The 72,089-nt window shown below is 41.9% G+C and overlaps 1 protein-coding gene across 1 annotated transcript; it reads left to right on the forward strand.

Annotated features, from left to right (window-relative positions):
* The first annotated feature begins 20,188 nt into the window (after nucleotides 1-20,188).
* GGH (gamma-glutamyl hydrolase) lies at nucleotides 20,189-54,818 on the forward strand. The gene is made up of 9 exons (XM_075584033.1): nucleotides 20,189-20,480; nucleotides 30,695-30,809; nucleotides 32,735-32,785; nucleotides 35,164-35,248; nucleotides 40,227-40,365; nucleotides 41,584-41,690; nucleotides 45,114-45,204; nucleotides 46,213-46,350; nucleotides 53,280-54,818. Exons 1-9 carry the CDS (start codon nucleotides 20,369-20,371, stop codon nucleotides 53,396-53,398), a joined length of 957 nt encoding a protein of 318 aa, XP_075440148.1. The 5' UTR covers nucleotides 20,189-20,368; the 3' UTR covers nucleotides 53,399-54,818.
* The last annotated feature ends 17,271 nt before the right edge of the window (nucleotides 54,819-72,089 follow it).

Genomic DNA, 72,089 nt, shown 5'->3' on the forward strand with positions numbered 1-72,089 from the left:
TATTGTGGGATTCATCCTTTGTAGTTTTTAGTGATAAGAACCATTTTAGGTTCTGTAGGTTACTGTGTAAATATAATTTTATAAAAGGTTTCCACACTGGAAATGTTAAATTGACACTTTTATGACATTAAAAGAAACTCCTGCCCTGGGGTCTATTAACATAAAACAGTGTAAATATGTACCTTTATAGTGATACCTGCTCAGCCAACTATCACTGACAAGTGCAATTACTGTAGTTCACTTTCACAAAATGGGTTTATCACTTTAAATGTGCATATTATGACCATCTGAGAAAAGCTTTGACTCAGGTTACTTCAATGCAACTGTAAAGGACAAATAGCTGAGGCTGATCATTTCACTCAGAATACTGGTATGGCAAGGTAACTTAATTCCTATGAATACGTCAACACTGTACCTGTAAAAATGCATCAGAGGGAGGTTTCCTAACTTGTGTATTTGCTTTGCTTAACCAGTTAGCTATTCATGTACTGGAACTTGTAAGAATAATTCGTATTTGTTAACAACTGCATTTGATACCTGACCAGACTTAACAGCTACATGTCGTTGCTATTCACTTTGACTACTGGTTTGGCTTTATGTTGTGAAATGGTGAACCAGACCATTCAATTTGCTTATCCCAGGGTTTCTGAACCTTCTCCCAGGACGCGACAGCTGCATTATGTTTTAGGGATAACCAGCTAATCACGCATTCACAAAATCTGGTCTGGTGGAGGTATCTTGTGATGCTGTCATACAGATGTATCCTGATGTATTATCCCTGATCCGCCGGAAGAAAAGCAAAGCGCTTCGGTTCCAGGGACAGTTATACAGTAAAAGCTGCAGCTGCCTGCGGGGAGAAGGGAGGCTGGGGGGGGGGGGGGGAGTTCTTAAGAATGGGACACACTTGCTGAGATAATGGTATATTCCTACATCCCTAGCACTGCCTTATTTCCTGGTGTGAGGCTGTTGCATCAGTCCTTTTAAAGCTTGCAGCCATTGCTACCCCAAACTGCTTTCCCTGTAACAGCATTGTTTTTTCACCTTAGCCCTAATTTATGCATCCCCTCAGTTTCTTTTCATTTCTGTTTGTACTTAATAATAAAGTTTATGATAAATCCAAGAAGGACTCTATTTGGATGAAGGAGACAAATTTACCTGTCTGTCAAATTTCACTGAGCCCCAGGGAGCCAAGGACAGAACACTAATCCATATGTAAAACAGGGGGAGATATTTGTAATTATTAGGCCTACCAGTAATGGGCACGATCCGGCTTTTGGACAATATTACTATTTCCGTCTGGTACTTCTACAAAGTGGATCTGCTTAGCCCCATTTTAATCTACACATTCTACCCGATCCTTATAAATGCTGCACCTAGTGTGCCATATCCGCTCTATCTTTACTCTTCATGAGCATGGCGTGACCATGTTATATAATGTGAGCATTTGCTTTGCACTTTAACCATTGACCCAAAACATATCAACTATATCCATAGTATCAGCCGGAACATAAGGGTATGTGGGGACCGGTGCAAGCACAGAGGAGAAGATAAATCCCTATTGACGGCACACACCACACAAAATGATTTATGATTCAAGTGTAATAAGTAACATTTATTGATATTTTAATAAAATAAAGAAGCAGTCTGGATAGACAGCTACTATCTCATTGGTCGCTAAGAAACAGTGTAGACAGTGAACAGATATGATAGCCCGACACCCAAGTGAACACAAAAATGTAAAAGCCATGGCTTGTCTGCAAGGTCTGGCTCTGCATCTGATTCCCATGCTGTGCTTAAAAGCTATGTTAACAGCGAGTGTTAGCTTATAAGGGTTCCATGTAAAAATGTATTTCAGGCAAAAGGTGTGTTCATTAGCATGTAATTTCCCAGAATCCCTTGCTGCAGTGGAAGGAATGTATGCTTGGTGATAATGGTGAAAGGCAGGGTTGCAGACCTGTCGAATACATGTGCTTTTTGTTACCTTTTTCACCCACCATAACTTAAAAGGTGTATGATATATAATTTCCTACCTCTGTCTGATGAATGGTCCCTTCCAGGGTCCATGGTCAGTAAAGAAGTAATGAATCTCCCTGGGGGTGATTGAAAGTGCCTTATTGATAAGTACAGAGAGGAGGTGGGAAGGGGCGAGGGAGGAGAGAGGTGTATCTGTAATTAATACCCTCATTATTTCTCCGGATATCCCAAATCCTATATCCCCTTAGTGATAAAGCATGTGTGTAGTCCTATTGTTCGAAGTATATAGAAGCTTGCACAGAATGGTGGGGTATGAGGCGAGGGGGAGAGAGATCTGGCTGCTGCTATTTAAAGTATGGCCAGAATGGCTCCGCATAGCCTGTTTTGTATGTGGACTCTTTGTAGTAGGGATAGGTGGACACAGACAGCCCAAGTATTGAGAGGTAATTATACTATATACCTCATGTCCCGACCCGTGAGTCCCAGAGCGTGGATCTGAGCAGTGCTACTCTCTCTGCCTGTATCTCTCCCTGCCTTGTGGCAGACTTCCTTGGTGCGTGACGTTTCAGTTATTACACAAACTTTGTCTTGCCACTCTATAACTGGCCCTCCCTTGGGTACTCCCTGCCACCCTGTGGTAATCTGAAGTAAGGCCAGCTAGGGAGCCTCAAATAGGGCTGGTATGACAATGCCACAGGACTACAGCCTGTTGAGTTCATTCTGGGCATTGGCTGCTACTCAAAGAACCCTCAAGGGCGAAGGGAGCCATGTCTGTGGGACGCTTATTAATCAGGGCACTGTCCCTCTCTATAAAGCAATAAAAGAGGATCCTTACCTCTCATATAAAAATATCTATACTATTCACAGTGAGACCCCACTACTACAACTCCTCCTAGAATCTGGCTTCCAGAAACTTCCCCTTGACTATATATATACCTTGTGATGTCACTCTCTCCAGGCAGAAGTGAGCGAGGTTTAATATCTGTTGAGTCCCCCCAGAACTATGTGGTGGAATAAAAAGTGTTACATTGTACGGGCCACACAGCTAATCCCTTAAGGCCATTGTAATTCCAAAGGTAGGTGTCATACTGTAATTCTCTGCCGCAGTACTTCTCGTAGCCCTGTAAGGGCACACAGAGGAGTCAGGTGCAGGCCCAGAACTGGTAGGAACCAGACCAGTCTATGAGGACAGCTGGCATCTTATTTTGGGTATAAAATCTTACCCAGTCTATTGGTTCCTTGCTTGTCCAACTTTCTGTCTACAGTTAAAGAGCTACAGTTAGGTCCGGAAATAATTGGACACTGATACAAGTTTTGTTATTTTGGCTGTGTACCAAAATAAATTCAAGTTACAGTTAAATAATGAATATGGGCTTAAAGTGCAGTCTGTCAGCTTTAATTTGAGAGTATTCACATCCAAATTGGAGGAAGGGTTTAGGAATTACATCTCTTTAATATGTAGCCCCCTCTTTTTCAATGGACCAAAAGTAATTGGACAACTGACTCAAAAGCTGTTTCATGGACAGGTGTGGGCTATTCCTTCGTTATTTCATCATCAATTAAGAAGGTAAACGGTCTGGAGTTGATTCCAGGTGTGGCATTCGCATTTGGAAGCTGTTGCTGTGAACCCACAGCATGCGGTCAAAGGAGTCTCAATGCAAGTGAAACAGGGCATCCTTAGGCTGCAAAAAAAAAAAAAAATCCATCAGAGAGATAGCAGGAACATTAGGAGTCGCCAAATCAACAGCTTGGTTCATTCTGAGAAAAAAAGAACGCACTGGTGAGCTCTGCAACACAAAAAGGCCTGGACGTCCACAGAAGACAACAGTGGTGGATGATCGTAGGATCCTTTCCATGACAAAGAAAAACCCCTTCACAACATCCAGCCAAGTGAAGAACACTCTCCAGGAGTTAGGCATATCATTATCCAAGTCTACCATAAAGAGAAGGCTTCACGAGAGCAAATACAGAGGGTTCACCACAAGGTGCAAACCATTCATAAGCCTCAAGAATAGAAAGGCCAGATTAGACTTTGCCAAACAATATCTAAAAAAGCCAGCCCAGTACTGGAACAGCATTCTTTGGACAGATGAAACTAAGATCAACCTGTACCAGAATGATGGGAAGAAAAAAAGTATGGAGAAGGCTTGGAACGGCTCATGATCGGAAGCATACCACATCATCTGTAAAACACGGTGGAGGCAGTGTGATGGCATGGGCATTTATGACTTAAAATGGCACAGGGTCACTAGTGTTTATTGATGATGTGACAGAAGACAGAAGCAGCCAGATGAATTCTGAAGTGTATAGGGATATATTATCTGCTCAGATTCAGCCAAATTCAGCAAAGTTGATTGGACGGCGCTTCATTTTACAGATGGACAATGACCCAAAACATACTGCGAATGCAACCCAGGAGTTTTTTAAGGCAAAGAGGTGGAATATTGTGCAATAGCCAAGTCAATCACCTGATATCAACCCGATTGAGCATGCATTTCACTTGCTGAAGATAAAACTTAAGGCAGAAAGACCCACGAGCAAACTACAACTGAAGACAGGTGCAGTATAGGCCTGGCAAAGCATCACAAAGGAGGAAACCCAGCGTTTGGTGATGTCCATGCATTCCAGACTTCAAGCAGTCATTGCCTGCAAAGGATTCTCGACAAAGTATTAAAAATTAACATTTTATTTATGATTGTGTTAATTTGTCCAATTACATTTGAGCCCCTGATATAAGGGTACTGTGTATGAAAATGGTTGCAATTCCTAAACGTTTCATACAATATTTTTGTTCAACCCCTTGAATTAAAGCTGAAAGTCTGCACTTCTATTGCATCTCGGTTGTTTCATTTCAAATCCATTGTGGTGGTGTACAGAGCCAAGATTATGAAAATTGTGTCAGTGTCCAATTATTTCCGGACCTAACTGTAGGTTATTTTTTTTCCCTGTTCCTTTTTTTCAAGCTTCCAGTTCTACTGAGATTTAAGTACCTTGTTGTTTTTGTCTTGTATTCCCTTTGGCCTATTTGCCTCCTCTTTATTTAATTTCCCCATGCTACTTTGCAGTTTATTGCTTTTTACTTTAGTGTGTCTAGTTATTCCCTTTGCACCTCTTGCACCTCTGCTTTTTGTCTGTCCCCCTGATAGGGGTTACATACACATGTACATACAGTATACACTACAAAAATGCAACAGCACCAACAATGTCAACGAGTTCATATCAAGAAAAGTGTTTGGTGCAAATATTTCACAGTGCAATCTTATCTACACTTTTTTCCATTGCCACCATAAGGAGTATAATATATCTCCCTTCTTACTCTTTGTACTCATTCACATGTACGTATGTATGTATGTATGTCTTTATTTATATAGCACCATTAATGTACATAGCGCTTAACAGCAGTAATATACGTGACAATCATATAAATAACAAATAATATAAATAACACATACAGGGGAGAAGTGTTTCAGACATAAAAGGAACATTTAGGAAAAGGAGTCCCTGCTCCGAAGAGCTTACAATCTAATTGGTTGGTAGGAAGAACGTACAGAGGCAGTAGGAGGGCGTTCTGGTAAGTGCATCTGCAAGGGGCCAAAGTTTATGTATGAGGTGTTAATTATCAGCCATTGAGCTAATCATATGCTTCCTTAAGCAGGTGTGTTTTGAGATGGGTCTTAAATGTGGATAGAGAGGGTGCTAGTCAGATATTGAGGGGAAGAGCATTCCAGAGGTGTGGGGCAGTCAGTGAGAAGGGATTAAGGTGAGAGAGGACTTTAGATACAAAAGGGGTAGAGAGAAGACATCCTTGAGCAGAACTCAAGAGTCGGGATGGTGCATAGCGAGAAATTAAGGCTGAGATGTAAGGAGGAGCAGAAGATTGTAAAGCTTTAAAAGTGAGGAAGAGAATTGAGTGTGTGATACGGGATTTGATAGGAAGCCAGGAGAGGAATTTCAGCAGGGGAGACGCTGAGACAGATTTCGGAAATAGTAGAGTGATTCTGGCAGCAGCATTTAGGATAGATTGTAGGGGAGACAGGTGAGAGGCAGGAAGGCCGGACAGCAGAGGTTAAAGTAGTCGAGACAGGAGAGAATAAGGGTCTGAGTTTCTGCTGTCGAGCAACAGAGAAAAGGGCGTATCTTGGTAATATTGCAGAGGAAAAAACAACAGGTTTTTGCTACCTTTAGAATGTGAGAAGAGAATGTGAGAGGAGTCAAGTGTGACACCTAGGCAGTGTGCTTGGGCTACTGGGTGAATGATAGTACTTCAGTACAGTAATGTGGAAGGAGGTAGTATGGCCAGGTTTGGGAGGAAGTATGAGGAGTTCTGTTTAGCTGAGTTTTGGAGTATGGAGAAGGCTTGGAACGGCTCATGATCGGAAGCATACCACATCATCTGTAAAACACGGTGGAGGCAGTGTGATGGCATGGGCATTTATGGCATAGGAAGTATGAGGAGTTCTGTTTAGCTGAGTTTTTGCCATGTTAACTTTAAGTCGGCGGAAGGCCATCCAGGATGATATAGCCGTGAGACATTCAGAAACTTTAGTCTGTACAGCAGGTGTAAGGTCAGGGGTAGAAAAGTAAATTTGTGTGTCATCAGCATAGAGGTGATATTTGAACCCAAGAGATGTGATTAGGTCACCTAGAGAGAGTGTGTAAAGAGAAAAGAGAAGGGGTCTCGGGATAGAGCCCTGTGGTACTCCCACAGAGAGATCGATAGAGGAGGAGGAGGTGTTGTGAAATGAGACACTGAAAGTATGATGGGAGAGGTAAGAGGAGATCCAGGATAGAGCTTTGTTATGCATGCCAAGAGTATGGGGAATGTGAAGGAGAATAGGGTGGTCCACAGTATCAAATGCTGCAGAGAGGTCAAGTAATATGAGCAGAGTGTAATGACCTCTGTCTTTGGCAGCATGGAGATTATTAGTTATTTTAGTGAGGGCTGTTTCAGTGGAGTGAGAAGTGCAGAAGCTAGATTATAGAGGGTCTAGGAGAGAATAGGTGTTGAGAAAATGGAGCACACGAGAGAATACAAGACGTTCAAGAGTTTAGAGGCAAAAGGCAGGAGGGAGACAGGTCGATAGTTAGAAAGACAGGTAGGGTCAAGGATGGCCGGGAAAGAGTGCACCCCAGTGGTTTGACCAGGAAGTCTTCACTGACTTCCGGTGTCTGCTGCTGCTACAGCGCGCTCCTCCCTGGCTGTCCTCCTGTGCTGCTCCTGCTCTGCTCACATGGTCCTCTTCTTCTGCCACCGGCTGCTGTCCTTCTCTCCCTCCAATGCCCGCTGCTGTCCTTCTCCTCTGCAGGCTGCTGTCCTTCTATCCCTCCACTGCCCGCTGATGTCTTCCTCTGCCAGCTGACATCCTTCTCCTCTCCCTCCGCCATCCTCCTCTTCTGCCGCCACTGCCTTATGCTTTCCACCCTCTTCCGCCTCCCCCCAAACCTACCCGGCCGGGTATCTGGATACCCTCCCTGGTAAGCAAATGTTTTAACAGATTTTGCTGTGATATTTTCTCAGTACAGTAGTCTTATATTTGCAGTTCCAACAAGCTTCAGAAGAGATACATATAACAGTTCTCCCAATACTCATACATTTCATGCGGCATAGTTGCAAAGGGTAAATTATTCTCCATCGTCCCCCATGGTGATCGCTGCTCAGTGCATCACAGATCACATGGACATAAGCCCCGATGTGCCTTTTGCACCTGCCTTATCAGGGGGCGAGTCTATGCTGACTCCGGTTCCACCCTTATATACCAGTCCCATGTGACATCAATAAAAAACAATAAAAAAATAAATAACCACAATAAAAAAATTATTACATTTAAACAACAACATGAGATACATCGTATAAATCAAATAAACATTGAGTGATTGGGCACTATCAAATAAATACTGGAGATCCATCTAGTCTCTTTTCTCATTAGCATTTTTTCGTAGTTGTCTCCCAACGTTTACTTTACCAATACCTATGCATGTAAGTCCTTTCGTTGAGGTTGCATGGGTCAGATAAAAATGCATTGCTACACTAGTAAATGTTTTCATTTTAATAACATCCTTAGGTGCATTCCCAATATTATTAACATATTCCAGTAATCTTCTACATAACTCATCCTGATGGTCATCTTGATATAATTTAATCCACAAGGACACAGTAAACCATAAATAACCATTTCAATTTGTAGCTAATTTAATTCTGTATCGTGAACTTAGGGGCCGTTCTATACTGGTTGCGGCCGTGCGCGCGCGCCACATGGTTTTCCCTATTTATAGAGCCGGGAGCTACAGGTAGGTATATATGTGTATATATATATGTGTGTATGTGTGTGAGTATATGTGTGTGCATGGGTTGTGTGAGTGAAGAAAGTCCTAAATAATATTTTTTTAAAGAAAAAAAAAGTTTAATAAATATTTTTATTTTTTATTTGTGCAACCATTGACGCACACGCACACACACACACATCCATACAAACACGCATACATGGATACATACACACATACATTTGAGTGCCGGTAGCGGCGAAATCATCCCTCCCATCGTCTTCGCCGCTATCTGTCGGCTCCCCGCTCCCTGACGTGCGCGCGCGACCCTTGTATAGAAGGGCTGGCTGACCTCAGCCATCTATAACTGCCATACGCGCGCACGGCGTAGCACTCCCCGCCACTATAGAACGGCCCTTAGAGTCTGGCGTCTTAAAGTTTTTGCAGATGTCAGATAATAACAAGCTTTGCGATCCCCACACCCAAAGGAACCACTCACTGGAGAATATCTGATTTTCCCCTAGCAAAATGAGTCGAAACAATAAATCACTGATATTATCGGATCTATGACTGCATATACTGTAGACATTCTCTCACCTAAAATAGATTTTAAATTTGGATCAAGACATAGCACTTTCCAGTGTTTCTATATAATAGAACATCGTTTCTCCCATAATCTATTATACTGTATGTACCAATAAATCTGATCCTTTATCAAATAATTGATTACGGTCACATTTGAGTGCCCAGATAAATCCGTTGTGCATGTCTGTGCTACTATACCCTAGCTCAAAAAACATTGTGAATTTCCTACCTCTCAATCGATATTGCTCAACATCACTACAATTCCGATTTAGCCGTAAGAATTGACTAATAGGAATACTACTAATCTAATAGCATCAACAAATCTGCAGGACCCCCCTTTTGAACCCTCTCAAAGGGTGAGCAATTTATTTATGTATCTCAGCCACAGAGCAACGAGTCTAATTAAGTATAATTATCTTAAAAAAACACCTATCTTCCACTATCCAAGAAAGAAATGTGCTACTGGTAGCCCCCATTGCATGCCTCTCATCTGCAAATAAGTAATAATTATGTTTCAAAACACAATTCAAAAGTTTAATCACAAATGTATCTCTGCCTGTAATTATATCAGGTCCCAAGTGATAAAAAGTACTGTATTATACTGCATGTAGACCATTAGAGTGATGGATGCTCTTACATAAGAACTTACTATAAAAAAAAAATACTTACTATAAAAACATTAGGTCCCACACATAGAGACTGCAACTTCAATAACACATCTGTTGTGTCCCAGACATAGGAGTGCAAGGTCTCCATAAATAACCCAAGAAAACTATCCATATATCGGCATATGGGTTCACACATTCCTCCTATGGCCAAGATAATCGGTCTTCACAGTGGGCATAAAATATCCTTGTGATTCTTTGGCAACATATAAAATGTGGGCACATTAGAGTAATCCACTGCCAGATACTGCAATTCCATTTTAGTGATAACATAGTAAAGATAGCTTTGGTGTAGCATAGAGTCCAATTTAGCCTTATATTCAGCCGCGTGGTCATTAAACAATTTTTTAAATATTTTATTATAGAAACCTGTGATGCAGAAAGAAGAAGGGGGAGCACAGTTAGTGGTATTTTCGATATATTGATAATCAATTCTGTGGAGGACACCTCTATTGCGGGTGCCAGTCTACATAGTAGACTCCATATAGTAATGGTGTGGAGACAGTGATATGTGTAGGTGGGTGGGATGAAAGTGAAAATAAATATAAATAGAAAACTTACACGGCCTTGTGTAAGTTCTGTCCCATCAAGGTTTCTTTAGGTCGATTTTCTTCTCGGTAGAATTTTCTTCCTGTCTTCTGTCGTCTCTTTGCTAGGTGTTTCCTCCTCTGTCTCTTCTTCGTTCGATGGGGGTTTTATCCTCGTGGGAATGGAAAGGTAAGATGGTCAATACACATATGTGTGACAGTGGTAGTGTAAAGGGGGGTGATGGACTAGTGCAACAAAATACCGTTGCAATGCAATGTTATAAACCAACACTCACACGGGGAGGAGGAAACACCTAGCAAAGAGACGACAGAAGACGGGAAGAAAATTCTACCGAGAAGAAAATCGACCTAAAGAAACCTTGATGGGACAGAACTTACACAAGGCCATGTAAGTTTTCTATTTATATTTATTTTCACTTTCATCCCACCCACCTACACATATCACTGTCTCCACACCATTACTATATGGAGTCTACTATGTAGACTGGCACCCGCAATAGAGGTGTCCTCCACAGAATTGATTATCAATATATCGAAAATACCACTAACTGTGCTCCCCCTTCTTCTTTCTGCATCACATTGTCAATAAGGATCCTGGATTGATCCTGCTGGGGTTCTGAGTCACAGGAGGACAACTTGAGAAACATTCATTCCAGGCTGTATTATATTTTATACATTTTTACAATATATATATACACCTTATTGAGATAGCGCCCGGGTATCTGTCCTAACCAATATTATAGAAACCTATCATATTAAACTGTCGATGAACTTCTGCAACATACATTTCCTTTCACCATATAACTAATTCCCTCCTTCATCTGATGCTTTTAGTACTATATCATCCCAACTTTGAATCTCCATGAGGGTATGTCGTTCTTGTATGGCATGATAATAGATCATAGGTGATTTCGGAACTTTTTAAATAACCGCTGTAATCAATTGCATAATAACCTCTATTTGAGAATTTATATTGCCAGGAGCCATGAAAGTAGAATTAGATTTATATTGCTTCACCTTATTTTCACTTTAACTATAATGTTTCTAGCAACAATTCTTCTAGAATCTAAAGATGTTTATATTTGTCAGAAAATTCTAATATAACTTATCTTTACTACAAAATAACATACAGATGTAGCAAGACTTACTGACTTCAGTACCATAAAAAGGCTTGAGATTCCACACGCGGAACACTGTGAGCCAATGGAATCAAATCCTGCGTTTTTGTGGGGTTCATTTGTTTAATTGCAATTCTGTATGTATCCGGCATATTGCACATTGAATATCTTTGTCCATGTCCGCCATGAGAACTTTAACTGATTTCGGTAGTGGGCAATTGTTCAGGTGTAAAATAAATTATATTTGACCTACTGTACCGTTTAAATATAAGACACATAATTTTTTCATAGACACTTGGGGACACCCAGAGAGGGGGAAAGATGGAGACAGTTTTGTATAAGACCCTATTTTTTTAAGGTCATTCAAAACCTCAATCGCTTTGTTTGCTCCTGTACTTGGTTACCTAAAAGCAACAATTTAACGCTCCCCTGCTAGAAATGTATAATCATTTCTGAGGTGGCATGTACAGGACGCCCCACAGAGCCCGCCGGGGCCCCACGGAGCATTATCAAACTCCTGCGCTGGAAATTCCTGTGGGAATATTGGGACATGATGGACCGCATGTGGATGGTAGTTTTCCCTCAGTACATCCGAATATGATACCTACCCTAATAATTTCATGTTCTGTTTATTTACAAATTATATATAGAATATACTCTAGTATATAAACTCTCTATTACTATATGTTTTATAGAGGGACACTGGCCAAGCTAACACACTCCTCTTGCTCAGGCTGAGTGGACGAGGAGCACAGATGGCCTCCTTGGCACCAGCTTGACGGGGACCATGATCTCCCAAGGTGGATGGGGTTGGGGGACTTGAGGGTATTGTTCCCTGATCCCATGATTACCACCTGTATAGTATATATTACTGGCACTACAGTATTAGTAGCAGTAAGCACCTTAATAGGCCTCTTTCACTGGGCTCCCATTGTAACGTTGCTGTTTGCAATATAGGATACAAACCCACAGAGCAGGGGTGGGGATTAGAGGCCTAAAATGCATGGGCAATGATGTCCGGTTCCGGGTCGACGCAGGCAAGTATGGTCGAGGCAGGCGGCAGGCAAGAATGGTCGGGCCCGGTTCCGGGGTCAAGCCCGGCAGAATACTAGGCAGGTATGGTATGGTATGGTCAGGTCAACATTCCGAGGTCACAAACAAGATCAATAGCAAGGACAAGGGAAAACACAGAACATGAAAGCTGTCACGGTTGCTCACTGCAACCTGGGCTGAACCGTGGGGCCGAGGTGGGGAATATATGTAACGGGTATCCCCCCCCCCAATCACAGATAGAGTGTGGGTGCGGAGAACATACAGTGTTACCAGGTGTGGTGCGTTACCTGTTGGCTCACAGGAGGGCTGAGCTTCCGCCACGGGGAACCTGGGGCAATTATATTATGAGTAACCCTGTACTCGGTGCAGCGACTCCACCTGCGATGGTTCTTAGCAAAGCAGGAATGGTTCCTCGCAGGACACATACAATAACCACATACACTGTATGTATAATAACCAAATACCTTTACTGGTGAGCCTATGAACCAATAACCATCAATAGAATAACAGGTGTCCCTCTCTAGAGGAGACACTAACCTGACACAGATAACTCTTCCACCTTCACAGCGTGATCCCACCCTGTGTCCAGTAATCCCCCACACAATGTTCAGCACTCTATAGAGAACAGATAGGTTTGACTGCGCAGTCACTAAGGAAACTACTAGGCCTGTTGGTGCACGTGTAGATCAGAGTTACCTGCCGAGCACTCCAGTGCTCGGGCCTGCAACGGACTTCACAAAGGATCTGCCGCTTGGTGATCTCCGTCTGATCCTGTGATTCGATGTCCAGGGTCCACCAGGGGCGATCCCACCCAGGAGATAGTCTCTGTCTCTGGGCACAGACTTGAGCCCAAGTCTTCTCTTGGGAAGCACAGCGTCCGCTGTGTCGCTGTCTATAACTGGCACTACATGACACGGTCCCTAACATAGGGCCTGTCCCTGTAGCACCACAAGCTGGGGAGTGAGGACCTATCTGGGACCTAAGGGGTTAACTGGCCTATCCCGTCCCCCTAGCTCTTCCCGGTCCTAACTCTAACTACCTAGTACCTAGTACTTGCAGTAACGCACTGCCACCTACTTGGTATGTACAGCAAACTTGCTGCACAAACACTGTGCCTGCCTGTCAGACCTCACAGCACTGACAGCCGTGACTCTGACAAGACAGCACTCACACTAAGGGCAGAGTCCCTAACGGGGCCATCCCTTATCAATTACCCACTAACCTGGTGTGGAGTTGGGGCCTACCAGGGATGTGGGGGACCTTGCTTCACTCACTCCCTGCACCCTTCCTTCCCCTTCCTGCTCCCAGCTCCAACTGACGTTCACAGCACGCGAAATGTATCTTATTCTGGCTGTCTGGGAATCCTTGGCCCTATTGGCCACTATCAGGCACCTGGTAGGCTGGGCCCTAAGCCTCATGGGAGTTGTAGTCCCGTGGAGGCTGTAAACACATTGGGGCCGCGTGCGCGCCTTCCCTGCGCATGCGCGAGTCCCTAATGGCCGCTGCAACCTCTCCTGGGCTGTCCCTAACTGTCTCGCTAGTCCTGCGCATGCGCGACTCGGTCGGACCGCCGAGGGCTTACTGCGCATGCGCAAACTGGCGCAACATGGCGGCGCCCTCACAGCCCTGCTCCAGGAGCGCCGGGACCTCGGCAACGCTATCGCGTCCCTAACAACGGGCCGCTCGCGTCCCCGGTAACCCCCGAGCAGGAGCCTGACCGCCCTCACCCCTGCGATACGCTGGCGGGGCCGCCATTGGACTCGGCGGCACCCGCGATCGCCAGCTAGGTGAGGGGGGTGCTGACAGGCAGGGGGGACCTGGCTACATATATATATATATAACTACCGCCCTAAGCCACGGGGGTGGGTCCGGATTGCAGAGTCGTGAACGTAGCAGGGCAGGATAGGAGAGTGGAGAGGGTACAGGTACTTGCCTATGGTCCGGGATTAGAGGGCGTAGAGTAGTTGAGATCCATAAGCCGTAGTCGAGAATAGGAGAGCGTAGAGTTGTCGGTATCCGTAAGCCGTAGTCGAGGAGTGGAGAGCGTAGAAGTCCGCTTAGCCAAGCCAAGGTTCAGGGATACAAGAAGAGACAGGTCACTCCCGTTCTTCTGGACCAAAACCCTTCCTGTGTACCAAGTACTGTAGCTTTCCCCTGGATACCCTTGAATTTATGATATCCTGGACCTCGAACTCCTCTTGACCCTCCACTAGAATGGGACGAGGAGAAATGTTCCTGCGTGTGACGGATTTGTCGGGTAGAAAGGGTTTCAGGAGTGAAACGTGAAAAGCCGAGGGGATTTTCATGGTTGGAGGAAGTTTCAGCCGGTAGACCACTGGATTAATTCTCTCCAGAATTGAGAATGGTCCGATGAATCTCGGTGCCAGTTTATGAGAGGGAACTTTGAGCCGAATATTCTTCGTGGAGAGCCAGACTTTTTGGCCAGGAAGATAATTAGGAGTACCGTGGCGGTGACGATCAGCTTGTTTACTGTGGAGAAGAGCGGCCTGTGTTAGGTTGTTTTGGATCTTCTCCCAGGACTGCTGAAGAAGTTGTACCCTGTCCTCCATTGCAGGAACCCCAGAGTTGGGGACAGGAGATGGAAAAGAGGCGGGGTGAAATCCATAATTAATGAAGAAGGGAGACTGTTGAGTGGACTCCTTGCGAGAATTGTTGTGCGCAAATTCTGCCCAAGGAAGAAGTTCTGCCCAGTTATCCTGTGCAAAAGGGATGTGTGTGTGAAGAACACAAAAATAGATCCCCGCTAGAGCGCACCACAGACCTGAGTTGTATTAAATCATGGTCCTAGGGTACGCAAACATACAACATATACAAGTTTATTGGGACATAATAGACTAAATCTCTACATAAATAACTTTAAAACCATGAAGCTCCTAGTGCCTCTCTAGTGCTAGAAACTAGCTCAAAAGCTGTATGTCAAATGAGGGGAATATATATGAAGGTGGAATAACTGTAACTTATTCAGCTTCACCCTTCCCAAAGAAAACTCCTCTTGAATGAATCCTTGGGTAAGGTATTAATATACCTGTAATTGAACCCTGAGTTAATAAGAGGAGATGAGTCTAAGGTTTAGTGCTTAGTATAGAGTTACCTGCTAGAAACCTATATGTATTGTTAATATAGGTATGCAGGATCAATAGCAAGGGGAAATCATGACTGGTGTAGTGATGATTAAGACAGTCACGGTATATAGTGATACCTAGTAATATCCACACAGATATACGCTCCCAGATAGAGTGTCTACGCGGTGGCCCACTGCCAAATTCCACAAATGTGTGCGGGTAAGTATATTTAGGGTAACACCGTATGTCACTACCAGTTGTCAGTGACTATCTCATAGTTCTATAATACTAGACTTTAATGATGGATATCAATATGAATGCTTCACATGGTAGGTGCCAGTATACATAGTGCAGCTGAAGACTTCTTTATTAAAATAAAATAAAAGCAGCTTCATTACCATAGCGAATAGCCGTCCCCATTACAAATGTACCTTTTACCCCTACACACTCTGCCCCATCATTAACTGAAACCTCCTTCAACTGTCTCCACTACAACCTCTAACCCTTGGTGAACTACCACTTTTCACCCCAACCTCACAAATCAGTCCCTCACCAACTATCCTTTCCTCTGCCCCATCCTATCCCTCATCCACCCAATAGCACAATCACGTCAATCCATGCTACTCTTCCTCGTTCCAATCCACTCCCTCCCCCTCCTCCCCTCCCCTTTCCCCACATGACTCTGCCCCACCCTAACCCTCTCTTCAATGCCACCACCTTCTCAATTCCTGTCCTCACCACTCGATCCCTCCCACAAGCCAACCTTCACTCGCCATGCCAACCCCAATAACCCTCTCCATATCAACTCCTCTCGCCTCCCCCCACTCCCATCCTAATCTCCGTCAACCTCCGATTCTCCCTCTGGAATGCCAGATCCATCTGCAATAAGACAACCTTCACCCTTGATACCTTCCTACAACACAATCTTGCATTTCTAGCAATCACCGAAACATGGATCCTCACCAAAACACTGACACCCCTGCTACCCTCACATCATTGTAATCATACTTCACCCATACCCCTCCGGCAATGGAGGAGGAGTTGGCCTTTTTGTCTCATCATACTGTACACCTTCCCCCAATTCCCCCTCCTTTCCCTCTCTCCCCTGTTCTTCCTTTGAATTCCATGACAGCTCTTTCTCTTTCCCCCTACCTATCACAATCAAATCATAATTTATCATCCCCCGTGCTCACCCACACTATTTTTCAATGAGCTTGGCTACTTCGTCTCTTCACTCACCCTCTCTACCAACCCCCTTGTCATCCTTGGTGACTTTAACCTTCACCTTGAAAATCCGACCAATGTCTCGGCCTTCACCCTCCTTTGGACTCTCTCTCACTGAACCTACCCCCCACCCGCATATACGGAGACACCCTCGACCTTATCTCCATTGCAAGAGTCCCCCTACACACTCCTTATCCCACCTGCTGATCACCTCGTCTCCACCATCCTTTGCATCACAATCCCTGCTCCTCCTCCCTCCTCACCCCCACCCAATCCCATCCTGTACAGAAACCTCAAATCCATTGATCCATCCTCTCTTACCTCCTCCACTTCATGCCTCCTCTTCCCACTCACATCATTTTCCTCTCTCCCACTGAACTCTGCCCTATCCACCCTCAACGCCGCATTATCCTCCCTCGATTCAATCGCACCATTCCATCCTGTGCGTTCTACCACAAAGCCACCTCAGCCCTGGCTCACCTGCCAACTCAAAACACTCTGTCTTTCCCTTCACACATCCATGAGATCATGGAAATGTTTCCGTTCCTCAGCCTCACTTGCCGCCTTCCAATTGCTCCTACACCAATACACCTCCACTCACAAATTGCAAAAAACAAAACAAACAAACAAATATACTATAATACCCTTATCACCTCATCCACCCAATCTGGAAATCTCTCTCTGGAAATCTAGAAAAACAGGCCCAAGATCTACCTGTCTACCCAAGCATTTAATTAATGAACCACAACCTGTCCAGCATTTAATTTAACCATCCCATCCTGTACAATATCTTTCCTTATGTTTTCTTTTTCGCTTTTTGTAACTGTGAAGTGATTTGAAAAAGCGCTATATAAATAAAGTTATTATTCTTAATTCCAAACTCCTTCAAAACTGCGGTAGTCATCCCTTTCTTCAAAAAAAATCTCTCTACCCTGCCCTCCCCTCCAACTTTCACCATATGTCACTCCTTCCATACTTCTCCAAACGCTTTGAGTGCATCGTTCACAACCAAATCTCCACCTTCATCCACACCCATTCCCTCATTCCCATTGTTTAGTCTGTCTTCCATCCCTCACACTCTACTGAAACTGCCCTCCTCACCATCCACTACTTTCTCTCCCAAGCTCACCACTCCAAACTATCCTCTATTCTCCTCCTCAACCTCTCTTCAGCCATTGACACAGTTGATCACCTCACTCTTATCTCCACCCTCACCAACCTTGGCATCACAGAAACCTCCCTCTCATGGCTCTCATCCTAACGCTCCCACCGCTCCTAACCTGTCACCTTCAACCACTCATCCTCTCTACCCACCAGCCTCCAAGTGGGCGTGCCCCAATGCTCTGTCCTTGGTCCTCTCCTTTTCCCTCTACACTGCCCCCCTCTTTGACCTCATCTCCTTCTATGGATTCAATATCCATTTTTTTTCAGACGACACCCAAATCTATTTCTCCTTGCCACTATTCTCACCCAAACTTTCCACCCGTATCACTGCCTGCATTTCCACCTGATGTACTCCCACTTTCTACAAATTCAGCTAAGACTGGAGTGCTCTACTTTCCTGCTTCCTCCTCCCTTCCTTCCACCCCAATCCCCACCATCTTCTTTACCTCTCACCATGAGATATGAGATATCATTTGATGATATAACAATGGGGTTTTTTGTTTGCCTTCCTCTGGATCAATAAGTAAGTATAAATATAGGATAAAGTATCTGTTGTCTAAATTTAGCATAGGTTGAACTTGATGGACGTACGTCTTTTTTCAACCTCATCTACTACGTAACTATATAACCATCTCCCCCTCCCCTTCTGCTCGAAACCTTGGAGTCACCTTTGACCCCTCCCTCCTCTTCACCCAACACATCACCACCACTTGTCGCTACCACCTATACAATATATATACTGCTCAACAAATCCAAAATGCTGCAGTCTGTACACTTCTCAATCTCCCCCTCACTGCCCATGCCAGCCCTCTCGTCTCCCAACTTCACTGGCTACCCATCCAACAACATTCCCTCTTCAAATTCCTCACTCTTGTCTACAAATCTCACCATGGTCTTGCCCCTCCTTACCTTTCAGCACTCATCTCTCACTACACCCCTTCCCGTCCTCTTCGCTGACTGCCACAACCCTCCCTCCCCCCCAGCCTACTGTGCCTCCTCTCGACTCCAATAATTTGCCATACTCACCCCTCTCCACTGGAACAAGCTCCCTCACCACATCCATTCTGCCCCTTCTCTAACTATCTTCAGAAGTCAACTCAAAACTCATCTCTTCTCTATCACATTCCATGATCCCCCATTAACCTCCTATACCATCCCTCACCCCACTCAACAACACTCATAATCTCCCCTACCCTCACCCCTTCCTAAAGTCTCTCCAAAACCCTTTAAAGTCACCCACCCCACCGATCCAATTGCCTCTACTGTCCCCACTTTCAGACCCATCACCATGCCACTGTCAAGACTAAATACAGAGACCTGTCCCTGCCCACCAAGCAAGTTCTAAATGCACCTAACCCATAACACGACCATAATGTTCCCACCCCTACCCACTACATTGACATCTTAACAATTAATCTATAATATAATCTATATGTATCCAGACCTTTGTTTTACTAATGTACAGCACCTAGGGTTGCCACCTTCTACTGAAGGCTAACCCGGAGAAAATGTTATTTTTTTTTATAGCTTTCCAGCGGCATCTCTCGGCATCCTCTGGACATCCTCCTGCATCTCCGTCAGCAACTCCCGTCAACATGGCTGCGTCAAATAACTCCGTATGGCGACAATGCATCACGTGTAGACACGTCATGGCTATGTGATGTTACGTAACATAGCGTCCCGTTACATGGCAACACAAAGCCCATGTTCACGGTAGTTGCAGGTGGAGATGCAGGACAATGCGGGCAGATGCCGTACGCCACTGCCACCCAGAGATTTACAAGGTTAGCTGGTAGCCAGGAGATACATGGCCAAAAACTGAGGTCTCCGGGTCAAACCCGGAGTGGTGGCAAACCTGACAACACCCTGGATAAGGGCGCTATATAAATGTTGCCATAAATAAATATATAATTAAGTTTAATTGGTTTACAGTATTTTATTACGCCTTCATTTCTGCATTCTGAGCCCAAGTTTTGTATACATAACAATGTGAAATAAATTCAGATTTTTTTCTTTAAATCTGACAGTACCACTCCTGTATTTCAGCCACTTTGACCACTGGTCAGAGGGTATGAAAATGTAGGAAACATTCATCTTCTATTAACTTGTGTGGAGAGAACTCTTCCTATGCAAAAAGTAGAAACGTTCTGATTTTTAGCAAATTATTACAGTCTCCCTCATTTATAGGCCGAATTGACCAGTATGTTTTTGAGTACCACTACTTTTAATATTCACTAACCTCCACTTGTATTTTAATGTTTTTTTTAAATTAAAATAAAAAATTTAAAAAAACGTTTTGTTTTACAACCAAACATACTCTTTTTCTGTCAGCAGAAATACAACATGGGCCTTTTCATAACGGCTCTCCCTGCACTGATTAACGTGTCTGATGTCTCATTGCGACTTGACTAATTAGCTCTGCACCCTTTCCCCAGCCCTGTGACTGTCAACAGGACTACATTTCCCATGCTCCCTCTCTTCCCCTGCCGGCCTTGCTGATGCAATGCGGTCTTTTTGGATGTGAGCTCTGTAGTCAGAGGAGGGGAAGCAGCCGCAGCATTGGGAGGAGGTGATTCTGTGTCAGGCAGACTGAAGCCATCGCCCACAACCTTCATCCCTCCCCCTCTCCCAGGAGGCAGAACTGATGAGCTCGGTGCAGGAAGGAGAGGGATAACATCAGGAACTTTGCCACCATGGTCTCCGCTGGGTTGCTGGTGCTGGGCTCCTTGTTGCTCTGCCATAGGGCATGGGGTTCATCTCTGTATGGCAGCACCATCCAGCCCCTTAACGAGAGACCCATCATTGGTAAGAGACACTGGGGGAGAGGAAGGTGATGGAGAGGTGCCGGGTGAGGGAATCGTACCTGCTGTTTGTTGTTGAAAATGTCCTGAACGTCAATTCACGGCAAGAGGAGCTTGTAGGTATTTTCCAGCAGGTGTAAAAGGATTAGGGTTTGTTTGGCGACGAGCTGTTCTGATGTTCGTCTAAAGGTAGGGGGCATAGGTTATTCACATCTGCAGTATCTGCAACGCATACGAAAATGTTTGAGTTGTGTCTGATGTTATGTGCAGTTCAGATGCAAACACATCTGTGACAGCACCTCTGCCAGGCAGCTGGAGATGGGGGTGGCTAGTCCTGTTGGAATCTGCATGTGCAATATTATGTATACAAGGTCTGCAAAGCATAGCTCATACGTAATAAGAGAAACATCTGGAGTAGAAACATCTATATCAGAGAAAACAAACAAACCCACAGAAACACAAGAACTCGACATAAACCAGTTTGATAAAAAAAAAAAAATCAAACGAGAAAAGTGGATATAAGGTTGTATTCCCTGCTAGATCTAAATTGAGAAAAGTCTGGTTTCTGCCATACGCTACATATAATTGTACAATGCCCCTTATAGTTAAATGTTTCATAAGTATGTATTTTATGATTCATAAAGTAGGCCATAATATAATGCATTGCATTTCCTGCTTTCATATTTCATCTCTGTTTTACTGGTAGAAAGTAGTACAGAGGAATGAAGTTATTTGAAGGAGAGAGACTTGGTACAATAGTATGTGACCTCATATGCTGATTCCTTTTAAATATGCTGTCAAGCAGTCTTACCTATGCTTGGAGAGAAGATAGGTGTGGTCTGATCACTGCATATAAATAGGGCTGGAGGCTAATGTCCAATTAGAAAATATTTATTTAAGTAAGCTTAACAGCAAAAAAATAGTCAGCAAGGTCCTCTGCTTACCTAGGCTTGGAAAGATTTAAGCCCTAGTCATTTAAATGGGACCTAAATATTCCTGGGCAAGGTAAAGAGGTTTACTTAAAACATTAAATGGACAAAAGATGAATTGTTACATTGATAGGTGGATTCCAGATAAGAGGTGAGATTCGATGTTAGGTTGGATACACGTCGTATTATATCCCGGTGTCAGTTCCTTGTGACCGTGGGCAGCTAATTTGATCTCCCTGTGCCTCAGGCACCAAAAACAGATTGCAAACAGGGCAGGGACTGTGTCTGTAAAAATCCTATGTACAATGCTGCTTGCTGTGCACTATATCAGGGGAGCGCAAACTTTTTCAGTTGCGCCCCCCTGCCTGCTCCCCCTTGCTTTTGAGCCCCCCTCATCTTGTTTGGTGGCGTAAAATGATGCTGCGGGGTCGAGTGATGTCACATGACCCCGTTGCCATGGAGACGGACGTGTGACGTCACTCCGCATGACACCGCGGCGTAATTTGACGCCGTGTTGCCATAGCATCGCGTCTTACCAGCTCTGCAGAAAAATCCCGGTAAGTGAGTTGCAGAGGCCTCACACAATCCCGCGGCATTTAATTTAAATGCCTCAGGGAAGAACCGCCCGTGCCCCCCCAAACAAACCTAGCGCACCCCACTTTGCGCACCGCTGCACTATATTGCAGTTGTGAAGTGTTTTGAGCCCCGTTGGGAGAAAATTGCTGTATTAGATCTTTCTGAGTGGTTGAATTTTCTTTTGAAAATCTCTGCTACCTGGGATTGAACCTGTCAGATAAAATCAGAGAGAGCTTTATCCAGTCTGATGATATTAAATCTCCCTCCTGGGTCAATAATAAGCATGATCGGACAAAAAGATGATTCATGGAGATGGATCAGCAATTTCAGTGGCAATTCATAATATTAATATTGTTGTAAATCCAGTCATTTAGACATTTGTTTTTCTTTTATATTAGGGAACTCCTTCCCAGGGTGTTTGCTTATTTATTCCCAGTGGGGAACAAGACCATCTTGTTTTATGCTTACCCCACCAGCACCCCTTCTTTCACTCCCTCCTCTCTTAACCATTTCATTTCTCTCTCTTCTTACCTGGTTTCCATTTTCCTATCCCTAAACTGTACTTCCTTGTCTTTCTCCAAATCCCATTTATTTTTCTAGAGTTTTTACCGTGAGCTGGCAAAACATTTCCCCTGTTGGTTTAAGGAAATAAACAGATGCAAAAATAATATTACTCCCAGTACATTTTCCTTGTTGGAAAAAAGGTGTCATCGGTTTGTAACGTGTCATTTGTTTGTCAGAGGTGGAGGTATGTACTAATGTTGGTGGCACTGTAATTTGAGCTGTGAGATGACATCACAGAGCCCTTGAATTCACTGACTGTTTTAATGATTCAGTCTGGATTGTATATTCCAGTTTGCTGGTCTGTTAACAATGTTGGCATAATCGGTTAAACTTTGAATAGAGAATGACCTGAATCATTATTGGTGACTTTTAGTTAGTTTGGAAACTAGGCTTTTAAAGCTTGGAATAGAAATGTATGTGCAAAGACTGACAAACAGAATGAAAAGCAAAAACAATGTATTAAACCACTGAAATATGTACAGTAAATGCCAAAGTCTCCCCAAAACCTTCACTGAACAGAATCAACATACACCAGTACATTAGGGTGACGGTCTTCTCACACACACATTGTGAAAGACGTCTGTTTATATCACCACCGGGTGGATAAATATAATGCAGCGGGGAAAAAACATAAGCCCTTTCCCAAGCCAAAAGTAAAGTGACAGATATTTACAGTATACCTGCTGAGAATTTCAATTCCTCCTTCGGGACTCCAAAATGTGAAATGTTTGAGGCACCTCAGTGGATGAAGCCTCCTTTGCAAAAATCAGACACTATATTTTATATACTTTTTTTTTTTTTCCACATTAGTTATGCTTTTTAAATAGCAGGAGGTTCATTTCTTCTACTTCAAGGGTAGCCAACTCCAGTCCTCAATAGCTCCCAACATGTGTAGTTTGCAGGATATCCCTGCTTCAGTCTTTGACTGAGCCACTGAGGGAGCCACCTGTGCTGAAGCAGGGATATCCTAAGAACCTGACCTTTTGGTGGCCCTTGAGGACTGGAGTTGGTTACCCCTGCTCTAACCCTTTGTGTGACGTGCCCATGGCCTGAGTGCTCACAGGTCTCTACTATCTCCGTATTCATCACATGGCAGGGTGAGGGCTAGCCTGGCGTATTGAAAACACTTGATTGACATGCACCTGCCATCTATTCACCATCTTTGTTGAAAAACATTCTTGATTTTCACATGAACTAAAGAAGCACATTGTGTTCATCATTATGTGTGATTGCATTTATTGAAGTAAATCAATGGCGATGTTCAGTTTGTTTGACAGAAAGTGGTTCTTGGTTTTTTGCTCTTAAATTTTTTTTTTTTTTTAAAGAATGAAGGAACATAATCTGCTAGTTCATGTTGTGCTGATCAATTTGTATGTTTCTAAAGTGTTTGAAACACAAGAAAGATCAAGATCAATATCAAGGTTCGATGACCCAAAGATGTGAGCCATGTAATGGAATATTTTCTAATTAAAAGCATGTAGAGGATGGAATCATGTTAGACTGTAAAACATTGATGAACAGCTAGTGCCCAGGAGGCTGCTTGTGGCCCACGGGACCTCACATGCTGCCCCCAGGCTCTGGCTGCCCTAGCAGCCCACTTTATCCCTGTGAATAAGGTTGCCACGTGACCAGTATTGAACCGGACAGCCCGGTATTTGGTTACTCTGTCCGGTAAAAAATGAGAGATAATACCGGACATGTATGTGTCTGCCGGTATTATGCCTCAGGACTTAGTAACCAATCGCAGGAGATCCCCTGAGAAGGGATAGAGCAGGGCTGCTGCTGCTAGGGTGCTGGGCAGCTACCTCCATCCTGATTGGCTGCATTACACAGCAGCAGCAGCCAATCCGCAGGAGGTGGCAGGAGTCTGGGGCCTGTACGACTGCAGGTCAGTTATTTATAAATGATCTGACATTATGTAATGTGTTCTAAATTTCACTCCAAGCATGTATCAATTTGCACTAATTCATATTCTATTTCCTAAAACAATCCTCAGAAGGTCGCTCCCTCACAAGACTCCTCCCCAGATTTTTTTTTAATGAAATAGAATATAAAGGGGTGCAAATTGGTGAATACTTGGAGTGAAATTTAGAGAGAAAAAAAAACGTAACAGTCAGGTCATTTATAAATAACATTCTTCCCCACCAACGATTTGCGCGCGTCGCACCTTTCACCATTTTGTCCAGTATTTTTGGACAAGCCACCTGGCAACCCTACCTGTGAATTGCACCAGATTTTCATTATCTTGATACAGTGACCCTCTTCTCACCTCCTAGTGAGAGCGGACCCAGGAATTTTTATGCTGCCCCATTTGAAAATACCTTGGCCAGATCAGCTAAAATCTCTGGTATGTCTGTACACTGTCACCAAACAAATTCTTCAAAGTACCCGTCTCCTCTGGGACAGAGATAAGAATTAGAGCTCTACAAACAAGCTCATAATGCAATTCTCCATTTAATGTGACCTGATGAAAGGTCCATACTGGACTTGAAATGTTATCTTTCCACTGTTCTTGGCTATCACATTAATTGGAGAACTTAATTATGGACTTGTGAATAGAGCTCTACTTTGTATCTCTGTCTTAGGCAGTGGCCCCGCTGCCTGCGCTGCACGCGCGCCTGCGAGGCTGGCGGCGCGTGCAGCCGAATTCCCCGGTCTGCAGGGAAAGACAGGGAGGAGGGGAGTGACGGGGCGCGGCCATGACGTCACCCAGCAGGTTCGACCTCATTGGCTGAAACGCCGGGGCGTTGCCTAGCGCTCCGTCGCTAGGTCTCATCACAATTTTAATGTGAGTCTGAAAAACGCACCGCGCAGCGGGCCCGGCCCCATTGAGGGGCGGTTCTTGTCCCCGCAGCGTCCGCCATAGCGAGCGCTGCAGTAGCCTGTGGGGACCTGGCCTTAGAGGAGACGTGAGCTTTGAAGAATTTGTTTGTCTATGTTGTGTGGCTGCACAAGCAGGATTCTCCTCACCTGAAACCGTTTCCCCGTACTTTGGAACGATACACTGTCACCAGTCACGTCACTTATAAACATATTTATTTGTATTGTTTTATTGGCCCATTAATGCAGACACCATGTCGACACCAGGTTACCCTCACAGGAGACAGAGAAATATGTATTTTTTAAATGAAAGTTAACCACTTGGTTGCTGTATTTGTTCACATAACTTTACATTCATGTCTCTAGCATGATATGGATATATAAATATTAAAAGGTCAGTGAAAGTAAGATACTCCTATAATGCACTTTGCCCAGGTGTCACATATGTGAAGGTAAATGTATAGCATAAAAGCAAAATAGATCCAGCACACTTGGACTTCTTCAATAAGTGGAGCTTATTTACACAGTGATCGACGTTTCGGTCCCCATTGGGACCTTTTGTCAAGATGAAACGTCGACCTGTAGAAAAAAATATTTTATTTATTGTTTTTCCTTATATAACATTGGAACTGAATGTTCCAGCTTCTGTTGAAACACATTCCTAAAGAAGGCACTTTAATAGTCCTTCAAGCTTGAAATTCTCTTGTATCATTAATAATATACGAGTCTTAAGATCTATTGATGCTTAAAGTAGCAATCCATGTTACTTGTTTTTTTTTAACATGTATATATTTTGTACACCCTTTATTTAAAAGAAAGGGTTCCCTAGAGTTCAATAGTGACACTATTTGGTTTCCTAGATTCCTGAGATATTTTATCTTAAAATTCCCTTACAAGTATTTTTGTCTGGGAAGAAACAATATGGTCACTGGGGTCAGCATAATTCCGGAAGCCAATAGAAAGCTGTGACATCCTGGTATGATTATGTCGTTTCTGATTGGGTGACCCAGCAGCCATTTTTGTTTGTCCTTGCAAGTACTGATCAAAGTAAAAATCATCGTCCCAAGCGAATGGGCCCGGATCTTTGAGCTCAGTGGAAACCTATTGTAGATGTACTCTTGACTAATTTCTGTATTTGCAACATATTGAATAGTGGAGGATTTGCGTCACCTTCCTTCTTATATACTAAACAAGGTATCCTCACCGGGGAAGGAAAAAATACAGCGGGCACGGCCGCGCAACAAATTGGCAAAGGCTGGACTGTGCTAGAAAAAAACTTTATTGTAGCATGGAAGTTAAAAAAGAGAGAAGGGATGGCACCCCCCGCAACTCTTACGCGTTTCACCCACTCGGGGCTTTTTCAACTCTTTGAAACCTAGCTCAACCATCCTGTAAGAAACGTTATTATAAGACTAATTTTGCAGCATTATTTCTGTGGAAGTTATTCATTTCATTGAAGTGTGTGTGTGTGTGTGTGTGTGTGTGTGTGTGTGTGTGTGTGTGTGTGTGTGTGTGTGTGTGTTTATTAACTCCATATAGAAAACGTTTCCCCAAATCTTTGCATGGTCTTAATTAATGAATATTTACCTATTCCTTATTACTGGAAAAATCTGTGTACAGTGTAAAATACACTCTGGTTATAAACATAAATCAGCTTCACTAATTGTGTAATAATTCACTAGGTACATGTTTGTTTTTCCATGAATTATAAGCCCTGGCGTAAGTAGCGATGTTCTTGTTAGGCTAAGTTAACCTGAGAAGTGGTTATGTAGTCATTGACTTTAGTGTGTAAATATATCATATGTTAAATGTTAGGTAAATATAGAAAGAGCAAGAACCCACTAAAAGCACTCAATATCCCCTAAATGTGCAGTGATAAGTATATTAAAAATAATCTTTAATGCTTTACTGATTAAAATAATGGGTGTTAAAATACATCAATTGACACACATATATATAAACCCTACTGATGAGTATATAAGATACTCCGGGTTGGTAAAATTAGGGAAACGTTTGAGGTTTATTGGATCAACACGTTCCCAGGGATCTGATATGCAGTATTCCCTTAGGGTGGTATTGTGGTATACACTGGTGTAGGGGGAAAGCTAGCTGATAGCCTGTCCTGTTTGTCAGACAGGTATATAGGTAATAACGTGAGAAGGTGTACTTGTACTCACAATAGTGGTATGCAGATAGATAAATCGGCGCAGTATATCCGGTATATCCTCACTGTATGTGGGGTAATGAGTCCTTAATCACCTAACAACAGCTAAATTGCTCATTAGGTACAAGAGCTAGCTGAAATACACAGAGGGAAAATACAACGGTGTATAGATTCCTATCGACAGTGTGGTTTGTGTATGCCTGTGCGCATATTCATGAATGCGCTTCCACTGTCTTAGAATACTATTGTCACCGAGACCTCTGTATAGTGTGGTTCACCTATCTTTTAGGTCACAGATAGGAGCGAGGTGAGTGTATATTGAGGTATAGCAAGGTGAATATTCTGCCAATGTGCAGAGATGTATACACAGATTGCTGCTAGCTGATTGAACAGTTAGAGAATTAGCCCAATAATGGCTGGGTCAGTCCCATAGACTGCATAGATACTCACATTAGTTACCTAGATGGGAGCTGTAAACTCCATACATACAGAGAGCTCCTGTCACTATTTGACATCTGCACTGGAGCTAATCTACTCCTAGAAACGGTGTGGCTGTTGGTATGCCTATGCACATATTTATGAATGTGCTGCCACCGTTAGGAGTCTATGATTGCTGATGTCACAGTGTTAAGATATTAAGTCAGATAGCTCCCCCCTTACCAGTACTTCCTGAGTCACCACCTAGACTCCTGCCCACTTGGAAGGGAACAGCACGCGAGTCGTCTGGCAGCTGTATGCTGTGATACTTGAAATGCTGCCACGTGAATGCTGACGGCGCGCGTGCACGTGACGGGTGCCGACGCGCGCGTTTTGCGATTGGAAACGCTTTCTCAAGGCTTAGGCTCACACTAACTAAGCCTTGAGAAAGCGTTTCCAATCGCGAAACGCGCGCGTCGGCACCCGTCACGTGCACGCGCGCCGTCAGCATTCACGTGGCTGCATTTCAAGTATCACAGCATACAGCTGCCAGACGGCTCGCGTGCTGTTCCCTTCCAAGTGGGCAGGAGTCTAGGTGGTGACTCAGGAAGTACTGGTAAGGGGGGAGCTATCTGACTTAATATCTTAACACTGTGACATCAGCAATCATAGACTCCTAACGGTGGCAGCACATTCATAAATATGTGCATAGGCATACCAACAGCCACACCGTTTCTAGGAGTAGATTAGCTCCAGTGCAGATGTCAATTAGTGACAGGAGCTCTCTGTATGTATGGAGTTTACAGCTCCCATCTAGGTAACTAATGTGAGTATCTATGCAGTCTATGGGACTGACCCAGCCATTATTGGGCTAATTCTCTAACTGTTCAATCAGCTAGCAGCAATCTGTGTATACATCTCTGCACATTGGCAGAATATTCACCTTGCTATACCTCAATATACACTCACCTCGCTCCTATCTGTGACCTAAAAGATAGGTGAACCACACTATACAGAGGTCTCGGTGACAATAGTATTCTAAGACAGTGGAAGCGCATTCATGAATATGCGCACAGGCATACACAAACCACACTGTCGATAGGAATCTATACACCGTTGTATTTTCCCTCTGTGTATTTCAGCTAGCTCTTATACCTAAGGAGCAATTTAGCTGTTGTTAGGTGATTAAGGACTCATTACCCCACATACAGTGAGGATATACCGGATATACTGCGCCAATTTATCTATCTGCATACCACTATTGTGAGTACAAGTACACCTTCTCACGTTATTACCTATATACCTGTCTGACAAACAGGACAGGCTATCAGCTAGCTTTCCCCCTACACCAGTGTATACCACAATACCACCCTAAGGGAATACCGCATATCAGATCCCTGGGAACGTGTTGATCCAATAAACCTCAAACGTTTCCCTAATTTTACCAACCCGGAGTATCTTATATACTCATCAGTAGGGTTTATATATATGTGTGTCAATTGATGTATTTTAACACCCATTATTTTAATCAGAAAAGCATTAAAGATTATTTTTAATATACTTATCACTGCACATTTAGGGGATATTGAGTGCTTTTAGTGGGTTCTTGCTCTTTCTATATTTACCTACTACGTTACCCATTAGCACCTTATCCCACACACACTTACCTTATTCAGCTGTAGCGGGGTACTTCACTAACGGTCTAATATGTTAAATGTTATCCATGCATGTCGTACTCCTTATTCTCAAAGGCCACTGCCATAGCAGTTTTGCAACATTCCTTTATTAATTAATTTTAAGACTGTTAAATATGTGACATCTGTTATTAGTCAGTTTAACCCCTGGGTTGCCCATTGGGACTGCAGTCTGGCACTCCAGGGGCGATTTAGAACCTTTTGCCGCTGGGACATTTAGCCGCTGGCCGTTTCACCACCAGGGTAATGTATACCATAACCCCTAACCTTACCCTAAAAACTTCTAACCTTAACAACCTAATGTAACGCTAATCTTTGTCCTAAAAACCCTAACCCCTTAATCATTTCCCTTACCCTAAAAATCTTAACTTTAACCCATTACCCTAACCTTCGCAATCACCCTAAGAAGCTTAATCTCTTACCCTGAAACCCCTATAGTTTTACCTCTAATGGTAACTGTAATCGCTTACCTTGGAGGCCAAACGGCCGGCAACCAACTGTCCTTGGTGGTTGAACGGTGGAGGAAAGGTCCCATTCCACTCCAGGGACCCCGTGATGTAGTAGCTACATCATATGCTATCATGTTCTGAGGAGCACTTAACATGATCTGGCTAGGGAACGGAAGAGGACTCTTCTTCCGTTATGTCATCAGTGATGCCGCATTCACTTGATCACTCACCGATGAGGGGGCGGGTCACATGATCGCGAAGTGCCGTAGGGGTGGTGGCACTCTTGTGCTGTGACCCATTCGGTACGCAAAAGGGTTGAGTCTAAGAAAAGCAAAATCATGCACCAGGACCCCAGAAATCCAGAAGAAGGATTAATGACGTATGTCATATTAATATCAACCACTACAAAAAAAAGTGATCTGGTACTGGTACATATGAATAATGATAAACGGCAAATACTACTGTTTTATACTTTGACATTGATATTTATTTTCTATTTATGAACAAATTATCCACCCACCTTTTATAGCTATAGATAAATATGATCATCTCCTGAAGGCAATTAACCCTCTTTTTTCATGTTGATTTTTCTGTTGCCAATTCAGGCATATTGGCACAAGAGACACATTTTGAAAACTTACAAGTCTTTGGCAAATCGTACCTTGCTGCCTCTTACGTGAAGACCATTGAATCTGCTGGAGCAAGAGTAGTTCCTATAAGGTACAGTAGATTTCTTATGATTGGAATCTTCAATATATTTTTGTGGACTCACAATCCAAAAGAATTTCCTTTTGGTTAAAATGTGCTAGGTATGCAGAGTAAATGAAGAAGAGAGTGTTGCAAGTATTTCTGGGGTGTTGTACAGAAAGCAGGGGGTCCCTGTGATCAGAACAAGCAATAGGTTGGGGCTGATAGAAAGATTGAGACAGGAAGAACTGGAATAGAGCAAATTGGGCAGAACTGGATTAGGATGCGACAGTGAGAACTTGTACGGGACTGCTAGATAAAACTATCTGGGCAACAGGAATAATACTGGGACACATTCGAATGATACATACAGAAAGTATGTTGTATAAACCGCACTACCGTACGTATGGTTGTGATCCTGATGCAAGTACGCTGTGGGTGCACGGGAACACTGAAGAGACCCCGAATCTCTCCTAAATACACTATAGAACACACCAGGTGTTCCCTGCACTCCAAATGAATACAAGAGAGTAAATGATGCTTAAAAATGCTATTGTGTATTATAGAGCAAAAAACATGTGACAACAATATGTACACACAATACTATTGTGTATCGTTGAGCTGGAGCAGGACAGCATGTTACTCTATCACAGGTTTTTGTTTGTCTATACATACTCGGGACTTTATTCAAGTTTAACTGATCTAATCTATGGCCTGTTGAGTCATGAAGACTTGCTCTAAGTGAATGCTGCAAATACCATAGAACTACCTGCAGAGACTGTTTGCATACACCATATCAATCAATTGTGGATTATACACTTGTGTGTTTTTTGTCTTCAGGTCCAATGTTTATAAGGGTGTGTCAGGTGTTCATTGCATTAGGTAGCATACATGCTAGATGACATAGTCCAGTGTATGTAATACTGTTTCCATTTTACATTTTTCATAAACAATTTAATTATTTTCTTCTCTTAAAATAAGGAGGATTAAGTTGTGAGGGAGTCGGGAAGTACTGTAGTCCCACTTTTGTGGAGGCTATGGGAATGAGCCTGTAGAAAGGGGTACATAACCCCAAAAATGTTGCCCCCCGTTTCTTCCTACACCAATATCCTTCCTCTTTAGAGGTTTCTTTACCCGACCCTCACTTAATTAGTGATATCACATTCCCCCTTCTCACTACCCCTTCTCCCCTTCCTGTATCTAATTATTACTTGTAACTTGCTTTTGCATATTGTTGTCACATGTTCTTTGCTCAACGATACACAATAGTATTGTGTGTACATATTGTTGTCACATGTTTTTTTCTCTATAATACACAATAGCATTTTTAAGCATCATTTACTCTCTTGTATTCATTTGGAGTCAGGGAACACCTGGTGTGTTCTATTCCAATTATACTGTTCTGAGTTTAGGTCAGGTGCCAAAAGCTATAGATGTAAACCATGTATAGTGCAGTGGACGGACTGTAGCAAAAGGGGAAATTTAGTACTGTACAAGCCAGAAAAACAGGTTTTTATAGCCAGAGAGGAAGTGGCCAATTAGTAGTGATGGTAAACTGGTGTTTTTTTTTGGCAGGCAGGACTTCATGAATAGTCTGGGCTAACAGCTCGAGAGAGAGATAGACACGTGGGTAGAAAACAGAAAGGGGCAAACAATAGAGATGTGTGGGGGCAAGTGAGCGAGCAAGAGAGAGAGACAGTAACGTGGGGACTATGACAAAATTACTTTTAGCAATGTTATAAACATGGGCGCGGTTGTTTTTATATTATACACAAATCAGCAAACATTGGAAAGGCCAGTTAAAAAAATTATTAAGATCAAACATTACGTGATTTATATCAATACAACTGTTGCCAACACAAGCAATGTTCAAATTCAAGGATCGGAAACTAATTTGTGCAGTATCAATACTTTTTTACATAGCTTTTTGTAACCCTTGCATTATATATTTTTTTCAGATTACATCTTTCTGAACAAGAATATGTCAAGATTTTCAATTCTATCAATGGGTATGTCTTTTGCAAAATATACGTGTGACGATCATGGGTAACCTGGCCTGTAATAAAGGGGTTATACCCGCTAGTTACCCCTAATTCGTGTGGGGAGAGAAAGGCTTAATGTGTAATGTACTATGTATGTGTATTCCAAAGCACTTTTATTCCCTGTGAATTCAATTCCCAAGTCTAGTTAAGCAGGCAAATTAGGTAAAGTGTTTTGTGATCTATGGGTAAGCACTGTGATGTAATTTGGGAGTCAGCCCTGCAAAGTGTTCGGGGGATTATGTGACTGTATGTACTAATTTCTCAGATGGCAGACTTGTAATGGGATTTGCATGTGAGTACATTTGTATGGAGGGGCCTCTGATTTAATCAGGTGAGGTTCCTACAGATAAATGTGCATTGAGGATGGGCCAGATAACATTAAGTATTTGCCATCAACCCCTCCTATGGGTTAGACAATGCCCAGCCATTCAGCCCTAGACTTGGTGTTGCCAGGAAGGGGAAGGGGGGGGCACTCCTGCTTTCTCCAAGAGTTCCTTGCCTGTTTATGATGGGAATTCAAACCCTATAAAGAGGCAGGTTGCCCCAAACCCAGAGTGGTAGAGTGTTCGCTGTTCGTAGTTGGTGGTTCATGACTCTAATCCAGCTAGGGAGAATTGCTTGCCAGTGTTATTCTTGGATACTTCACCCTGTTATTTTACCGTAAGTGTTATTTGTGTTACAGTGTTGTTTGCCCGAAAGGGAATAAATCTTCAGTTTATTTTATCATTTTGTCCTCTTCAATCAGTGCCCAGTATATTCGGCGGGAATTAGGTCTGGTCAACCGTGACAATAAGGATAACGTTTTTGTATTTGTGCTGTCCGTATTCTTTCTAATTAAAAAGTGGATGTAGCACACATACGTCATTAACAGCATGTATTGGTTGTATTTAAAACTCTGTCCTTCAATGTCTCTGTGATGATGCGGCCTATCTAATATTCAGTATTCTAGCACTCCAGCACACAAAAGGTTAATTTGAGTTAGAAGTTTCATCTTAAAAATACATGCTCTGTTTTATTGGGGTCAGGCCACAATGACCCAGCCTGTTTTCTGTGCATATGTTTAAACGTGGTGTTATCAGAGTATGACCTGGTCTAAGATTGTGCGGTGATGAAAACCATAGACCCACAACCCTTGTTGATAGTGAAAGTAACCAGAACATATTTAAGGGGGATTCCAATATGTTCTGACTATGTTCCGAGCAAGAGGATGCAGCCAACAAAAGAATGCCCAGGCCATTACACATTTACTAAATATGAGATATTGGGTACACAAAACGGTTCAAATATATATTTCTGACCAGCACATTCAGCTGTTTCAATTAAGCCCAAAGATGCTGGACTAGTTAAGCGGCATATGTAAGATATCCTTTCTACATCAAAGATGGAGATGGGCCTATCAAAATAGATCCAAACATAGTCCAAATGTACATTTTGATCAGCCGAACATATTGATGCAGGTCTGACCGAGGAAAAGGTCTGTGAGTTTATACTTACTTTGGCAGTTTCACCAACTGGTGGACAGTGTCACTTTTCAGAAGACCTGCAATCCTGTTTCACATGTAGGGTTGTTGCCCTCACTGAAGCTCAATTTTGTATGTGTACTACAGTGGTTTTCAACCCATTTTTTTCGTTAATTATATCGGGAAATTCTGGGGAACTCCAACCATCTACACCCCCTCTCTCTCTTCCCTGTCTTACATCCGCCCTCTGTCTTTTCCTCTCGCTCTCCCACCTCTTGCATTATCCGTCTCTCTCCCTCTTCCACTCCCGATGTGTCTCTTCCCCTCTTACACTCCCCCTATCTCCCTTTCCATCTTAAACTCCCCGTCTCTTGCTCACTATCCCTCCCATCCTCTCTCACTCAATCTCACTCCCTCAATCACCTTCCCTCTCAAATACACACACATGCATGTCCCCCCCCAACAATCTGACCTTGGGCCGAGGATGACTCTGGTGCTGCACAGGTCCCGCTGCCGGAAGTTGGACATGGCGTGAACCGGAGGAGGGATTGAGTGAAATTCAGGCCACCACTGCTGCTGGGGAGCCGCTTCATCTTAAACAGTGGTCCCAGCTCTCCTCCCAGCCGGGCCCCGGAACCCTTTATGGATGGCCATGGTTTTGCGGAACCCTGGTTGAAAATCTTTGGTGTACTAAATATGTTCTTCAAAAACAACTTGCTAAGTATTGTTTACCTTCATTTGACCAATGTGCAATCTTGTAAGTGTGTACAATCTATTACTTAGACTTCATCAAACATAAATTAAAACACTGTTAAGACAGGTATCGCTGCCCTAAATAGTGTATCTTCTAAGATTAACCTTAAAATGTAATTTGTCATTTTACAGGGTCCTCTTTCCGGGAGGTGGTGTTGACCTCATTAACTCAGAATATGCCAGGATAGCATCGATATTTTACAACCTGGCTCTAAAGGTAACATCATTTTAATGTAGTACTTGCTAATATGTTTCCAAGCACTTTTCTTCTCCTGGAAAAAATATTGTGCAACTTTAATTTCCTAAACGGTTGAAAATGACGATCTTCGTAGTATCATTTTCAATTTTTTTATTTAACTTCTTTATCATTGTAAGGTTTATTCATTTATTTTCCCCTGGTGAAAACATTGTTACTGGGGCCTATTCTCGTAGCTCCGAAGTTGTCACTGCCAAACCACGCAGTTTTGCATGGTGAGAAGTAGCGGAATAAAAAGGTAGTAAACACCCTATTCTCTATTGCAAATTGCTTCTTCTAAACAACTTCTACAAAAAGTGACAACCTACATGGTTTCAGAGCAAATCCACTCGGATTGTACTTGCTTCCGAAGCAGAATGACCTGAGGTGGTGCTAACGCCAACCCCAGTTTGACTTATGGGTTTTGCTCTCTCAGCCAAACCCATACTATATTTCCTTGCCCCCCTTGAGGTGGTGTGACAAAAATGTGAGTTTGGATGACGGAGTTATGAGAATTCCAGTTGTCGTCAAAAAATGCGAGTTGGGGGCTTTTTTGACAAACCGATTCTTATTGGCAGAGCCAGAGTGAAACACTTCTAAAAAAGCCTTTTAGATACGGATTGGACATGCGAGAAGGACTTACAGAATAGCAAAGCGTGCCAAGCCGATTGGAGAGTGCTCTTTAGGCCGCGCTTATACTGCACCGACACACTTTATTCGAGCAAATACCCGGTATGTACCTGGCAGATACCTGGAATGCGCCGCTCCTCACCTCTGACAAGCCCCGTTGCATTTGCCTTCCCAGCCTGGGTTCATGCCTGGCTGACGGGCGGCTGATATGTTAAATGATAATGATTAGGATTTAATAGGCTGCAATGCTTCGCGTGTCTACCAGATGGCATAAATTCATGAATTGTAATGCAGTATATATATATGTACTGTGCAGTATTGCAGCCAGCGGGAATAAAATGCTTCAATCCCTGCCAGAAAATACCTCAATGCACTCGGGCAGAAAACAGTCACAAACCTCAATACACCCGGGTATACCCGAATTCGTGGGACTAGCCGAGCTCGAATAAAGTGTGTCGCCAGTGTAGTCCTGGCTTCAACTTGCGTCAAAACAAGTTTACTTACAGCTGTAGCGGCCGTTATTCGAACAAATCACGTCGCCGATTTTGTGTGCTCTGCTGTACTCCATGCGGCATGAACGCGGCCAATCGCCCCAGGCACCCGCGCTTATCGCAATTGCTTTGTTTGAATTTCATGGCTTCTCTTTCTTTGGGTGCAATGAAATGAATGAATTGCAATGTGTACAGTACTGTGCTTCTGTGTCAATTTAAGGTGTTTAAAAAACAGAACTCTAAAATGCCATTTTCTGCTCTCGCCGCACTTGCGTCTTAGGGCGGTAAGGTTGGAGGACATCCCGCGTCATGACATCGGTGTTCCGATGTACACAGCGTGTCAAGTGTTCGAATAACGACCGCTGCAGCTGTAAGTTTGCTCGCGATCGCTGGAAGTCAATGAAAATGGATTTTTTTGCGACCGCCACATCACCTCAGCGGGCACGTGAGCGGTTCAGCCAATGGGTAGAAACTGCTCATGGCCACGCCCCCTGTCACCGCCTCTTGCCTCCTACACTAAAAACCGCTGCAGCGACGGATGTCATCACGTCGCTGTCGCCAGGACTATAAGCGCGGCCTAGAAGCAGTTTGCCACTCTACGGAGCTACCAGAATATGCTCCACTGTGGCTTTCTCAAACTTTAATTTAATCAAAAAATTAAGATAATGCACACCAAATATTATTCTAAGTAAATACTAGAAAATTAAAGGTTACAGGGTTTGTTCAGAGAGACAAGCAGCCGCCTGTCACAAATTAATATAATTGAAAAGATCTCCAGGCACTCCAAGCTGTTTTTTCAATACAAAATGGTATTTATTTTACATGAAGAAAGACCATTTTGTATTGAAAATACAGCTTGGAGTTCCTCGAGACCATTACAATTGTTTCACAAACTTTGACCCAGTGACAACAACAGCGCAAACGCTACAAAAACAATTTAACAATAATATGAATACTAAACACCCATAGATCCACATAATGATGTGAATAATATTCACATAACAGTAGAATAATAATGATATATAATGTATATACACGTAATATAAATACAATAAACTAATATATCAAAATACATACATGTATTGTTATTTGGAGGGGTAGTGCAGCATGTATTTTTCAAATTCAATTTGAAATTATCTTAGAAATGTAGTGATTTTCTGGTGGATATAATAATATATCATATAGCTTTTCTAAGTACAGTAATTGTTTTATATTTAAAATGTTACATGTTTTTTTCTTAAGCCTGCACTACAAATGTATATTTTTTTGTTTTTTTGTTTCCCTCTGCAACAGTAGAGCAAATTTCAAACGCACCAGAAAAGTCGATGGGACAAACGTTTCTTATTTATTCCAACTGTTACTCTTCTACTTTTTAGTTCTGATTAAAGTAAAGGCCTTTTTGAGAGAAAAAAATACACTCAGAACACGGTGTATTTGTTCAATAAATGTTTTTAGGTTTGCAAATGTATTCATATCTAGATACAATATTGTGGGTTTCTCATAGATGAGCTGCATCTATAATTTATACATGTCTTCAGATATTTCAGCACATGAAACTGGACTCATGTTTATAATAAAGATACTGTACATTGGTCATCTTAATAATATTTTTATGAAGTCTGTTGCTTTTTATGTGCTTGTATGTAACAACTGCATTAGTCTTGTTATGCAGCATTAACTGTATAGTCTATCAAATTATTTCAGCTGTAGAGGCAACATTGTTTCCTCTGGTGTGATATGTTTAGATATATTGTAATTTTCTGCGCCAACATTGCCAGTGAATCCTATAGAAACCTTCCAATATTATTTTAGTGGAATATGTTATCTGGGGGAACAGTGTTACTAGCTACATCTTTATGTAGAAATTGGTTTAACGCAGGTCTATGTAATGTGCCAGATAAGTCCATAGAAACGTATAATGACGCCCACTGCCCGTTATACTAAAAAAGAATGACAGTCTACAAACCAAAACATACTGTAAATAGAGTTGTGTCCATAAGTATAGATTATGCTGAAGCATCAAACATCATAGGTATAAGGCTGAGACTGAAACATTAGCAAGTTATTGTTTTAATTGTAATTTTTCCATGATTATCTAATACGCTGAATTCTAAATTGGAGGGTTGCAGGTTTTTTTTTATGAATTAATGTACCAGATAAGTATGACAACCCAAGCCTCCTACATATATAATGATACAGAAATTGAAGTAAAACATTCACTTTTGTAGCTTACCAAGTATTGGGGTTTTTAAAATGTAAAAACAACCCACACTTCTAATAGTTGCAGCCATTGTCCGACTAGTATTCTGTACAGTTCGACAAGATCATTAAGTTGTAATCCTTTGTTGTTAGCGGATCATACCCTTTGATAAACTCTCAAAAAGCAATAAATGAAAAGCAATTAGACCTCTAACATCTTGCCTACCTATAAATTTTATTTTAATAGTTTAAGATACATTTATTGTATATTAACATTATATACTAAAGATATTCAGTAGTTTTTCAAATGTACACTAGATCCAAAAGTCTGACTTGGAAAAGCCTAACGACAAATATACAATACATACTGCTTTTGCTAGGGTCAAGACCTAGATCACACCTCATCGAGTACCTCCATGAGACGAATGCTATAGTGACTACAATGCAGCGATAACATGGGATCAGTCCTAACAAAATATATTACATTTCCCGTAGAGTCCATATTTCAGAGGCTCAATAATGATTAGTATTGTACAGGCATACCCCGCATTAATGTACGCAATGGGACCGGAGCATGTATGTAAAGTGAAAATGTACTTAAAGTGAAGCACGACCTTTTACCCACTTATCGATGCATGTACTGTACAGCAATCGTCATATACGTGCACAACTGATGTAAATAACACGTGTAACAGACTCTATAGTCTCCCCGCTTGCGCACAGCTTCGGTACAGGTAGGGAGCCGGTATTGCTGTTCAGGACGTGCTGACAGGCGCATGCGTGAGCTGCCGTTTGCCTATTCGGCGATATGTCCTTACTCGCGAGTGTACTTAAAGTGAGTGTCCTTAAACCGGGGTATGCCTGTACAGTAATTCTATAGCGCTGACCATTTCTGCAGTGCTTTACAGAACATACATTAGAATACATGAAACGTGAATTTAATAGCGCTACACTTACTGATCACATAGGCATACATACAATGAAGAATGATGTGATAACCTGTAAAAAAAAATAAAGTATAATTAAAAAGTCTATTTGTTGCTCGCTCCTCCCACTGCATATTTTTAGGTGGTTTTAATGTTGCCCCAGGGTTTCCACAAATTTGAAGCTCTGGGCACACATACTGTGGAATTGGGCATAATTGCCATGGTCTCATTTTAATTTTATACATAAATCTTTTGCACTGTACAAGTTGAAACATTTTAATGTGCTTTTAAGAGATTCTTTAACCTGAAAATGCATTTGCTAACAGAAAAAGTGTAACACGACTTTAAGGATACTATTAATCATGTCAAACAGGTTGACAACAGAAAAGTATCATCTCCATTCTAATTATTTGATAAAAAATATCTGTATTAATTTCTTCATTCTTTGCTGTAAACAGTAGTTTTGTTATCCTCTCATAGGAAATCACCCAAAGCAAAACACATTAGTTTAACATTGTAGCTGCTTAGTATGGACACGCATGTTCTCTTTACTTTTACTCGATAACCATACTTCACCTGGTAAGCCCATTCAGTTACAGTATCAAAGATTGTACTGTGAGTCTGAGAATAAGCCTTTGCAGAGTACTGAGCATTATAGAACATATAGCAAACTATTTTTTATGTCTTTTAACAACTTTTTTTTTTGTCTTTTAGGCTAATGACCGAGGCAACTATTTCCCTATCTGGGGGACATGTCTTGGGTTTGAAGAGCTAACATATCTGACAAGTGGAGAAATTGTACTGACTATGACCAACACAGAGGATATTTCAATACCTCTGAACTTCACTGTAGGTGAGTATATCTATACCTTTTCACTGTCACTTATTTGCTTACATATTTATTTGTTTATATTTATTTCCTATGACAAATACATTAATAAATGCCTTACAATAAGTAGATTGGTTACATGGGAAGCTCAGCTAGACAGTTGCTGTAAGCGGAATGTCACTTGTATGTATTGCTACAATAGAAAAATGCAGCAATCTTGAATGTCCTGTCGTTGACAGAGCTGAAGGGATAGCTCATTGGTATTATAATCGAGTCCAATTTGAAACCCCTGTAACAGCTCACCTTGTGACCTTGGGCAAATCACTTTATCTGCAGGTGCCTCAGACACCAAAATTAGATTGCAAGTTCTTTGGGACAGGGACTCGTTGTCCCTGAAAAATACTTTAATACTGCTTATATATTGTCTTCATTATATACAAAAAAAGATTCACATTATTGGGGACCACCTACTGGTAAATGACCTTAGATGTTAAACACTTGATCAGATGGGAATGTGTTGGTATTCGGGTAACTTTTATTGGAAGAGTTTGAAGACTGAAAAATAAAAAAGAATGTTGTGCCTAGTGGCAATTATGTTTATTATGATTACTTAGAAGGGGAAATTGGCATATGGAATTGTACAAAGTTTCCATTTTGTGGGGTGGATCTGGGGAGCAGTAGCTATTACAATGTCGCAATAGTCAACAATTGTTATAAGCATCTGTAGGAAAATGTGTTCAAAAATCCTTGAAGACCGTCTTCCTCACGTGTTCATAAATTAAGCTCCGTTTTTTTTGCCAAGGGAATAACGTGTCAACCAGCAAGAAATAAATAGGCTTAGTGAGAGATTTTGCATGGGCGTTACTAATGACATGCATTGCAAAATGTTGAAGTTCACTTAAAAGTCAGATGAGTGGGTCCCTCTGACAGCAATGGTGTTAAACCATACATTTAACATTACTGGTGCTGCTGGCAAACTACCTAGTGCTTGTATTTAATAAACTGAAGAGAGGAAAAAAACACGACACTCGGCTAGCAGTTTCTTTTACTTATTAATTTCACATTTTTACAAAATCTAATACTCCTTTTTCTGTTTTTATTTCTTCCTTTTTTTCTTCTTCTGTGTATTAATACATTAACAAAAATAGACATGACCTATAGTCTTTCTGTCACCCGCCTGGTTGCAACTCGTTCTAAAATCGCTTATTGGTTTATTGATGTTTTATTATTTGTGTTCCCTAGCTGCCTCACAAAGCAAGTTATTCAGAAATATTCCTCTGCAATTATTCAATGATCTTTCCAGCAAGCCTGTAACTGCAAACTTCCACCACTGGAGTCTCTCTCTGCAGGTACGTGCAATTCATTGAAATCCAACTATTGTATGATAGAGAGAGAAGGCTTCTCAACAAGTAATATTGTCTAATCAAATGTAGCAATGCCACCAAAGGTAGTTATTTATTGTTTCACAGCATTTGAACCCAGGGTTCTCTGGAGCTCAACTGGGCTGTTTTTAGCTCAAGGCACTCCCTGATTCCTAATATACTTAATTGGTTTAGTTACTGGTGCTATTTCCTGGGTATTTAAATGATTTCTAATACTAAGCCTCACCGTCGCGCCTCCACCACAATGACGCTTCGAATTGACCAACAGGAGTATTGTTAGCCATTTTGAACTCCCAAAAGAGAAGAAATACACTCAACTAAACCAGTAAGTATCTTGGGATCTGCAGGGGAGGTCTCCATAGCTAAAAATATATATATAATTGTTCAGTCCAGACAGGAATCCTGCTTTAAATGAGGTTATGGAGCCAGTTATCATGTACCATGAATTTGCACCATGAATTGGCCCAAATAATACCTGTTGTTTAGGTATGTTTCTATCCTTTTTCCTGAGTTTAAATAGAAATAGCTGTGTTAATCCAATTGCGATAGTGAGAGTAAATGAGTACTTCAGTATTAGGTGACCCCTTTTTTCTATTTGGAAAAACAATAGATATTATAAGACCAGCTTCCGAGAGTTCTCTCCCTTCCTCGGGTCGGCAATACTGATTTACAGAGATTCCATGAGCTTAACATAGATGTAAAATACAAGATAACGATCTAAGACAAGATAAGGTAGAATTAGATGGAATGGCAAAATAACAGGACAATAAATGGACAGTGCTTGGAGAACAAAGTACAGCTGTAGCAAAATGTAATGGGTTTTTTTGTGCCGCAATCGCACCCGTGGTCCTGGTGCTGAGCTGATTGTGGCACCGGAAAAAGAAAGGATTAATGCTGCGGGGGCCATGTTTCTGAATGGGCCCTCACAGCGTTAATTCTTTGCTTGCTCACACGGACTACAGTGCAATCACCCCCATTCCTCCTCTCCTTGTGCAGTATATGTCCCGTGCCCCCCATATCTCCTCTCCTCGATCATTTTAAAACGCATTGCCAACCCCATGATAACCTAAATGATCGACTATGGGTATCTACATCATGAGGGGGAATACTATAGGACCATATTAGGTAATCTACGTCATGAACGGGGGTTGGACATTGCAGACAGTTTTAAATGTCCTGTCAAACCCCCTTGATGATGTAGATGACCGGATATAGTCCTATAGTATCGTGATTTCAATGGTTGACAACTCCAGTTCCGAATAGCAATTTTGCATAGGTAATATAAAAATGTATTAGCCACCGAGTCTCCGCCTTGGCGGATGATAAACAGGGTGGTTTAATTATTTTTTCTTAAACTTCCCGCTGTGCCTGAGCATTTCCTAGTTTGCATGCTGGCATTACATTGCTGTAACTATTGGACCATGTTGGAAGCCCTCGGTTGTGAAAGTGCCTGCGTGTATGTGCGGCTGGATATAATGACTGTACTTATGTAGATTAGGAGTAATTGAGAACACATTGTCCTGTGCAACACCATGGATTTAACCGAGGATGTTTTGCTGCCTTTTAGGTCGCTCCATAACGTGACTTTGCCCCAAGTGTCAAAATGATCATTTTGAGTTCAAAAGTTTCTCTCTTTTGATACACGTAGAGTTTAAACTCCCCATCCCTACTATCCCCTCCCATTGCTGCGCTCTTTTCTCCATGCCCTGTCCATTTATTGCCCTTTCTGTGTCATAGTTCTATAATCTTTTCCCCCTGCGCCCCCATGCCTGCTCTCCTCTCCTGCTCGGGTCCCCCCTAAACGGCGCCGGCGTCAAATGACGCAGCAGTGTCATGTGATGTCACATTGCCATGGCAACGCGACGTCACATAATACCCATGACATCATTTCATGCCGGGTTACCATGATGATGCATCACTGGAAGCTAAGGTAAGTTAGTTACAGAGGCCTCATGCGGTCACCCGGCATTTAATTTAAATGCTTTGGGGGAGAGAGCGTGACCTCTGTAACTGCGCCCCCTCCCTTGAAAATCTCGGGTCTCCAGTTTGCGCACCCCTGCTCTAGATTGTAAACGCTATACTTGTAGGGCTCTTGTGACCGATTTGTATCTGTGCATGTTTGTCATTATTTGTATGTAACTCTGTTTATGTATTGATCAAGTCTCTCTACTCCCACAGCTGCGGAATATGTTGGTGCTTTACAAATAAGTGATAATAATATATAAAATGTTAAGATATGGTAAAATTGAAATACTTATTACACATGCATCCATTAACTCTTTCCATAATTGATGGAAAAATCAGACCAAATTGATGCTAAAGGGAAGATTCTATATCATTTACTTATGTGCTGTACCCGCTGTATTATTATTATTATTATTATCATCATTATCATCATCGAATATTTGTAACATGCTAACATATTCCACAGCACGGTACAATAGGGGAATAGATGTAATGACAATGGCATAAACATAATGACATACCAAATAAGGACAAACAAGCACCTACAGATACAAAAGGTAACGAGGGCCCCGCTTGTGAGTGCTTTTTGCGTTGGCAGCCTTCAACCCCTTTTGTGTCAGAGGGTACGGGCACATTTGCGGCCCTCTTCAGCACTTCCTGAGGGATCACATGACCTAGATGCCATCCCAGAGATATTCATATCGCAGCTAGCGCACAATCTACTCCTAGAAAAAACCATAGGGCCACTGGCGTGCTTGGCCTCATAACATACACTACAGTATGTCCATAGGGCACTAAAGGTGTGAAGTTAAACCAGAAGTTCAATTACATTTCTGCTTGCCTTTTCACTTTAATGTCTTGACTCTAAATCTAAATGCCATTGCTGTCTGTGGTTCTTAGAAACAGGTTACTATGCTTGTGCACTGTACCCTAGTTATTTCAAAGTTTTGCCCATTCCCTATCTTTCTGAAGGTCTCTAGCTGAATGAGGAGAATGATTGTTTACCATTCTCTCTCCTGGAGTTTTTGGCAGCGGGGGAGTGGGGTGCTGAGAGATTGAGTGCGGCTGGGCCCTTACAGTAGTACCTGAAGCGTTCGGAGGAGGGGATGAAGTCCCAGCCCCAGGCGGAGTAGGGCTCAGAAAGGCGGCCAATTATGGAAGTTGGGCCCTACTTCCGGTACAGGCCGTACGGGAGTCCCAGAGCCACCGGGCAACTGTTCCGGCTCCTTCCTCCTGCAGGGCCCTGTCTGTTTCTAACAACCCTAATGACTACCTGGGTTAGGATATACACATTTGTAATGAAGACACACAATCCATACTAGTTAGTACTTCAGATTAAAGGTTGATGATCAAATTACATGCCTGCTTTAAACATGGAAATGAAATAGATGGAAATGTTCCTTATTGTGTTCTGCTTTTCTGCAGAATTTTACAGCAAATAAGAAACTGAGTAGCTTCTATAATGTCTTGACAACCAACTCGGATGGACAGGTGGAATTTATTTCTACATTTGAAGGTATTGACATAGAAGTGTTTTTCTTATCAGTCAAATTATGTTTTTAATGTAAATACATATTGTCACCTGTAAATAAGTATTGTAGAACAACTGAACCTTTACATTAGGTTTGGCAACACCTCTACATTTGTGAAACCCATTTTGAGAAGCATAATTTACCGTAACGTACTGTAGCATCAATGTATCAGTCGTCTTTTCTGCGATATGCCCCCCAAAAAAGAAGCAATGTTGTAATGCTATATAAATTGATACAATGTTGCTGTAAGCAAACAATATTCACATTTTGTTTTTGTGTGAGCCCGCAATGCAGATATTGATGAACCACACCCATCATACATTTTTAGTTATATGTAAATATTGTAATGTTGTCATACATGTGCCTTAAAGAATTCAAATGAAAAGTTTAATTATCCTGTCACATTTGGTGTCTATAGTATTTTATTTCCTCTTTCTAGGCTGTTATACCTAATTTATGGTAATTTTTTCTTATGATTTCACAACAAAATAATTTTATTACACATTTAGCTTGCATTGCAAATGCCTTTTTTGGGAGACCCTCTGCCGTCTATACATGAAAAAAAAGGATACATGACGGAATTCCCCCTTTAATGGAGCTATTCATTTTACTGATTAAGGTTTGTGTAGATTTATAAATCTACATACTATGAACAGATTCATTTATTTGTTTTATAAATAATATTTTGTTGAGAGGACTGCATTGATAATATCATTAGCCCTTTTTTGTAGGCCAGCTTGTTGTTTTTGACAGAGTACAAGGGTGGTACATGGAGTCTTTAAAGTCATATACAGAACAGTAGTTAACCTATCCGTTAACTAAACCCTAAACAGACCACCTGGTATCCGCTACAACAATTCAGTCAAGCACAATTTATGGGGTCACTTTAGGTTACCTTCATGAGGTGCTACATCCAGCATGAGCAGGCGTCACTAAGTTATTTTGCTCTGCAGTTTAATTTATATACAGTATTAACACAATCTGTTTTGCAGCATATAAATACCCATTTTATGGAGTTCAGTGGCATCCTGAAAAAAGTCCATTTGAGTGGAGGAGAACATCTAGCACATCACATGCTGCAGAGTCCGTTAAAGTAGCATTTTATATGGCTGACTTCTTTGTTAATGAAGGTAAATAAATGCACGCGTTGTTTTAATGAATACAGTATATGAAATTGTCTATCCTTTTTCATTTGTACTAATACGGTCCGTGGTCAGTATACAAAAGTTTAAGGTGCTATAGTTTACTCTAATAGAAAAGGTAAAAGCAGTGATGGACGTTCCAAGCAATTGGTTGAGGATTTAGCAAATGCTTTTCCCATTTTTGCATCAGGACAAAAAATATGTTGGCATATGAAGTATCAAAAATGATTCCATTATCCTTAATGTTGAAATTACACCAGCACACTACATGACCACAGAAAAATGATTCAGTTGACAGTAGAGAACAAACATTGTGAAGAGGTTGTCAGTCAGTGTAGGTCACTTTCTAGAGGAAAGACAATTTGACTCTCAAGCAGAAGATAATTTTAGATAACGGTAGCATTAATTTGAGGCAACTATATTAAGATAACAGGCTGAGGAGACTGGTTTTAACCACGCAATTGACTAGCTTCAGGATAGGTGTAATTCATATTATTTGGTTTGTAAGGTTTTCAGAGGTGCTATTTAATATCATTGTACAGAAAATGTACAATGACTCTGAGTTTGTTATGCCTAAAGTTTCCAAATTAACCACTTGGCCTTTTTCCCCCAGAAATACCAATTTCTTACGGAGTAATCTGGTTTCCCCCACAATGTATGCAATAGTACTGCATACATTCCTTGCAATTCTCTATTGCAGTTCAATCACAATTATCTATGCCTAATAATTGTCTCGATTTTTAAAAACATTCTAAACATTTTTTTGTATTTTACAAATCATCTGCAAAAGCAAGATAAGGCAGAAACCCATTCAAAAAAGTCCCTACAAAAAAAATTAGAATTTAAAATGTTAAGAGTATGTACAACTAAAAAAAGAACGACCTTTAAAGTTTTGATATTTAAAACAGTACTGTACACGCTCCTAGCAGTACAATTAAGCCACCAAATTGATGGAGTGCAAAAATGGGAGAGTTGTGCCTGAGCCTGCAATATTTTATATGTACATACAGATATAGTAAGCCTTTCTGACTTTGCTGCTGCTGCTTCCACACATGACCATGGTGGTCGCTGCGCTGAAGGATCAATGCTGCGTTGGGTCCCATTCAGAAACATGGACCTTCTTCAGCTTGATTGCGGCAGACATTGTACCTGACGCCAGAGACTTTTGCTTGTAGCACGATTTACTGTCTTCAGGGCCGCTGCCATGTGTGGTCACATCACTGAAGGTTTAATGCTGTGGGGGTTCTCATTCAGAAGCATGGGACCCTCCCCCCCACCCCTGCCCGCAGCTCAATCGCAGCAGACATTTGCTTGTCCGTGACACAGACAACAGGGTATTGTGCTGTGTGTGTATGTATGTGGAGATATATACACATGTAAATAATAGAGTATGCTGCACAACACAATGAAAAAATATACAGTAGATACATACAGTCTACCGGTCCTGCTGATTCAAGGAGTACCTGTCAAAGTAATTCCAGGGCAATACTCAGGAAAAGGATCCAACGCTCTACGGTTTTGATTATAATGCTAATTGGCACAAATAAATTAGCATTATAATCAAAACCGTAGAGCGTTGGATCCTTCTTTTCCTGAGATATATACACACACACAAGGATAATATTTTCGTGTGTGTGTGTGTGTGTGTGTGTGTGTGTGTGTGTGTGTGTGTGTGTGTGTGTGTGTGTTAAATAAATATATGTATACATTTCTGGATCCAGGCTCACTTGTAGCATGTGAGAAGATCCATGTAGCTTAACTCATCCCCTTTTTGAAGCACACAAAGTCATTCTATTTTCTTCAACTTTGAGTGGGATTAATAGAAATATATAAAAGTACTTTCATGTAGATTATGATAGGAAATGTCTTTTGTCAGGAGAATTAGCTTTTGTGAGATGAAGGTACTTTGTTATGGGGGGGAAGGTAAAAAAGATTACCTTTCTAAGGGAACAGTGGAAGATTTGTCTTACTGTGTCTGCTGATGAAAAGAGAGAGCACACTTTCCCTTCCAGACAGGAACAAGCCAAGGGTCATAACAATACTAGAGAAGGGCAGGGGGAGAGGGCTAAACCAATCTCAAACCATGAGTATTGGGAAGTTACCATGGCTAGTGGCTTGTGTAAAGGATATTATTTGTAACAATAATGTTGCAATACACATTAGCTCTGGCTGCTTCAGAGTAGGGGAAAACATGTACTTAGCTGGGGACAGCTGGCAGCCTGAGAGCAGCAAAGGTACACAGAAAATAAACAATCCTATTCCTGGACTATATATATATACCCCCACCCCCCACCACTTTTTGGACCAAATAAACCACTTTTATGTGATCCTTTGTGCTGTGATGGTTTATTGGATCCCTAGGGATCCTCACAGACTATAACTATGTACTCTATTTACTCTACTGAGGCCTTTTTTTTCAGTGTGTGCTGACATTCTATGTATGTATGTATGTACGTCTTTATTTATACAGCGCCATCAATACACATAGCGCTTCACAGTAGTAATACACGTGACAATCATATAAATACCAAATAATACAAATAACAGATCATGGGAATAAGTGCTTCAGACATAAAAGTAACATTTAGGAAAAGGAGTCCCTGGTCTGAAGAGCTTACAATCTAATTGGTAAGGGGAACATATAGATACAGTAGGTCTGCAAGGGGCCAAGCTTTATGTATCAGGTGTATAGTATTAGCCAAGGTGCTACTTATATGCTTTCTTAAGCAGGTGTGTTTTAAGGTTGGCCTAAAAGGTGGATAGAGAGGTTGCTAGTCGATATAGAGGGGAAAGGCATTCCAGAGGTGTGGGCAGTCAGGGAGAAAGGTTTAAGGCGGGAGAGGGCTTTGGATACATAGGGGGTAGAGAGAAGACATTTAAGGAGGGGCAGAAGAGTGTAAAGCTTTAAAAGGGATGAGGAGAATTGAATGCGTGATATGTGATTTGATAGGAAGCCAGGAGAGGGATTTCAGCAGGGGAGGCGTTGAGACACATTTACTGCACCGACACACTTTATTCGAGCAAATACCCAGTATGTACCTGGCAGATACCTGGAATGCGCCGCTCCTCACCTCTGACAAGCCCCGTTGTGTTTGCCTTCCCAGCCTGGGTTCATGCCTGGCTGACGGGCGGCTGATCTGTTAAATGATAATGATTAGGATTTAATAGGCTGCAATGCTTCGCGTGTCTACCAGATGGAATAAATTCATGAATTGTAATGCAGTATATATATATATACTGTGCAGTATTGCAGCCAGGGGGAATAAAATGCTTCAATCCCTGCTTGGAAAATACCTCAATGCACTCGGGCAGAAAACAGTCACAAACCTCAATACACCCGGGTATACCCGAATTCGTGGGACTAGCCAAGCTCGAATAAAGTGTGTCGCCAGTGTAGGAAAGAATAGAGTGATTCTGGCAGCAGCCTCTAGGATAGATTGTAGGGGAGACAGGTGAGAGGCAGGAAGGCCAGACAGCAGGAGGGTGCAGTAATCGAGACGCAAGAGAATGAGGGCCTGAGTCAGAGTTTTAGCAGTCGAGCAACAGAGGAAAGGTCATATCGTTGTGATATTGCAGAGGAAAAAGCAGCAGGTTTTAGATATGTTTTGAATGATAGAGGAGAAAGTGAGACAGGAGTCGTGTGTGACCCCTAGGCATCGTGCTTACGCTACTGAATTTATGACTAAACTTCCAACAGTAATGTGGAAGGAGGTAGTGGGGAAAGTTTTGCGAGGAAGTATGAGGAGCTCTGTTTTTGCCATGTTAAGTTTAAATCGGCGGAGGGCCATGATATCGCAGAGAGACATTCAGACACTTTGGTCTGTACAGCAGGTGTAAGGTCAGGGGTTGAAAAGTAAATTTGAGTGTCGTCGGTGTAGAGGTGATATTTGAACCCAAGAGATGTTATTAGGTCACCTAGAGAGAAAGTGTGTACAGAGAAAAGAAGAGAAGTCCCAGGACAGAGACCCGGGGTACCCTCACTGAGAGGTTGATGGAGGAGGAGGTTTTAGCAGAAGAGACACTGAAAGTAAGAGAGGTAAGAGGAGATCCAGGATAGAGCTTTGTTACTAATGCCAAGAGTATGGAGAATGTGAAGAAGAGGGTGGTTCACCGTATCAAATGCTGCAGAGAGGTAGAGTAGTATGGGCAGAGTGTAATGACCAGGGTCTTAGGCAGTAGTTATTAGTCATTAGTTATTTTAATCAGGGCTGTTTCAGTGGAGTGAGCAATATGGAAGCCAGATTGTAGAAGGGTCTAGGAGAGAATAGATGTTGAGAAAATGGAGCAAGCAAGCGAGAGATACAAGACTTCAAGGAGTTTAGAGGCAAAAGGCAGGAGGGAGACAGGTCGATAGTTAGAAAGACAGGGTCAAGCTTGCTTGAGTAATGGTATCACTTTTGCATGTTTGAAGGAGGAGGGAAAGGTACCAGAGTAGAGGGAGGCGTTAAAAATGTGTTTGAGCATAGGGATTATAGTAGGAGCAAGAGGTTTTAGGAGATGGAAGGGAATGGGGTCAAGAGGGCAACTGGTAGATGAAGAGGAAAACAGCAGTGCCACATCCTCCTCTGAGATGGCGGAAAAAGAGTCAAGGAAGGCATGAGTAGAGTTAGGAAGAGGTGTATGATGGGAGGAGAAAACGGAGGGGATGTCCTGACGTATGGATTCCACCTTTTCCTTGAAATAGTCAGCAAAGCTGTGAGGGGAGATGGAGGAGGAAGAAGAGGCAGCATTAGGGGTGTGTGTGTAAGAAGTCAGACAAAGAAGAGTCTGCGTGGGTTAGACTTGTGCGTGTTGATTAGTTGAGAAATGTAGGTTTGTTTAGCCTGAGAGAGGCCAGAGTTGAAACAGGATATACATTTGTAGGGGAGGAAGTCTGCGAGAGTGTGAGATTTCCTCCAGAGACGTTCAGAGGAACGGGTGCAGGAATGAAGCATGCACGTGTGGGCATTTAGCCAGGGTCTGGGGTTAGAAGGAGACCGGCAGAGAGAAAGCGGTGCATATAGATCAAGAGAGGAGGTTAGGGCAAAGTTGTAGTTCTTGATCAGGATCTCGGCGTCTGGAGCAGGGCTGAGAGAGGAGAGGGAGGAGCGTAAAGTGGAAACAAAAGCTGGTAGGTTAATAGAGTGCAGGTCTCTGCAAAAGGGAGGTGGAGAAGGGGAGAAGCGTGAGAGAAAATTAGATGAGATGATGATCGGAGACAGGAAGGGGGGAAATGGAGAAATCGGAGAGAGAAGTTTTTCGTTAAAACCTGGTCCAGTTAGTGGCCATCCTTGTAGGTGCTGGCTGCAGTCCACTGTTGAAGGCCAAAAGAAGAGGTTAGAGATAGAAAGCGGGAGGCCCAAGGGAGAGAGGGGTCATCAATATGGCAGTTGAAGTCTCCAAGGAGAAGAACAGGGGAGTCTGAGAAGAGAAAGGAGAGCCAGTATTCAAAGTGAGAGACAGAAGGGGGATGAGTGAAGGTAGGTGGGTGATAGATGACCGCCGCGTGGACAGGGAGAGGGGAGAAAATCTGGACAGTGTGAGTCTGAAAGGGGGGGAAAGCAAGAGAGGGAGGAATAGGAAGGGCTCTGTAACTGCAGATAGAGGGAAGCAGGAGCCCCACGCCTCCACTCCTACCCCGAGGAGTGTGGGAGAAAGAGAGGCCACCATAAGAGAGGGCAGCTTCCAGAGTCAGACTGAATGTGCCAAGTCTGTTATAGCAAAGAGAAGCAGGGAGTGAGAGAAAAAAAGTCATGCACAGAGAGGAACTTGTTAGAAAGGGAGCGAGTATTCCAAAGGTCACAGGAGAATGGGAGAGAGGAGGGAGCGTGACAGGGGATGGGTATGAGGTTAGAGGGATTGACACCAGAGGGAGTGGAAGTTTCATGTGGGAGGCGTGGACGAGCGCAAATAGAAAAAAGACAGGGAACCGGATTGGGAGATATATCCCCAGAAGCATGGAAAGAAAGAGATTGTGTGAGGGTGTTTTCTAGGGGTGTGTTTTAGTGCAGGGGGGTATAGCTGTGTAGTGTCAGAGGGCGCAGGTAAGAAAGGAGTTCATGTGAACTGAGAAGTGGTGAAGGAAGGAGCGATGGAGATATATGAATAGAATTAGAGACATGAGGCTGGTAGAAAGAAGTGCGTACTTTGAGAAGAAGTGAGGTCACAGCAAATATAAATAGTAAAGGTGGCATCACAGCAATATTAAAGTGCTGAGATGTGCAGTCTGGGATAGAGAATATCCTCATTTCCAGCGTAGATCAAATTCAGGATTCCGGGCCATTAGGTGTTGTCCTTGTTCACTCCTTTTGAACTCCCTTTTAACCTCCAGAACTGCTGCTATGTCTGCAGTTATAAAGGCCTAACAAGTCACCTGACTGAATTAAGTTCAGCCTAGCCATCTTTTCTGAAAGGGAATAATAGATGCTTGTCATGTTCCACATTTGTATTATTTTTGTGAATTGTTTTTAAGTTTTTTACGTAAAAGAAGACATTAAGCAGAATTTCTCACTAAAAGTATGAGCAACTCACATTACCTTATTTTGTGTGTCTCATGAAGCTTAAACCGTGCTCCTGGTCTTTGATCAAAGTCCTCAATGCTACTATCCACCTCCCATAACTCCAGGCAAGACCCTCCATTAAGAATGATGTGAAAGTGGTGAGCGAACCATGGGTCTCTCAGAGGTATAAAGAGATAACTAATTTTTTAGGACACCAACCAGTTCAATATGTGTTTATTTTCTTTTTTTCTTTAATCACTTAATCACTTATTAGTGTAAGTTACACAGTTGACAATTAGAAGCACAGCTTCCAAAGCCTATTAGGAGCATAGCTGGGTGTTTCAGCTTCAGGGTTGTAGCAGACTTAAGGTAGTATTCTATATTGTCCAAATAGGTCATTTGAGTGCGATACTAATTGTCTCTTTAAATCTTTTGCAGCCAGGAAAAACTTCCATCACTTCCTTAATGAAGAAGAAGAGAACAGGGCATTAATTTATAATTATAACCCAGTACATACTGGAGTCACGTCTGTGTTCGAGCAAATTTATTTTTTCTGATAATAGGGGTTTTAAACGTGCCTTTTATGTAGTGTTGTAAGAACATGTTTGCTATGTACTTTCTATAATTTTGCCGCTGTTGCAAATGTGTGAAAAGCCTTACAGTTAATCTACTGCAAATTATTTAAAAATGGGGTTTTCTTGGGTTTCCTTTCGTAATAAGACCAATAATACAAACCATTTCCATTCCATTTTTGACTTTCTGTTGTTGTTGAGTAATAAGTCTTGTGTTACAGGAAATTGTAATGGAGGGCATACTAAAACAGAATGTATCCAAATTCAATAAATGTAGGTTATGCAGTGTTGAGTAAATCTTTCCTAAACATGTATCTGTTGATATTATTCATAACACATTTTACCCATCTTTCCATCTAGAAAGACAGGGTATAAGTAATGAAATTATGATAAAATACATAAGCTTTCCTGGGTATAATTATTGAAACATAGAAATGGGCAAACCAGGACCATTTGGCCCACCACATTTGCTAGTATTTCTTAAATAAAGTGAAATCAAAGACTATGGAAGATTTATGTACAGCAAGGCCCCGCTTTTCAGCGCCCGGCTTTTCGGCGGTACCGAGAAGGGGGCCGCCATTTCTGTGCATGCGCAGAAGGGCCGGTCCGGGGTCGCGCATGCACAGAATGGTTTTTTTTTGCCAAAGTTGCGCATGCATAGAATGGCGCATTGCCGGTCTTCACATGGCACATAACGAAAATCGCTGGATCCGCTTTCCGGCGATTTTCGCTTTCCGGCGAGTCTTTAGAACGGAACCCGCCGCATGACTGGGGCCCTGCTGTACTGTATTTGGTACTTAATACCCAAAAGGTTTTCTTGTCCTTTCTCAAACACTTACATTCTTTGTTTTTATTTGATCCTACTACTTCTGCTGGCTGTTGTATCTTCTCCTCTTATGCATTTCCACCCTCCAGTTGAAAGCAAGAAGATCTTTGCTTGTGTTTTTCTCATATGCCTTATTAGTGCTTATAGTGTATTTGAAATCAGAGGGTATTTAAAAAATATCAGCTTTTTATTTTCTAAAAATATCACCTTTGAGCACATTCAAATGTCTCAGACAGGTCTGTAATCCTACTTTTCACCATTATCTCTTGGCATACAGTGCTTCCACTGGAGCCAGGGATTCTGGAAAATGGCATACAAATGAGCACACATGTTTTCTAACAAACTATTCTGAATGTGCCCTGCTACTGTATCTATATACAATACATATTGTAAATGCATGGTGCCCAGCAGACATCCTTAAATTTCTATTTTTTTTTTGGTTGTAGGGATTGACAATAGGTTAGTAAATCCCCCCAGCCTTTAGAAATTGCACTATTTATTACTTTTGTGAGGCATGGTATTTACACAAAGTATCACTGCACCAACTGTTCTTGAGAAATAAAGGCAACATGAAACTCACTTGCGCTGTTCCCGTGTACTATTTTAATCCTTTGGTGTGTTTAGTCATCACAGGCAGAATAATTTGCATGGTTTCTGAAGTTATACACCCCATAGATGTATCCCAAAGTCTGGGCTTGCCACAACCACTCTTAGAGATGGCGAGTGCATAGCTGGAACCAACACATACTTCCAGGCAGCTTTTAGCATTTTCAAGACATAGAAGTACAGTTTCCTCCAAATATGATCCCCCTTTTTTTTTTGCAAGGGAGAAATACATGAAAACGTAGTTGGGAGATGCCCTAAGTGAAATGTAGCTGATGGGAGGACCCCCCACTGGTTTCTCAGGATCTGCAGATTTCAAGAGGCCCTCCGGGGTCTGGCTTGTGCGTGTTCCAGGTTCCAGACAGATTATATATATATATATATATATATATATATATATATATATATATATATATATATATATATATATTACAGTGGTCGACAAATCGCCAAAAAATCTACTCGCCGAACAAAAAAAATCTACTCGCCACCTAGTACCACACGTGTGCTGCTTGGGCCAATAGGAGCTCGCCACGATGTTAAATCCACTCGCCCGGGGCGTGCAGATGTATAGGTTTGTCGAACACTGTGTATATATATATATATATATATGTATGTATGTATGTATGTATGTATGTGTGTATATATATATATATATATATATATATATACACTGATGGATGCTAATTTAAATATTTTGTTACTTAACAGCCAAAACATCACATCCTCCTGCTGCAGGAAAAGCTTTTTTTTTTAAAGGAGGTCGCTGCTAGACCCTCCCTATTAATGTCTTTTAATTAATGATTTCTTCCTCTACTGCTTCCAACAGAAACATATGGGTTCCGCCCACTTCACAACTTCTCCATCAATGTCTTCCCATTCCTTCAATAGTATGAATTAGTGCACCTGTGGATGCTTGCAATGGATAACTGAACATTGTTTCACCCTAGAGCAAAATGTTACATACAAGTATGTGCATTTCATTGTAACAACTGTGCCATCTGGTGGTTTGTGATATGAACAAACTATATACTGTAGCAGTTCAAAATTTATACCCAGTTAGTAAATCAGATGAGTGTTTATTTGGGTACCTGCATTTGCAGGAACAATAAATCTGTTAATATCATGCGGATGCAATTTGGACCATTATATCACAAAGGGGCTTATTTTCCGGGACAAAATCTATGCACAAAGAAGCACCATTTTTTATCAATGATGTATAACTGTTGGATTTTTTCTTTTGAGTAATTTGGTGCAATTCTTTTGCTCCCGTTTTGCACTGGAGTCTTTAGTAAACAGCCTGCTGGGTGCTTTGACCAGTGCCAGACTGGCAACCATAGATAGAAAATCTCTTAAAACTGTTATTATGTTTAACTGCTTCATGCAGAAATATCTGAAATGTCTACTGTTTTATCATGAAGCCCTCCTTGTTCAGTAGCACTTAAATGAATAGGCAGCACAAATTGCTGCTTTATGTATATAGAGTAGTTTAATCACTTTGGCATCTCTATCTCTTGGTGACCTCAGTGACAATTTATGACTTTTTTTTTATAGATTTATGAGCACATCAAAATTATTATTTTTTGCCAATCGGGTCTCCAGCACCTTTAGTAGTATGATTTAAGCTAATGTTAAAAATAATCTGTTTTAAGAGGGCATGGGCAGCTTGCTAGTTTTGTTCAATTAGTTAATGTATGAATAATTATAACTTGAATCCTGACAATTGCAATGTATCATTGTACCTGATGTAATAAATTACAATTGAACAATTATAATACATTCTTTATTAATCCACATATTAAACAATGTGTTTTTATCTATCCTAAACTACCAACAGCTACTTTATCTTTTATTCATAGCCTATTTTAGCTGTTATTATTATGAGAAATAAATCTAGTAATTATGACAACTTAAATACCACAGCAACTGGATTGTTTGTTGATTGTGCTATTAAATCCTCACTGTATGTTCATTTATTTTCCATTTGAGTTTATATACAGAGATGATGCAACATAAATCATTTAAGCTGTGTTTTCCTGTACAATTATACAGCAAATTAGGTTTTAAACCAGGATCAATATAGAATATTGATGAAAAAGTAGCTACTGCCTATAGTTACAATACAGCAGTTGTACATTTTTTGATTGGCATAAAACATTTGCATTGTAGTTATTACTTTTTTTTTTTTTTTTTAAGCTTACTGTGGTTCTTGTGGCATATACTGTAATAATGTCTGACAAATCATGCTACATTGCCACCACAGGGGAACCAACACCAGATGTCACTGAATTCAAAGTTGAAAACCAAACATATGCACCTACAGTAAAGTAACATTAAGTGAATTTTTGGGGTGTTTGCTACTCTGAGTGTAAATGTGGGGAGTGATGGTTGACAATGAATAATTAACCAGAAGTTAAGGAACTACCAAGAAAAATCATTTTAACAGTTTCTGTTGCCACCCCCCAAAATGTGCTGCTCTAGGCAACCGCCTAGTGATTGTACGGGCTCTGTGTACCAGACGCAGTCTGTCTAGAAGCAAATTTCTGTTCCATTTAACATACAGTATGGTGGAGACTTATCAAGCCAGTTGAAGTAATTACAGGTGCCTAGAGTGACAGGGTTACGATGAACAATAGAAAGTTATGCATCAAAAATGACAAAAAAGGGACATTCTTGGGTATTATTCTCTTAACCACACAAAAACAGAAAAGCCAGCGCAACATATAGTACAATACTTCAGTGCTTATCTGTTCATGAGTAAGGGTAATTTATTTAAACCCTATTCTCTTAAAGAAGGTGGTTGTTTTTATCACATAAAATAATTGGATGAGCGAGCAGAGTGAAGACTTCTAGACGTTGTGTGTGTTTGTCTGGGTTTTTTGTTCGTGTTCTCTCTCCCCCGATTCTGATGACATTTTGAGGATTCCGTTCTATAATCCTAATTTTGGTCTGCCAGACGTTTCAACCAAATCAATGCAGCTCCCATCCTGGAATTATGTTTTTAGTTTTTTTTTTTTGCAGTGATAAAAAAATAATTGCTACATCTCATCGACCACATTCTTGATACAAAACTTCGCATTTATTATTATCGTAAATTTTCCGACAATTTGTTTGAACCATTTCAGAGAAATTAAATTTGTCAAATGAGCTTACATTGGTAACCACAGTAACACACACTACAACAACACCCTATATAGTAGCTTTACTTTGAGATCTAGCGGGTAGTGACAATTACTCACTGCCCAATAAGTTTGTAATTGGTTTTTTCAAGATGTCTATGATGTCAGATTTTATTGGATCTAAGCGCATGCAGACACCAGGCTTAGCAATAGTGCCCAAAGTCATGCAGTAGCTGCAAAAGCAAACAAGATCTTATCTTGCATTAAATGGGGTATGGATGGAAAGGAAGTAAACATAATTGTGCCCCTTTATAAAGCATTAGTAAGACCACACCTTGAATATGGAGTACAGTTTTTTTTGGCACAACTCCATAAAGACATTATGGAACTAGAGAGTGTAGAGAAGAGCCACCAAATTAATAAAAAGGATGGATAATCTGATTTATGAGCTATATTAGATTTGTTTACATTAGAAAAGACGTATGCTAGAGAATCTAAAAATTACAAAACACGTAGATCTAATGATAAATCAAAAAGTAAAAAAGTCAATATAAGTAGCTTCAAAAATCGCTATTTATCCCAAGGGCAGTACAAACAACACAGTCATCCCTTAAGGTCGAAGGAAAGAAATTTCACCAGCAACAAAGGAATAAGTTCTTTAGAGTACAGGCAGTTACAATGTGGAATTCATTATCCATGAAGACTGTGATGGCAGATACAAAAGATATATTCTTAAAGATGTTAGACATCTTTTTAGAAAGCAAAGGTAATATAAAAGAACACTAGATGGCGCTCTACTCCACCTCAAACAGTGATTTAAATTATATCAAATAATACATATATAAACACTATATCTAAACAAAATGTGCAGTGAATAACAAAAAATATAATAATATAATATAAATAAGGCAAAAACAACTTATCACTCGACCCCGTCAAAAGACTGTTTCAAAAGTCTGGAAGATGCAGTATAGATGGAGTTCCAGGGGAGCGTCGCCGAATGCCCAAAAAAAAGAGAAACAGTGGATAGTGTAATACTATAAAACAATGTGATTAAAAATATATATAAGAGCTTCCAAATTCCTACTCACAAACGCAGCAGGAAAATGAGCATATGTGCCAGATTAGAACTGTAGTGCAGCCCAGTCTGGAGGTATGGTATATAGATCAGCAATCTCCGAGAAAACAGAAAACAACCATAGTGTAGATAAAAAATAACAGGTTTATCCAACATAAAATCACAAATGGAGGCTTACGGCAATCGAAGAGGTAACAGCATATGTACAAATGGGTCTTTGCTATGGCGCAGCTTTTCTCTCCCGGTCTCACTGCAAACAGCGTAGAGTCTGGCTTTCTCAGCCATCTTGGAGAAGCAGAGAAGCAGGGGAATCTTTGGTGTCCGCTGTTCCGGCGAGCTGTGATGTCACATTCCGGAATTGACACACGCAAAAGCTGTTTGCAGTGAGACCGGGAGAGAAAAGCTGCGCCGTAGCAAAGACCCATTTGTACATATGCTGTTACCTCTTCGATTGCCGAAAGCCTCCATTTGTGATTTTATGTTGGATAAACCTGTTATTTTTTATCTACACTATGGTTGTTTTCTGTTTTCTCGGAGATTGCTGATCTATATACCATACCTCCAGACTGGGCTGCACTACAGTTCAAATCTGGCACATATGCTCATTTTCCTGCTGCGTTTGTGAGTAGGAATTTGGAAGCTCTTATATATATTTTTAATCACATTATTTTATAGTATTACACTATCCACTGTTTCTCTTTTTTTTGGGCATTCGGCGACGCTCCCCTGGAACTCCATCTATATAGAAAGCAAAGGTATACAGGGATATACCAAATAAGTAAACATTGGAAGGATGTTTAGGATGTCCAGGGAGAAATCTGATTCGCATTATTTGAGTCAGGAAGAAAAAAATTTTTTTATCCCTTTATGAGACATTGAATAATGTTTCACTGGGGTTTTGTGTTTGTCTTCCTGTGGACCAGTACACTGTTTATACTGTAAATATAAATATAGGATAAGTGTCCTCTAAATTTAACACAGGTTGATCTGGGTGGACATGTATTTTTTCAATTTCATCTACTATGTTACTATGTGATTATGTTCATACATCACATCCGTCGTGAGAATAATGAGTTTTGTATGTTGTTTTCTGATTTTCAATTTTCGGACAGTTTGATGTGAATGAGATTGTTACATGGATGTGTTTTGTAGTGTTTTATATTATATAAAAGGTATTTCTTTTCATGTCGCAATAATACAACCTAAGACAAAATATACCCAAGGCTACATCCAATATGACAAAAAACATAGTTAAATACTTCAATATTAGTATTCTCATGAGGGTTGAGCACGGTTCTCTTGCATGTAATTTAGTTAAACCCTTTGGCCAAAGCGTTATAAGCCTGCAGCCACATCACGGCATGACCAGTATACAGGTCCTAACACTACCTGTGACAATGTTCTGGTTTTCAACTTTCGGACACTTTGTTGCGCATGAGATTGTTGCATGGAAGTGTTTTTGCAGTTTTTGATATTATATAAAACTTATTTATTTTCGTGTTGCAATAATGGGAGAGTTGAAGTGGTATTCAGTATTTACATTTTTGTTTACTTCAAAACAGTGCTTGATAATTGTAACAGAGAATAGAGGCCATTCTGGAGAACATTGTTGCCTCGACTGTTAGTGGAAGCTAGGCTTATTTATTGGCTTGTATAATACCACACAATAGTATGAGAATTAAAGTGGCCAGACATTGTTTTTAACTGAGGGTTGACAATACTAGGACAATTTGATGATAAAATCCACAAATTAATGACATTTCAAATTGTATTTTGCCTCTGTTTCATAACATGTTATTCATCTTTATTCTATAAGGTTTAATCTCTCATCCCACGATACGGTATAAAATATAGCATTTTCCTAATAAAAGGGTACCACATTTCTGCCAAGATCAACCTACAGTATGAACACAAAAAAATCCTGCTCCATTAAATATCTAGATATTAAATATAATTGTGGGTCTTTCTCTGTAAACAAAACCTTCATACTCTTCTGATACATCTTTAAACACCACTGACATATCTTATTATAAAAGTAGGGAGAGTGTTTTTAATTCAATTAAAAAAAGTTAAGACAAGCTCACTTTTGGGATAATCAAATAATAAATTACATTTCAAATTGTGGTAATCTTAATCAAATAAATAGAAGCAATGTCTGTTCTGGGGAAGAGGATGTTTCCTCTGCTGCTCGACTGCTAAACCGTTGACTCAGGCCCTCATTCTCTCCCGTCTTGATTACTGTAACCTCCTGCTGCCCGGCCTTCCTGCCTCCCACCTGTCTCCCCTACAATCTATCCTTAACGCTGCTGCCAGAATCACTCTGCTCTTTCTTAAATCTGTCTCGGCGTCTCCCCTGCTGAAATCCCTCTCCTGGCTTCCTACCAAATTCTCCTCCTCACTTTTAAAGCTTTAGGCCTGGGACATAGTGAGTTTAAGCTTCGCTGAGCCGCGCTGAGCCGCGCTGAGCAGATGCACAAAGCCCCTGCATCTGTCATTAGCGCGGCTATAGTTTCCCCCTCCGCATGCGCGCTGATGCGTGCGGAGGCTGTGAAACTTTGCCGAGACAGGCAGGTTTGAAATTTGCTGCTCGGGGAAGCGGAGGAGCGGTCACTAGCCCCGCCTCCCGCTCCGCCTCCTGGCACGCCTCCGCCCCCTGAGCGCGCTCACTGCCTCGCCTGCAAGGACAGGAAAAAGCTCCATTTTCAGCAGGTGAGGCAGAGCAGGAGCGCGCCTCAGCGAGCTTCAAGTCCACTATGTCCCAGGCCTAACACTCTTCTGCTCCTCCTTACATCTCAGCCCTAATTTCTCGCTATACACCATCCCGGCTCTTGCGTTCTGCGCAAGGATGTCTTATCTCTACCCCTTTTGTATCCAAAGCCTCTCCCGAATTAAACCCTTTTCACTGACTGCCCCACACCTCTGGAATGCCCTTCCCCTCAATATCCACTTTTAAAACCCACCTTTAAACACACCTGCTTAAGGAAGCATATGAGTAGCTCGATGGCTGATAATTAACACTTCATGCATTAACCTTGGCCCCATGCAGATGCACTTACCAGAATGCCATCCTACTGTCTCTGTATGTTCTTCCTACCAACCAATTAGATTGTAAGCTCTTCGGAGCAGGGACTCCTTTTCCTAAATGTTACTTTTACGTCTGAAACACTTCTTCCCTCTATGTTATTTATATCTTATTATTTATATGATTGTAACTATTACTGCTGTGAAGCGCTATGTACATTAATAGCGCTATACAAATAAAGACATACATACATTCAAGATTGAAAGATATTTTAAACTAGGAGAGTGGGCAGGAGGAACAAGCAAGAAGTAATGGGCTAGACAGAATAGATAGGAACTGGGAACTAGCTATGGTTCATGGGGGTGAAGTAGGGTAGGGATAATTTAGCAGTCATTGAGGCACCCATAGTAAATGCAGATACCAAACAACCTATATAAGATTAACACCAGTACTTATCAAAGTGTGATGCCTGTTTTTGTCTTTTTTCTCTGTATCTGCCAATTACTTGAATTGCAGTTACTGCCAGAATGGGCACAATAACCCACATTGTACTTGACATTTTGTTATCCGTAAAATCCATGGAAGGAGAAATGCAGAAACAGATTAGCTAACAAACAGTAGTGCATCCATTACAATAGCACAGACTGGCATTTTTTCTAATTCAAAAAGGTCTGGCAGAATAATGAGGGGAGCTCAAAATATTAGCCTGAAAAGAGTAATATGATATGATAGGCATTTCCAAAACATGGTAGGTGGAAACACATCACTGGGCAGTTCATCTACAGAGTTATTCCATTTTCTGAGGGATCGAGCAATAGAAGATGTGGGGGAGTATATTTATATGCAGAACTAGATTTTAAGAATATTATAAGGGGAGATGTTTATGAAGGAATTGGTGAAAAGGTAGAGACTGTAGGGAAGGTGCATCAAGTGCCAGCACCGGTTATTGAAATTGCTCCGGCATTAACTCCCATTTGTCAATTGAATTGAGTGTGGGAGGAAGGGGGAATTAAGTGGGAGAGTTAGAGAGGAGTGAGAGAGTTAGTGAAGAGGGAGAGATAAAGAGGGGGGAGGGGGAGAGTTAGAGAGAAAGGTGAGAGAGTTACAGAGAAGGGTGGAAGAGTTAGAGAGGAGGGTGGGAGAGTTAGAGGGAAAGGTGGGAGAGAGAGAAGGGGAGAGTTAGAAAGGGAAGGAGAGCTAGAGAAGGGGGGGCAGAGAGTGACTGAGGGGGCCATTAACATTTTTTTGCAGGCGGGACCAATAATTGTAGTTATGCCACTGGCAGTTGACGTTGGCTTTGATATGGTGCAACACAAGAGATTAATGTACAAAATAAAGGAAATTGGTCTATTTGCACATGGAATGAAAACTGGTTGAACGATAGACAGCACTCAAGTTCGCCCTCTGGTGATAAGTGTATTAATTAAAACATAAACTTTATTAATTGCAACACATATATAAAATAATGGGTGTTAAAACAACGTACTGAAGGTAAACTGATCTTGGTATTGATGGCCATATAGGCTCAGGATCAAAGATGATCGTGTGTACTTGGTATATTCAGGTAACACACAAAATACAGAACAGAACAGAAATCCCCGTGTGGATCTCTGTTGAAAGCGAATATTGCAGGGTGTACTGTCTCTGACAACTGTCACCAAGGTTACTATAGGACACCATACTCCTACACTGCAGACCCCAGCAGGTCACCTTAGGTCAGTTTGGCACAGTGCAAGGCACATCGTTAGTAATACAGAGGAGGATTTAGCTGTCTGTACACAGATACCCACTGATATACATTATATATGCTCAACATGTGTATCAGCTACTACTAGTCATATTACCTTGTTAACTATTGGTATATGCAGACACTGCCTTTATGTGACCTGTAGTTATAGTACCTACCTGAGCCCACCCTGCAATATTCGCTTTCAACAGAGATCCACACGGGGATTTCTGTTCTGTTCTGTATTTTGTGTGTTAACTGGATATACCAAGTACACACAATCATCTTTGATCCTGAGCCTATATGGCCATCAGTACCAAGATCAGTTTACCTTCAGTACGTTGTTTTAACACCCATTATTTTATATATGTGTTGCAATTAATAAAGTTTATGTTTTAATTAATACACTTATCACCAGAGGGCGAACTTGAGTGCTGTATTGGGTTCTCTTTCTACCTTCTCTACTTGTGTTTATACCCAAAGCACCATTCACCGCTCAATTTCTTTGTGGCAGCAGCAGGGGCTCCCCTATCGCTTTATTGAATGATAGACAGAAAAGAGTGTTATCTTTCCAAATTGGAGTAAAGTTGTAAGTGGAGTCCTGTTCCACGGTGCAGTACTGAAGCCGCTGCTTTGAATTTTTTTGAATAATTACATTGAGGTTGGCATAAAAATCTAAGTTTCCACCTCTGCTAATGTAAGGTAACAAAATCAGAGCCAAATTTAATTTCTCTACAGACGCATTTGGATAGATTTCAAGCTTGGGCAGGTAATATCAAATTAGGTTTAAAGCAGCAATACTATTTTATTATTATTATTATTTTTATATCTTAAGCATGTGCTAAAGTATAATTCTACATTCTTACCTAAGCTGGCAATCATTTAGTGCTCCTACAATTAATCTGTAAAAAGCCTAATTGTGTGCCCAACATACTTGAAAACGATAACGATAACGATAACTCTCAATGTATTACTTCCTGGTAAAACATTTTTATAAATAAATAACATAACATTATACTGCATCAGTCTGTGTAACTCAGCAGCTACGTACAATGTTTCCTTATGTAGTCCCCTTTCCCTATGCCTACGAGAACTACGTGGGTGGCTACGTGTGCTGCTGTACCTGTTTCTCACAGGAGGCCTAAACCTCCATCTCGCTCTCTCTTTTCGGTGCAGCACCTCCACCTATGAGGGATCCCAGCAGGGCGGGATGGTCCTACATAGGACTCAGTAACCAGTTAGTAATAATACACACACAATGCATATAACGGATCTTTACTGTATACACAAAATAACATATACTGAACACATAATAACAGTACCCCTGGTACCCACGGTATATACCCAATGTCCCAATACTTGGTGATCCCCCAAAGTACTGAGGGTACCCTGGGACCCTAAACACCCGGTATCCGCAGAACAATCCCACCCAAAGTGTGAGTTAGCGCTACACCAATGTGTTGTGAGCCGTTGGAGCACTTAGGATACCTGCCTGGCCACTGCTGTACCCAGTTGATGCTGTTGCATCAAAGGATCAGTCAGGTCCCACATTGCAGGGCCTCCAACAACAATCCCCTCATGCCTTAAGGGTCCCGATCATCCTAGTTGGGCGAGCTCCAACTGGAGTGTGTCACCGAATGTCTATGTGGCCCGTGGCCTGGTCCCAGACCATAGAGCATTGCGTAGCCGTCTGGTCAACGATGCAATAGTACTGCTGTGCACTAATGAAGAAGCATTCCTATCTGGGGCCTTCCCTACAACACCACTCAAGTGGCTCAGGGCCTAGCTGGGCCTAAGGGACAAGTGTAGCCTAGTCCAGGGAACCACTGCTCCTTGGACACTACCTTCTCCGTTTCCTCCCTTCTTCCGACTGACACACAGACTCTAGTCCCACAGAGGATATGCTCCTCCTCTTCTTCCGGTTCCTGGGCCTCCGCGCATGTGCATTCTATTCGCGGCGCCACACTCAAGATGGCCGCTGCATCGGTCAGGTCCTGCGCATGCGCAATGTAGCCTGCAACACCACCTCCAAGATGGCCACCACACTCATCGCGTCCTGTGCATGCGCAATGTCACACGCATGCGCAATAGCCCCGCAAGTGGCCGCCGCCTGCCCGGACTACCGGAGTGGCTCCCCGACAAGCTAGGCAACCTCTCTCCCCCCCCTGGAGGTAAGAAGGGGGACTTGGTTACACTTATATTACTCAGGAAACATTATCTATTGTTACAGTTTACAGGCTCAAACTGCTGGGAACATTGGCAACAAATTATCCCAAACAGGAAAGTGTTACAAAAATCTTGCACTGATTGGGAGGTGGTTTAAAACTTGCTGTACAAATAAAAGGATGCTTTAAAACTCATTAAAAATGGCATTAAGACTTGACTAAAAAAAACAGTCACTATTATCTAATACTACAAAACAGATTTATTATTTTTTTTTTTTTTAAAACAAATCACGTTTTCATGCTTTAATACAGATTCATATAAGGTTATGCATTTGGGATGAAAGAATAATCACGTAACATACAAACAAAATGGGAAACAATAAGGTAAATCCTTGATGGAGAAGGATTTAGGAGTGTTTGTTAACAGCAGGTTTAGCAAGTGCTCAATGTCAGGCAGTAGCTGCAAAGGAAATTATGGGATATTATCGTGAATTAAACGGAATATGAATGTGACGGAGACAGCATATTTTTGCCGCTGTATAAATCTTTCGTAAAACTACACCTTAAATAAAGAGTACAGATTTGGGTACCGCTCCTTAAAAATTACATTACGAAATTGGAAAAAGTGCAGAGAAGAACCACCGAATTAATAAAGGGGATGGAAGGTCTGACTTGTGAATAAAGGCTATCCAAATTAGGTTTGTTTACATTAGGAAAGAGGTGTCTAACTATTTACAAAGGTAATCAAGTTCAATACATGGGACTTTGAAGGAATCTTTCATCCCAATGTCAGTAAATTATAACCCAGTTATCCCTGGAGATTGGAGACAAATGAGATGTCACCAGTCAGGAAGGACTATACAGTAGTTTTCCCTTTAGACATAATAGGATAAAGTTTTATTGGGGGGTTTTGTTTGCCTTCCTCTGGGTTAATATAAATGTAGGATGAGTATCTTGTTGACTAAATTTAACATAGGGTGTACTCAATGGACATATATCCTTTTTTTTTTAAAACCTCATTTACTATTGAAATAAGTATCTTTAGGTCAACTTGATTTAGGGATAAACATCTGCAACTGATGTAGAAGCTACTGTACCAAGTGGAGACGCAATAGGAGGCATGTGCCATATAAATATAGGTTTTACAGAGGTGGCTGTTTGTGTTTGAAATGATAAAGACACCATGCCTGATAGGTATTGATGGAATGATTAATGAGAAAAAGGCTTATTCTTTGTTTGACCTTTTCTTACATTTTTTAATAAATCAATAAATACACGTGGTTGAAGAAAATGCATGGCCAGTATAAAAATTTGTAGCACCTCCAGGCAATAATAGCCCAATTACCTTTTAACCATTCTCTGCATGAGAAGCTAAGATCAATAGTGAAGGATTTACACCCACCAAGGCAAAACTATCCTTAGTCAAAATAGTTTTAGGGCAAACATGTGATGTCCTACCAACCCCACTGATTGTTTTAAAAGTATAATTCACTCCTCTGCTGGAACAGTCTTCTGTGAATGACAGTCAAGAGGCTATTCAGCAATTTAGAAAATTGGGGCAAATTCACATATTATATTTGTACAAGTTGGTGGTGAAAACCTATTTGAAATGCTGTAACTCAGTAAGTACAAAAAGGGCAAGCGCTGGAGCTGCTAAAGTTTGAAGCCATGCACAGAATTGGCAAAACATTTTTCATTATAGTTTTCATTGAATGTTTAAAAACTAGAATAAAATATGCGCTGTTGAACAATCCTAGAGAAATGTAAAAGGCAATAAAAGGATGGAATGGGAATTTTAGTGGTAATATCGCTCACGCCGGGGGGTAGTTGGCAGCCACAGTTTAGCTGTTGGACGTTATGTCCTGAGAGGTAGATGATTAGTTACGTAGTTATAGTACATGGTTGATGAGGTTGAAAAAAGACATGCGTCCATCAAGTTCAACTTATGCTAAATTTAGATGACAGATCTATCCTATATCCGAACTTACAGTGTATTCATCCAGAAGAAGGGAAACAAAAAACCCCAGTGAAAAATTATCCAATGTTATCTCATAAGGGGAAAAATTCATTTCTTCCTTACTTAAAGAATTGGGAATCACATTACTCCCTGGTTCAACATCCTCCCCTTGTTTACTTGTTTCGTATATCCCTGTATACCTTTCCTTTCTAAAAAGATGTCCAACCTTTTTTTGAAGATATGAATTGTATCTGCCATCACAGTCTCCATGGGTAATGAATTCCATATGTTAACTGTCCTTACTGTAAAGAACCCTTTCCTTTGTTGCTGGTGAAATCTCCTTTCCTCCAACCTTAAGCAATGACCCTGTGTCCTTTGTACTGCCCATGGACTGATTAGTTCTTTTGAAAGCTCCTTGTACTGTACCTGAATATGTTTGTATAGAGTTATCATATCCCTTCTTAGATGCCTCTTTTTAAATGTAAATACATCTAATTTAGCTAACCTCTCCTCAAAAGTTAGATTGTCCATCCCCCTTATTAATTTGTTGGCTCTTCTCTGCACTCTCTCTAGTTCCATAATGTCTTGTCTAATGAGTGGTGCCCAAAATTGTACTCCATATTCAAGGTGTGGTATTACAAATCTACTATATATTTCTGAAATCACTGTATGTCTGCGTCCCTAGCGGCAATCTCATTGGTCCCTTGGCCCGCCCGCCCCCGCACACCTCTCATTGGCCTGAGGCGGAGTGACGAGCCAAAGGACACACAGGGACACACACACACACAGGGACACACACACACACACACACACACACCTCTCTCTGTCCTCTCCCCCCCCCCATCACACTCACCTCCCTCTCCACTCACCTCCCTCTCCACTCACCTCCCGCTCCACTCACCTCCCTCTGCTCCCCTTTCTCCCGCTCCCCTTTCTCCCCCCCCGCTCCCCTTTCTCCCCCCCCGCTCCCCTTTCTCCCCCCCGCTCCCCTTTCTCCCCCCCCGCTCCCCTTTCTCCCCCCCGCTCCCCTTTCTCCCCCCCCGCTCCCCTTTCTCCCCCCCCGCTCCCCTTTCTCCCCCCCTGCTCCCCTTTCTCCCCCCGCTCCCCTTTCTCCCCCCCCGCTCCCCTTTCTCCTCCCCCCCGCTCCCCTTTTCCCCCCCCCGCTCCCCTTTTCCCCCCCGCTCCCCTTTCCCCCCCCCGCTCCCCTTTCTCCCCCCCCGCTCCCCTTTCTCCCCCCCGCTCCCCTTTCTCCCCCCCGCTCCCCTTTCTCCCCCCCCGCTCCCCTTTCTCCCCCCCGCTCCCCTTTCTCCCCCCCCCCGCTCCCCTTTCTCCCCCCCCGCTCCCCTTTCTCCCACCCCCCCGCTCCCCTTTCTCCCCCCCCCGCTCCCCTTTCTCCCCCCCGCTCCCTTTCCCCCCCCCCGCTCCCTTTTCTCCCCCCCCCGCTCCCCTTTCTCCCCCCCCGCTCCCCTTTCTCCCCCCCCGCTCCTCTTTCTCCCCCCCCCGCTCCTCTTTCTCCCCCCCCCGCTCCCCTTTCTCCTTCTCCTCACACCCTAGCAGGACCCACACTCACAGAGAGCACTCACAACCCACGCGACACCTGCCGCCTCACACCCTAGCAGGACCCCACTCACAGACAGCACTCACAACCCATGTGCCACCCGCCGCCTCACACCCTAGCAGGACACACGCCTCACATTTTTACATCTGTTATGTCACCAAAATATACATTGTACTGTGGTGTGTTTACAATAAACCATTTTTAAACAACATCGTATTACATTTTATTCCATCTTTCTTTTCAACATTATTATCCAACCTTTACAACAAATACTCACCTATTGTTCCACGATTTATAAATAATACTACCTATTACGCATTTACATCCCGGGCAACGCCGGGTCTCTCAGCTAGTGCTTTATAAAAGGGCATCATTATGTTTACTTCCCTTCCATCCATTGCGTGTTTAATGCAAGATACGATCTTGTTTGCCTTTGCAGCTAATGCAAAGCTTTGGGCATTATTGCTAAGCCTGCTGTGTACAAGCACTCCTAAATCTTTCTCCATCAAGGATTCCCCTAATTTATCCCCATTTCATTTGTAAATCACTGTTTATTCTTGTGTCCCAAATGCATAACCTTACCTTTAGCTGTATCTGCCATTTACCTGCCCAAGTTTCCAGTCTCTCCAAGTCCTTCTGGAGAGAAATTACATCCTGCTCTGATTCTACTACCTTACACAATTTAGTGTCATCGGCAAAGATAGAGACTTTGCGCTTTATGCCAACCTCAAAGTAATTAATAAACAAGTTAAAAAGCCGGGGTCCCAGTACTAATCCCTGTTGTACTTCACTCACAACTTTAGCCCAACCTGAAAAAGTTCCATTTATGACAACTCTCTGTTGTCTGTCCTTCAACCAGTTTTCAATCCAGGTGCATATATTTTAACTGAGTCCAATTTTCTTTATTTTGCACACCAACCTCTTGTGTGGAACCGTATCCAAAGCCTTTGCAAAATCTAAGTAGACCACATCAACTGCATTACCCTGGTCTAAATTCCTACTTACCTCCTCAAAGAAAGAAATAAGGTTAGTTTGGCATGATCTATCCTTCATAAATCCATGCTGACTATTACTAATAATTTTGTTTTCCATTAGCTATTCTTTAATATTATCCCATATTAAACCTTCAAGTAGCTTCCCCACTTTTGAAGTCAAGCTTACAGGTCTGTAATTCTCTGATTGTGATCTAGCTTCCTTTTTAACTATATGCCCCACATCTGCTGTACGCCAAAATTGTGGTACTGAGCCTGTGAAAACGGAGTCCTTAAATATTAAATGTAACGGAACTGAACTGAAAAATGTTAGTTATACCTAATAGATCTCATTCTCTCTCTCTCCACATTTTAAATACACACAGGACAGCCACAGAAAACACACACATACACACAACAGAACACACACAAACAACAGAACACACACATAACTGAACACACACACTCATCGCTCTCTGGTCCATGCTGTTTCCTCATTTGTTTGGCCCTGCCCTCAGACACCTTTCACCTCCTAATTGGCTGCATTACCCACCAGCAGCCAATCAGGACAGAGGAAACTGCACAGTCCCCTAGCATCTGTCCTGCTATCTCCCTGCTCTGGGAGATCAGGGAAATCTGCCGCCTCTCAAATTCTGCTGCTTTAGATGGCCACTTAGTTGGTCTAATGGTTACACTGGCCCTGACGGCAGCCAAATATCCAGGAGTGGAAACAGTGGTTGTGAAACAGCTGCGTCGAAATGTCTAATACATATAAAAGGAGATCTGTACTCATGCTAGATTATAAATTATAACCCTACCTAATTAAATTTGAGGGTATACTAAATTCCTCTATTCTATAAAGTAACCACTGAATAAAATGTTTGGCATAAAAAATGTTTTCAAATACACAAGCATGTGTATATAAAAATAAATAAATATTTTGCAATGGTATTAATTAAAATTGTTCTCGGTTATTTATAATCCCAGTTCTGCTGTCCGAAGTATAGGGGGGCCAATTCTCTTCACCCAAACAACCTCAAAAACAAAAGATAGGTACAAAACATAGCATACAATCCCTTATAAACTGTAAATGAAGAAAATCATAAAAGATTGCACTGAAAAACAAAAATAAATATATTCACCTGATATTGGAGTAAATACTCCCATTGAGTAAATGCTCGTCCTCCCTCCACTTTCTCTGAATCGCCAACCACTTTGGTGACACTGACCATCAGGTATCTGGAACTTGTACCATGGTTGAGACTCTGAACTTCTCAGATGATAGCGCGACAAGAGGACAACCTTCCAGAATCCTTCAGCAGTGTCTCGCAATCTGGAGAGTCTTGAGGAGCGGCGTCCCAGTGGTCACAGACACCCGGAAGTGGTAACAGTAGCTCGGAAGCAGTTTACACTTGAAGACTTTCAGCCAAGTGAGAGAGTTCTATCTCTCATCATCTCCCTTCTCCATTGTGAATTGCTTACAGGGTTTTGTTACTATTTCCGAGTGTCTGTGAGCATGTGGAACCCCGCTCCACATGACTTTTCAGAGTGTACAATGCTGCTGAAGGGTTCTGGGGGGTTGCCTGCTTGCTGTGCTACCATCTGAGATGTTCAAGTCCCAACTGTGTTGGAAGTTCCATATCTAGATTGA

The sequence above is a fragment of the Ascaphus truei genome, chromosome 2, assembly GCF_040206685.1.
Source record: "Ascaphus truei isolate aAscTru1 chromosome 2, aAscTru1.hap1, whole genome shotgun sequence".
Classification (NCBI taxonomy): domain Eukaryota; kingdom Metazoa; phylum Chordata; class Amphibia; order Anura; family Ascaphidae; genus Ascaphus; species Ascaphus truei.

What these genes read in the sequence shown, in the direction of transcription:
- GGH (XM_075584033.1), top strand. Translation starts at nt 20,369, where the DNA reads ATGGTCTCCGCTGGGTTGCTGGTGCTGGGCTCCTTGTTGCTCTGCCAT. An exon ending in GCAAGAGTAGTTCCTATAAG is followed by an intron (nt 30,810 to 32,734) that starts GTACAGTAGATT and finishes TATTTTTTTCAG; the next exon opens with ATTACATCTTTCTGAACAAG. An exon ending in ATTTATTTCTACATTTGAAG is followed by an intron (nt 45,205 to 46,212) that starts GTATTGACATAG and finishes TCTGTTTTGCAG; the next exon opens with CATATAAATACCCATTTTAT.